We start from the raw sequence: 72,089 nt of genomic DNA on the forward strand, positions 1-72,089 counted from the left end.
ATTATATTTTGTTAATTTTGTAAATTAATTAAAACTAAATTAAAACTAAATTTAAAACTAAAATTAAATAAAAAAACAACAACATGACAAAATAATCGTTGTAATTATTTTTGAATCAAAGTTCATTGTTTTACTTCTTCTGAACTTCATCGTCTTCATCGTCTTCATCACCAACATTGGTTTCGTTTTCCTGAACTTGTTTTCATCCCCAACAAAGTGTAAACAACAACATTAACCTCCAAAACGGTCGCCATTGCTGGACGAACAGACTTTGCTAGTTCATTGTTTTCCTTCACCTGAGTTTGAACGGAACTCCATTCGACGGCGAGTTTGTGAAAGAAGATTGCGTGTGCAGTTGCTAAGGTAAATACGAAACAGTAATAGTTATTAAGAATTAATTTGATTTCAATTTGGGAATTAGGGTTTATGCAGAAAATCAGTTTGATTTCGTTTGGGAGTTAGGGTTCATGCTGAAATTGAATTGCAGTTTTATTTGTAATTAGTTATTAAGAATTAATTTAATTTTCAATTTGGGAATTAGCTTTAATTTGTTTTCTGTATAAAATTAGTTGTGTGTGTATAAATTTGATTTTCAGTTGTGTTAGTTACCTTTCATTTTGTTTAGGAATTTTGGTGGTATTGTTATTGATGGTGACAATTGTTGTGTTTTAGGTTCACAACAATGGTAAAATTTGATGAATCTCTAGATGTTGATTCTAATGAAGTTAGTTCAACTGATAGTCATACATCTGATGATGAGAATTCCAGCTATTCGGCATCCAGTGGGCATGATAGGTCAGATGATGGCGATGATCATGGTGACCACCATGATGATGGTGATGATGATGATGATGATGATGATGATGATGATGGCAATGACCATGATTTTGCTGATGAAGCATCTATAGGTGAAAGAGCGGTACGTATTAATTCTATGACTGCTGATGAAATTCGTGGTATGGATTTTGGTAGTGTTGACGAAGCTTATGAATTTTATTATCAATACGGTAAATGTAAAGGTTTTTCCGTTAGGAAAAGTGATGATAAGAAAAAAATAGGGCCTGATGGTAGTAAAATAATAACAAACAAGCTTTTTGTATGCAGTAGACAAGGTTTACGAGATAAGAGACACATATCTAGGTTAGATAGGAAAAGAGAGCACCGACGTTTGACACGTACGAAATGCACGGCTAGGTTTCGTGTGACATACAAAGCCGATAAGGGTAGATTTGTAGTGTCTGTGTTTGAAGAGACTCATAACCACGAATTAACATCAGCTAGGTTTGTGCACTTACACCCGGTTTATCGTAAGATTAGCGAAGCAGATAGAGCTCAGGTTGATGGTATGCAGTCACGTGGAATTAGAACTTGTCATATTATGGGGTACATGGTTGCTCAGAAGGGTGGATATGGTGGTGTTGGGTTTACGAAGAAAGATCTTTATAATTATTTTGATAAAAAAATGCGTGATATTGTTAAAGATGGTGATGTTGCCGCATCGCTACATTATCTTAATGCAAAGTCAGCTACTGATCCCATGCTCTATGCTGAATATGCTGCTGACACTAGCAATGGACGGATGAAGTCTCTTTTTTGGGCTGATGGGACTAGTAGATCTGACTACTTCTGTTTTGGAGATGTGGTTGCATTTGACACAACATACAAGAGGAACAAATACAACCTCCCGCTGGTTATATTTTCAGGTTGTAACCACCATTCCCAAACAATAATTTTTGGCGCTGCGTTGGTATCAGATGAAACCACGGAGACGTATAAGTGGGTGTTGAATTGTTTTTTGGAGTGTATGGAAAATAAACGCCCAAAAGCTGTGGTGACAGATGGAGATGGGGCTATGAGAGAGGCTATAAAAGAGGTTTTCCCCGATTCGACTCATCGGTTATGTGCCTGGCATTTGAATAAGAATGCAGGTGAGAATGTGAAGAATTCAGGTTTTCTGAAGGGATTTAAAAAAGCCATGTTCTCAAATTTTTCAAAGGATGATTTTGAAGAGTATTGGTCAGAGATGATTAAAGAAAATGGAGTTGAAGGACATCCGTGGGTTATCAAAACCTACGAGAACAAGTTACTATGGGCAACTGCATACCTGCGGGATAAGTTTTTTGGACGTATAAGAACTACGTCCCAATGTGAAGCAATCAATGCAATAATAAAGAGTTATGTCAGAAAGAAAGGATGCATCTTTGAATTTATGCAAAATTTTGAGCAGGCTCTAAGAGGCTACAGAAACAATGAACTTGTTGAAGATTTTAAGTCAAAGTTTTCAGAACCTGTGTTGACAACTCAACTACGTTTGATTGAGAGCAATGCCGCTAAAATCTATACAGCGGAGATTTTCAAAGAAGTGAAAGAAGAAATTATGAAGGCCGGTGAATTGATTGTTAAGCATAAAAAGGAAATTGGAGATACAAAGTTTTATACTTTGACTAAATATTGTCGGGATGCGTATGAAAGAACAGTTGTTTACGATGGTGATACATTCCAATGTTCGTGCAGGTTGTTTGATTCTCGTGGACTTCCTTGTTCTCATATTTTTCATGTGATGAAGGAAGAACATGTTGATCACATTCCTAGCACTTTGGTATTGTCGCGATGGACCAAGGATGCTAAAATTGATTATTTGAACATGGTGGATGTTAATGATCCAGTTGATTCCGATGTGATTGAGCTTGCCCGTTTTGGTGCATATTGTTCTGTTCTGACATCATTTTGCAAAGAAGCTTCTAAAAAGAATGGTGTGTATGGTGACATTATGGATGACCTCATGAATTTAAAAAAAAAATATTGCAGTGTTGAGGATCCTATTGGAACACAAAAGTCAGTTGTTGGTGATCCTATCCCGGTTCAGAGTAAAGGTGCTCCAAAGAAAAAAAAGAATGACGCAAAAGCTCTCAGGCATTGTACTCATTGCAAGAGTACAACTCATAATGCGAGGACTTGTTCGGTAATTTTAATAATTCTTGATTGTTTATCTTTCGAATCATATAATATGTTTTATTAATTATATTGTTTTATATTTGTAGTAAAATTTCTTTTTTATTGTTATAAACAGGACAAAAAGAGAAAAAAAAGTTGCAACGCTGAAAGTAGTGTGCAAGACATAAATTCAGAGCTACCGGTTGACCTTGGTGAAAGTAGTGTGCGACAGAATAAGAAGAAATGTGTAGAGCAACCGAAAGACCTTTGCGAAAGTAGTGTGGCACCAAAAAAGAAGAAATGTTCAGAGCTACCGAAAGACCTTTGTGAAAGTATTGTGTAAAAGAGAAATAAATGTTCGGTGCAATTGAAAGAGCGTGGCGCTAATGTGTCAACACCAACACATATTGATGTTACTAGTGCGACCGGGCAATTCACTCCGATGTATGGATTTCAACATATGATTCCTATGTTACATCCGGTTATGCAACAGATGCACGTACCATCTGGACAACATGTTCCACCTGCACAACATGTAACTTCTGTACCACATGTACCACCTCTATACCAACTGTATGGAATGAATGTTGGTGCAAATTCAACTTCGTGTTATGGTCTGTTACAACAGGTGATGAAATCTGCTGATGGTAAACAATGAGGTTTTGTTTTATATATTAAATGTGTTGGATGTACTATGTGATCGAATTTGAGATTTGGGCTGTAATGTTTATGATATTTTGAAACTAAGTTTTTTGTTTTTAATGTACATTTACATTGAGATTTGGAAAGAATTGAACTAGAAATTATTTTTTTTTAAGGTATTGTTAAATTGTGATTGAATTTTGGGACATAATGTTTGTTAATACTATTACTGAAACCATTTGTTAAAGAGAAAAAAAAAAAAAAAGAGAGCAAGGCATATGTTGAAGCAGGCTATCTAAGTATTTGTGTTATTTATATTTTGATGCGCGGAAGAATAACAAATTAATTGATTTGGTGCAGTGGTTAGGGTGTTTAACATGGAAAGACCTGGCAGGAGTTCGAATCTTGTTGGTGTCTTTTTTCACATTATTATTTCCAATTTTATGTTTTAATTATTTCATTTTGAATGATTTGTAAAGTTGTAGTTAATTTGATATTTAAATTTATTTTATATTAATAGACATATATCGGTGACTTTTAAATTTTAAATGAGTAATTAATTGAATATTCGAAATTTAACTCGTACTAAACTTCGGTTATCTATTAGGAAACGACAACCCTAACCTTAGACTTAGGTGCTTGGTCCGGTTTCGATATTGGACTACTAGCCTTATCGTTTGACCTAACTAACATATATCGGTGACTTTTAAATTTTAAATGAGTAATTAATTGAATATTCAAAATTTAACTCGTACTAAACTTCGGTTATCTATTAGGAAACGACAACCCTAACCTTAGACGTAGGTGCTTGGTCCGGTTTCGATATTGGATTACTCGCCTTATCGTTTGACCTAACTAACATATATCAGTGACTTTTAAATTTTAAATGAGTAATTATTTATTATTCAAAATTTAACTAGTACTAAACTTCGGTTATCTATTAGGAACCGACAACCCTAACCTTAGACTTAGGTGCTTGGTCCGGTTTCGATATTGGACTACTCGCCTTATCGTTTGACCTAACTAACATATATCGGTGACTTTTAAATTTTAAATGAGTAATTAATTGAATATTCGAAATTTAACTAGTACTAAACTTCGGTTATCTATTAGGAACCGACAACCCTAACCTTAGACTTAGGTGCTTGGTCCGGTTTCGATATTGGACTACTAGCCTTATCGTTTGACCTAACTAACATATATCGGTGACTTTTAAATTTTAAATGAGTAATTAATTGAATATTCGAAATTTAACTAGTACTAAACTTCGGTTATCTATTAGGAACCGACAAACCTAACCTTAGACTTAGGTGATTGGTCCGGTTTCGATATTGGACTACTCGCCTTATCGTTTGACCTAACTAACATATATCGGTGACTTTTAAATTTTAAATGAGTAATTAATTGAATATTCAAAATTTAACTCGTACTAAACTTCGGTTATCTATTAGGAAACGACAACCCTAACCTTAGACGTAGGTGCTTGGTCCGGTTTCGATATTGGACTACTCGCCTTATCGTTTGACCTAACTAACATATATCAGTGACTTTTAAATTTTAAATGAGTAATTATTTATTATTCAAAATTTAACTAGTACTAAACTTCGGTTATCTATTAGGAACCGACAACCCTAACCTTAGACTTAGGTGCTTGGTTCGGTTTCGATATTGGACTACTCGCCTTATCGTTTGACCTAACTAACATATATCGGTGACTTTTAAATTTTAAATGAGTAATTAATTGAATATTCGAAATTTAACTAGTACTAAACTTCGGTTATCTATTAGGAACCGACAACCCTAACCTTAGACTTAGGTGCTTGGTCCGGTTTCGATATTGGACTACTAGCCTTATCGTTTGACCTAACTAACATATATCGGTGACTTTTAAATTTTAAATGAGTAATTTAGCTTACCCCAACAAATCTGAACTATTGATTTCAATCGTACGGACGATTCGTTTACTCCTTTTAGGCACGGTCTGCATTAAATTATGCTCCCAACTAATCCAGGCCTTTATAACTCCAGGTGTAATACGAAAGACTCACTTCTTCTATTACCAAAACCCTAAATTCCCAAATTTTCCTCACCTGATTTACACCATCACCTTCAACCTCCGTTTGTTTGAGTTAATAATTCAGCAATGTCTTCCTCATCTGTTGCAGCACTCTTCAAAATTTAACTCGTACTAAACTTCGGTTTCAATTAGGAACCGACATCCCTAAACTTAGACTTAAGTGCTTGTTCCGGTTTTGATGAAGGACTACTAGCCTTATCGTTTGACCTAACTAACATATATCGGTGACTTTTAAATTTTAAATGAGTAATTAATTGAATATTCGAAATTTAACTAGTACTAAACTTCGGTTATCTATTAGGAAACGACAACCCTAACCTTAGACTTAGGTGATTGGTCCGGTTTCGATATTGGACTACTCGCCTTATCGTTTGACCTAACTAACATATATCGGTGACTTTTAAATTTTAAATGAGTAATTAATTGAATATTCGAAATTTAACTCGTACTAAACTTCGGTTATCTATTAGGAACCGACAACCCTAACATTAGACTTAGGTGCTTGGTCCGGTTTCGATATTGGACTACTAGCCTTATCGTTTGACCTAACTAACATATATCGGTGACTTTTAAATTTTAAATGAGTAATTAATTGAATATTCGAATTTTAACTAGTACTAAACTTCGGTTATCTATTAGGAACCGACAACCCTAACCTTAGACTTAGGTGATTGGTCCGGTTTCGATATTGGACTACTCGCCTTATCGTTTGACCTAACTAACATATATCGGTGACTTTTAAATTTTAAATGAGTAATTATTTATTATTCAAAATTTAACTAGTACTAAACTTCGGTTATCTATTAGGAACTGACAACCCTAACCTTAGACTTAGGTGCTTGGTCCGGTTTAACTCCTACTAAACTTCTTTTTATTTTCTCCTTTATAATTGATTTTTAATTTTTTTTAAAAAAAAACCAAACTATTTTTTTATTAGTTTAATGTATTTTTCGTTAAAATTGAATCTAAAATTGTGCAATAATTTATTTTCTTTTAATTTATAAAATTTAAAATTTAAATTTAATCTAAAATTTAATCTTTTTCTATATCTGCTACATTCAAGTTTTACATAGCCTGCACATGTTTGGTCCGGTTTCCATTAGGATGCAAGAACATGGATCTGACGGTTAGGTATGGTTGTAGTCAGTTTATATGTTGGGTAATCGCAACCATCAAAATCCATCGGACGGTGTTGATATGATGATGCATCACGAAATGAGTGTATATCATTTAACTCCAACCAAACGATACCACTTCCATTGAAACGATTACCACTGTGTAGTCTCACCGTTTCCAATCAAAGTTGATGCAATTACTTGTCCAAATTAATTCATTAGTCTTATCGATGTAAGCTTTGGTAAGTGAAGAAGCATTAATAAACAAAATTGCTTTTCATCTACCAACAAATACACCATTTCATTTGGTTTAAACACCATTCCTATTTTGTCAAAAAAAAAACACCATTCCTATTCTTCGAAAAAAAAAAACACCATTCCTATTCCAACGAAAATCTCCATAGTTCACTTGCAACGAACATGGCGGAGACTCTTGGTGAACTTCTTCGAAGACCAGTGATTGATTATTTCACTACGGTTCATGTTGAAGGCGAGGTAAAGTTTCAACTTTCTTTGTTGCTTTGTGGTTTCATGGGAAAAATAGTCAAAAATAATTTCTTTGTTGATTATGTCTTCTTCAATGAAGGAATGATTCAGTTATATTTACGTATAATCTTGCTATGTGTTTGAGTTCACAATAATCACATATTGCTATTTTTTATTTTGATATTTTTAAATGCAAATAGTGATAAGAAACATATCAAAAAGTGCGAAGAGAAACAGAGCATGCATCTTTGGAAAAGGATTTAAAAAAATGCTTCCTGGTTTAGCAGGTTTAGATCTATAAACAATATAATGCGGTATAGATTTGGTTATATGTAGTTTCGCTTAGTATATTCCACTTATTTTGATATTTTTAAAAGAAAACATTGATATGAAAAAACCAAATAACAGAGCAAAAAATGCGATTAGAAACAGAGCATGAAAAAATTGCTATTAGAAACAGAGCATGAAAAAGTTGCTATTAGAAACAGAGCATGAACGTTTGGTTTTGATTCAGTGGTAATGTTTTCTGGCTTAGTAGGTTTAGATCTATAAACAATTTATTGCGGTATAGATTTTCAGATCTGATTGATTTTGACTGAATGTGAAACGTTAGGTTTTTGGTGAGATTGAACCGCAATTCTGTGAAGACTACAAAAGTGAATTGGGAAACATTTGGCACCTGTATGATAAGGATGGTCTTCAACTAAGAGTCACATTCGACAATGATGATGATGATGAAGATGGAGATGAAATCCCCAGAATCACAGATGGTTGGATGACAATAAGGGAGCACTACAAGTTCGAAGGTCATCACGAAATTTTCTTCAAATATTTAGGAACAAATCAATTCCAGATCATTCCTAACATGGACAGAACTGATCCTTCAAGATTCCCTACATGGCACACAAAAAGTAGATGTCTCCGAAAAGCTGTTTCCTTCAAGCTTACCATCACAGAGGATCCTAAAGTGGTTCCTGTTTTGGTTCGTCTCTAAATGTTAAATTTTAGTTATATTTATGTTAAATCTGCTTGTTTTTTATTAAATTTACTCATAGTTTTGTTTTTTATTAAATTTACTATTAAATTTCACTCTATGTAGACATTACCGGAAGATATGGGAGAGTATTTGTGGGACACAATGCTGGATCGAGTGTTTATTATTGGTGCCAATCTTGAAAAGCAACTGTGCGACTTGGAGTACCAACAGGATCCGTTCGTGGTTAGGATATCGAGCGGTTGGAGTGAGTGTGTTGGCATCCATGGATTTGAAGTTGGAGATCGTCTACTATTCAGCATGCGCAATATCTATGATTGCCATTTGATATGGGTTACGAAGTTGGACTAATGAGGGGCACCAAATGTTATTTTGAAGATGGTTGGTCATGAAGGGGTTGTTCTAAAACCTATCTATGTATCTATTTTTAATTTGTTTAAGAACTTGTGTTTTGCTTGTTTTTAATTTGTGTAAGCAGTTGTTGTGTTGTGCTTGTTTAAGTTGTGGTTGTTTAATTATTGACAATTGATAACTTGTAATCCAAGTTATTGAACTTGTAATATAATGGTTATTTTGGTCTTATGAATTGTGTGGCTAAATTGTTATCTATATACCTAATTTCTTTGGGACTAATAATCAAATTTGCGTAACCAAATATGAAAAAGAAAAAAAAAAAAAGGTTAGCACTAATTCTGAGACTTTACGTTTTATAAATAAATTGATTCAAAAAAAAAGTTGTATAAATAAGTAAAAAAAACTTACGAATTTTTTAAAAAAAATGCTTGATTAGTTAACACTAATTCAGATTTTTGAGTGATTCATGATTTGGAATTTTAAAGACAAAAAGTATAATATTCAAATTAGGATAAAAAAAGAAGTATAATATTCAACTTAAATAACAAAGAAGGCAATTTACATTGTTTATATTTGGTTCGTTTCTGCATTTCCAAAACATTGAGGAAATACACATTGTCATAAAAAAACAAAAAAAAAAACATTGAGAAACATTGAGCACACCAAATATTAGTTGATGCTTGGCCTTCTAGCCAACATGCTAATAATTACAACTAAAGTATAGACTAGATGCAACTTCCAAGACCAAAGCACATCAAACCCTCCAAAACCTTTCAATTAACCTAAGCTACCCTAAGTACCATTACTCCACACTCAACTAAACACACAAACCGTCCAACATCCAAACACAAACATCTTCATCATCCAGCAAAAAGAACACCATGGAAAAACCAGATGCACCAAGTCCAACCAAAAAACGCACCATGCCAGAAAGCAAAGGAAAAACCAGTAACAGTAAGAGGGGAAAAGAATACGAAAACACTACTACAACTGAGAACATTACAACTGAGAAAATCAAAACTCACCAGCAAATCAACTCTACACAAGTCAGTGAGCAGTATTCTGAGACTACACAAAAGAACATCAAACATGAGATTATTTACATATCATCCAGGTATTTCTTATTGTGTACACACATGAAAAATGCTATCAACATTCATAAAGAAAGTTTCTTATTGATTCAACAAATTTCTAATGAAAGATCCTTCAACAAAATTATGATTTTTGTTTCATGAGCAATCATATTTGTTTAAGCTATATGAATCTATGCTGAATGTAAACCCTTTATATGACAAGTGCATTCAACATTAATAAACAAACAGTCTTTGGAGTTGTATGTGCATGTGTTTTTGAATCTATCGTGAATTTCAAAACATGTGTGAGTGTGTGTTATTTTATATGATATTCAACAAATGTGTATGTAAAGTTATCTGTGAAGTTCAATTTTTGAGTAGGTTTTGTTGTTCCAAATTATTTGTAAATAACTCTAACTGGAAATCCCTAAATAATCTTAGCTTTCACTGTTTTAGTTAATAATTCCATATTTTATATGTCAGTTACTTCATATTATATGATTTAATCCTTGTATATAACAATAAATAATTTTATTTTATTTTGTTTATATGGTTTGAATAGTCACCACACTACCACCCAAGGCTGGAATGACCAGGAAGATTCTGCAGATTGTGATTCAACAGCATCAACCCCTAAGCAACCAAAAGATAAGGCGACAAAAAAACAATACCCTGCCACAGAGAGAAGGGCATGCAAGAAAAAACTGTGTGACAACTTGGGATCAACTTCGGCACCGCCGAGACTGAAGGAAATCAAGGAGTGGACTGCAATGCTTGAATCTAAGCAATATAAGAAGATTAACAAAATTCTGTTCTGTCAGCCAGAAGAGCAGGATGACAATGATTTTCAAATAAACTACCATCCAAAGAGTTCGATGGGATATGAATTTTTCGATACCGGAGTTCCTATTCCTGAAGTAAGTGGTACTATATTGCTATTTTTAAACCTAATACATAACTTTCATTTAGTACTAATAAGAATCTTTGTTTCACATATTTTTTATTACAGTGGATGCCTGTGAAATTTAGGCCACTACCAACCATGAATCTGAATGATATTTGCTCTTACACCATTGCATACATCTTTATGAGCGACAACGAGCATAAACATGAGTATGTGTTTTTAATATATCTTGCTAAACCATTTATTTAGTCTATTTAATTTGAATTCAACTAACAATTCATAAATCTACCTGTTGCAGTGATGAGGTTCTGATTAAAACTTCAACAGATGTTTATGGGGACAGAAAAGCAATTAAGTCGTTGATGCCTAGGTGTAATGTGGACCAAGAGGTTATATTTTGATCTAACATTGTAAATTTTTTGGCTATACAAGGTGAAAGTGAATTAAAATTTGATCTAACATTGTTTTCATTTGGCTATACAGATAATCAATCTGGTTGTTGCACGAAGCAATTGGCTAATAGATTCGTTAGGAAAACATAAATCTGTTTGGTATTTGCCTACGTATTTTGCGGTAATTACATGACCAACACTGAATTATGTTACATTTACATTTACATTAGTTGAGTAATAAATACTGACTTAAACTACATTACTTTTTAAGCAATATGCTCTGGATAACAAATACAAGGCTGATTATATCAGGAGCAAATTTCAAGACAAGTACATGCCACCAAACTCTATAGTTTCAAAGGTGAGTTTCCTATAAAATCTGCTTAGTGTGTAGCAACACATGTTTGGTTGATTCAGACTTGAAAAATCTGTTCTAATGGGTAATATGATTTCTATAACTACAGATTTTTATTCCTATGAATGATGAGGGAGCACATTGGTTTTTGGTGGTTGTTGATTTTTCTGAAAGAAAAGTTTATTGGTTGGACTCTTTACCTTCAGATGAAAGATATCATCCTAGGCGTCATTCAATTATTAGATTGGTATGCATGTGATCTATACTTTGTTTTACATTCAAATTTATTTTTTGCTTTTTTAATTCAAATTTTATATTTACTATTGTGGCAGATTGCCAAGCTTGAGGAAATCCTGCTTCTTCCTTGTTTTGTTAATGTTGCTAATCTAATTGGTCATGATAACCTAATCACAAACTTCACCAAGATTGAACCTACGTGCCTCCCGCATCAGCGACCTGGATCGTAAGTATTCTTAACCCCTATCTCTATTAATGATTTTACTTAAACTACATATTAGTGTGATACTAATGCAGTTTTATCAATAATCATAGGAATGATTGTGGAGTGTGGGTTGCTAAATGGATGATTGAATGTCCATTCAATAGTAACTACGGAGGCATAACTGTAAGTTGAATTAATGTCATAATTATTTGTAAAACATATCCCATCTAAGTAAATTTCTAATTCCTTGTTCAAAAAAAAGTAAATTTCTAATTCATCCACTGTTTGTTTCATTATATGTAGGTTGCCACTGCCACAAGGATGAAGCTTGCTCTATATCTTTGTCATTCCTCTAATAATGTGTTGTTACAATCACTGTTGTCAAAGTCTGCTCAATATTGGGATGATATGCACAAGAAAAGGAAGGCTTTGGTTGATGTCTGAAGTTTGAAGTTTGGTTCTTACACTATGGGATGGAAGCTTTGGTTGATGTCTGAAGTTTGAAATTTTATTTTGGATATTTTGGTTTATTTTCTGTTTTTATTTTTGGTACTGTTACCTTAACCAGTGGGTTTGTATTTTGCACAATATGGTGGTCTTATATTTTGGATATTCTGTTTTATTCGGTTTGAAGTTTTATTTTGGATATTCTGGTGAATTTAGTTGACAGTGTTCTATTCTGGTGGATATTGTGGTTTATTCGGTTTTAGGATTTATTATATGTTTGTCTTAAGCTGTAGGTATCTCATGCTATTATCCAATTTCATGCTATATGTTTTACTTAAATACATGACATAACTATTTTGATTTATTTGTTTGTTTCATACAATTTTCAAAACATTATATATATATATATATGTTGGGAACATACCTCTTAGTTCTATGTCTATGTATAATTGATATGAATCACATTCTCCTTCTTAACATTTTTGACTTCAAGTCTAATCACCATGTTGAATGCATATTCATGTAACCTGTTTCAAATTGCAATAAAACTTAAGTTTCTGTAATTATCACCTAACAAACATACATTTAGCATTGTAACAAAATTTGGTATTGGAAATAGACATTAATTTTCATGTATTTAATCAAAACTATTTAAAAATTGGATAATCAATATCAAAAATGTTATTGTCCAAAATTACACAACATTGTTCAATAAAAGTTGGATAATCTTCGTTTAAGTTACCAAAACTTATTAAAGTTACGCCTTTCTCATGATAACTTACAAAACTTATACATCTTTCACATCATGTACATTCAACAATCTTTAATTGGACTTGTGTGATCAGTTAATGTACATTGAGCAGATTACAAAAGTTGCATGTTTCTCATTACATGACATGAATAATACATTATGAATAGTTAACTTAAGCTTGGAGCAACCTTTAAAAGTTAATTGGAATTGTTTAAAAAATTTCATCTTTCTCATTACATTGCATAAATCATAGCTTATCAAAAATTAAGGTACATTGAACAGCCTCCAAAAGTTAATGTACCATGTTTTACTCAAGTAAAAAAGATTACAATATTCAATTTGAAAATTGTTACTGTACTACAGTTTAATGTAACACTGGGCATTAGCTAAAATATAGCACTGACTTCATATCATTAACTAGTGCTTATTCAACTCAAATACATATCACTAACTATAAACTTAACATTATAAAGCTTGATTTGTTTACCCTTCAAGCTCTTCTACATTGTCTGTTTTCCAGTTCAAACCTCTTAAACACAGGATTCCTTAACTGGGATCAGAGTGGATATATTACCATCCATTATTTAACTGCAGGAGATATGAACACTAATATCAGAATAGCACACTAATATCACATTCAAATTAACATAAGCACACTAATTAAGTGTGAATAACATCCCAGTCTAATTTCAACCCTAATCCCCAACTCAAATGACATCAAATTCATAATTATAAGATTTTGATAACACAGTATTCCTCAATTGGGATCAGAGTGAATATATTGTCATCCATTACTTAACTGCAGTATATATGAACAATAATTGATGCAATAATTCAGGAATATCACACTAATATCACAGTCAAATTCACAATAGCATACTTATTATTCCTATGAATCATACCAGTCTAATTTCACAATTAAAATGACTTACAAATCGTAATCCCCAATTCAAATGAAACCATAATTCCCAACCCATAAGTAACAGTATCAACATATACATTCAAAAATCAAATGAATTCAAATAAAATTGACAAGCAGAATTTAACAATTTGATAAATACAAAACCAAATCCCCAATTCCAAATGGATGGTTTATGCAGTAAGAATTCAAAGCAACTTCAATTAAAAATGCAACCCTAATCCCCAATTCGATCGTTTGAGGGTAACAATTTGAATCAACTTCAATTAACGTTGTAAACCCTAAATCGATAATTTCAGAGGCTAAAATATATATACGAACAATTACCTGTGAAGTACACTACGATGCTTTGAACAATAGAACAATCTTGCACTGAAAATAGTTTTTGGGTGAACACAGATACGAATTATGCTTTAGTTTTTGGCGAATTACAAACAACCAGGAACACAGATACGACATTGGGTGAAAAATCGATAATGCTTTACTTGGATATCAATGAAATGAAACGAATGAAAACAAAGTCTGAGAGAGGCATAAGACGATGGATGACGAAGATTAAGACGAAGAAGAAGAAGGGATGAACAATCGAAGAAGGAGAAGAAGGGATGAACAATCGAAGAAGGATAAGGTCGAAGAAGGATGAACAATCGAAGAAGAAGAAGGACGAAGAAGGATGAACAAAATGGAGAACAAGTGGGAATTTGGGATTTAGGGTTTTCACTCTCAATTTTAATTTGTTCAAATAATAATGTTAAAAATAATAATTTGTTCAATTTTATTGTAAATGATTTATGATTTTAAATTGAAATTAAAAATGTTTTTGATTTGTATTTTTAATTTGATGGAGGACTCATATGCAATAAATAAAAGTTTATTAAGAAAAAAGAGACTCACCATGGACCTTAGTTGATGTGGCAATTAAATTGAATTCTATTGGTTAAAATTTTGGAATGCACCCATACATTCCAAAGCTGGAATGCACCATAGAAGCTCCCTTTATTTATTTGTTTTTTTCATTTTCTGGCCTGAAAATGGCGTTTTGTATTTTTTTTTTAAAATGTTAATATTAAATCGAAATAAAACAAATTAAAACCCAAAAGTTTTGATCTGCTTATTACCTTTCCTTTTTTTTTTTCCTGTTTCTTTGTTCTCTCTTCCCTACTTTCAGATTTTGGTTCTCTGCCTCTTTGATTTTTTCATTTGGTTATGATTTATGGTGGTGATTGAATTTTGGTAGAGGGGGAGGCACAACTGATTCTGTGTTGTTCTTTCAATTTTTCTCCCCCTTCAGCCCATAACAAAAAAAAAACTCATAAACAGAGCCAGAAAAAGAAGAATTAGAAACACAAAAGAGGTAATAGAACAACAACATTTAATTTTTGGGGTTTTAATATGTTTACTTTGATTTATTTGTTTTGGGGTTTGATTTGTGTTTAAAACTGGTTAAAAGTGTTTAAAAAAGGATTTTGGATTTTTTGGGTTTAATTTGGGAATTTTTGGGTGATTTTAGGTATCCGGCACGGTGGTGAAACCGCCGGAAACCGGACGTCGCGGTGGCTAAGGACGCCGGAATCTGGCCCAGGCGGTGGTCCGCCGCCGGCATTCATGTGTTCATGAAGAACAACATGAATGTTCTTGAGTGAGATGAGAGAAGAGAGAGAGCCGAGAGAAGAAGAGAGAGAAAGTGAGAAGAAAAATGAAATTTTTTGAGGATTAGGAGAATTTATACCTGCTGATCCTACGCGCGTAGGTCCACTGCAGCTGCACCATAAGCCTTTCATCACAGCCGCTGATCTTCATCAGACGGCTTAAATGTCTTCTTTCTTTTTGGATATAAAGGAAAGAGAATTGCTAAATAGTACGAAGACACTGCACACGAAAGGCAAGAATTATACGTGATTCATTGCAATATAAAATGCTAAAACGGTTACAAGCAGATCTAATGGAAAACATGGGGAGGTTATTGTGTAAATCAACGGTTAAAAATAGTTCTTGCCTTTCTTTACTAGAAACTATCGCACAAAACAGCATTTTCCTAAAGGAAAAAAACAAAAATCAAATTCTTTGGTCAATGGCGGAACTGCCATTTCCACCATCACCATGCACATGGCAATTCTGTCGGTTCAGCAATCAGTGGAGACCTGCTACACACCAGTTTTGGCCTCAAAAGAGGGGTATTACGGCAATATTTTTTAAAACAGGGGTATTGCTGTAAAAAATGATTTTTTTAAGGGCAATTTAAAAAAAAAATCCTCTTCATTGCATAGTTAATTGGTTCATAAATGAAAAATTTAATTAAAAGGGACCAATATAACCACAAAATATATTCTTTCAATACTAAGAAAGAAAAAAAAAAGTGTCTAAGACTATTGGAATTCTCTTCATTTCATAGTTAATTGGTCCCTAAATGACAAATGAAAAATTTAATTAAAAGGGACCAACTATCGATATCGATTTATACATATCCATTAGAATTATCAAAAATTGGATGGATTTTCAAAAGAAATTGGATGTGGCACTCTATAAAAAAAAGTTTACAATCTCTATTAAAACCTTTTCATATTTCATATAATAGAGTTACTCTAATAATAAATAATAAACAATAATAATATATCCAATTTTGGAAATGTAATACAAGTTGGTCGTATGAAGCAAATTTGGAAGAATTTAATCTCTACTTGGTTAGAGGTGTTTTCATATGCTTAATCATCTTGGTTAGGATTCAAATAAGTGGATTGGGCTGGTACGAAGGTTTTCAAGTTTGCAATTGAGCTAAGTTGTATTTTAATTTCTTTATTACTTTTAGAATAAACTCATTTAAGTCACTAAGAAAAATCGTAAGATTCCATTTAGTTTCTAAGACAAATATTTTGTTTGATTGATGAAGGAAAAGTGTCGTAGCAATTTAGTCACTACTTTACAATTTATACTTTTTTATTTTTATTACACCAATTAACATTTTAACTACTAATTTTGATATTTCATTGCTTAAAAAGACACATAAAATTAAAGATGCAAACAAATTAAAGAGAGGATAGTGGCATAAACCTCACAAAGAAAAATAAAATTAAACCAAAATTGAAAAGAAAAAGAATTAAGCATATGGTGAAAATGGTAAACGAAACCACTAGCTAAATAATTCTGACAAATAAAGGCAAAGAAATCTTAATAAGTAATATAAAATGTTATATTATATTTATCTATTTTATTATTTAAATTACTCTCTAAGCATAATAGTATTTAGGAGATAAGATATTATAGTTATGAGTGAGTACATAGTGAGATAGTCTTAAGAATAAGATGACATGTTGAATGTTAAATTCTTATAATATCATGCAAACTAAAAAAAGACGAATAATATTTCTTAATCTTTGTACTTTCGAACAGGTGGAGGGTGTTGAAGCCCTAGATTTAGACCCCCAAAAATAATTTTTTTGGTAAAGAATTTAGGCCCCAAATTTTTTTTATCACCTTTATACTATAAGAAAAGTTTACAATCTCTATTAAAAAACATTTTCATCATCTCTTTTAATTAAATTAAATCATTTTAATTTTAATTATCTTTAATTAAATCATTTTAATTTTAATTATCAATATATCAAATTATCACTATATAACTTCTTCCACAAGAGACCAACTAACTAAAATGAAAAATTAAATTAAAAGGGACCAACTAATATATAAGATTTATATAACCACAAAATATTCATGACTATTGAAATTCTTTCAATACTAATAAAAAAAATGTGTGTCTCTCTTCATTGCATAGTTAATTGGTTCCTAAATGAAAAATTTAATTAAAAGGGACCAATATAACCACAAAATATATTCTTTCAATACTAAGAAATAAAAAAAAAGTGTCTAAGACTATTGGAATTCTCTTCATTTCATAGTTAATTGGTCCCTAAATGACAAATGAAAAATTTAATTAAAAGGGACCAACTATCGATATCGATTTATACATATCCATTAGAATTATCAAAAATTGGATGGATTTTCAAAAGAAATTGGATGTGGCACTCTATAAAAAAAAGTTTACAATCTCTATTAAAACCTTTTCATATTTCATATAATAGAGTTACTCTAATAATAAATAATAAACAATAATAATATATTAAAAAAAAAACTAACACAATTTATTGTTGTTGAATTGAGACAAAAATGAATTGCAAGCAATGAAAGGTGGAACGATGCATCATGTTATTGTTTTATTAATTGCATTGCAATATATTATTAAAATATATATTGTATATTACAATTCCCTATTAATGCAATTGAAAACAAAGAATTCTTGGAGACACTAATATTGAATATGTAAATTTAGCTAATTATCAAACACAAGCTTTATATAAAGTTAACCCAAAAGCTAATTATCACCACCATATTGAATATGTAAATTTACATTGAAGTCTAGCTTCTATGTTTTAACAAAATTTTAATTTATCTATCTCATGGCAGAAACTCTACGGTTTCTTTGTCTGACATCTCCATGAGAAAAAGTTATGCATCTTCACCTTCCATATGTTAAAGTTACACATTATAGTCTCTTGAATTGATTTAAAAGCTATCGTGTGCATATATATAGTTACATCATAAGTATATTGGTTTTTGTCCTTGATAGGTGATGCTGTCTAACCTCTTAGAATATCAGGTATGTCTACATGTGATTGATTAAGAAATTGATATACATATATGTGATAGTTGCCTATTAATATGTTTGTAAATTGGAATTTTTCTACTACTCTGAGTTTAGAACATCTCTAATAATTTTTTATATTTCTTTTTTAGGTTGGATATTTTTTTAAATATCAACCGGTGTTTTGTTCGATGATTAATTAAACTTTGAGTTGAATCGATTAATATGAATATGACTATTTTTTCATGTGAAGGAGGAGAACAGGATAAAACATACTTCTATTTTTGCTTACGTTGCATCTTTGCTCCTTATAAAGCCTACGAAATGACACCTCATGTAAGGATGTGTATTTAACTCTAATGGGAGTTTGTAAACCATCATTTTTTTTATTGATATAATGTTTGTAATTAGACAACTTTTCTTTTTCATTTATTATTTTATTAGTCTAATGTTTTAGCTTATTTGTTTCTTATTTTCTTTTTCATTTATTATTTTATATAAGGTAGAAGATTTGTATAAAAAATTGTTGATTAATAGGAATATAATTATTTTTTTTCATGTGAATAAGTTGAAGAGGATAAAAGAGACTTCTATTTATTGATTTTGAAGTGCCTTAAAATTTATATAGATCGAGGGTATATTGATGTTGGAGGCATTCAATTAAAAGAGGACAATCCAAATAATTTAGAAATATAAATATGTGTCTCATTTTTAAATATTATATTGTCTACAATGTGTAGGTGATCTACTTGATCTCGATCAAGAAAAATATAGAAACAAAAACAAAGTAGAAATTAAAATAAGTTTTTTTTTTTGTAGTTGACACTCAAGTCATGCGATTCTTATAATTGTATGCAAGAAGTATATTGATTCAACTTGACTTGGAGGTTGTCCAAATATATAATCTTCATGCATTTATCGTATAACATTTGCCTAATCCTGGATGGTTCAATATGAATATATATGAATTTTAATAGACGGTCCTATTTTAATCTACGCATGTCATCTTATTCTTACAACCATAAAATGAATCGATGAAAATAATTGTGCTAAATACTTTTTCCTCCCACTTAGAATTGTACTAAAAACTTTCTAAATTAAATTAAAAAAAGACAAAAATTATTAAATAAAAATTGTTGATGCTCATTTGTCAAAATAAATTTTAGAAATTATTAAAACCGTAGATGTTAAAATATATTTACATATATTTAGAAAATATAATCACACATATATTTAAGCATATTTACACACAACTAAAATTCACCAATAATTCAAAAATTATTAATTTAATTTACATAATAATATAATTTTTTGGATAAATTAGGTACATATTCTAAAAGATTGTTTACGTTACGGCTGAAAATAAAATAGTGGAATATTTATAAGAATAAGATGACATTTCTTTAAGCAAATAAGAAGATGACACATGTTAAATCTTAAATTCATCTATAAGACTTTCTTTACCTTAACCAAATAACTAAACCTAAATTCAAATATATAAAATCTTCATCCAAACTTATATATTAACAACAACAAATATTCGAGTTTATATAATATAATAAGAAAAATAAAATAAATGTTCAAGAAAATATTAAATAAGAGGGACAAAAACTAACAATAATTTTGAAGAGACACAAACCTCGCCAAGAAAAAGAAAAACAAATCAAAAACAAAAGGACCAAGCAAAAAAAAATGTGAACCAAACAATAGACTAAAAAATTGGGACTAATAAAGTTGGAATAAAATTTCACCAAGTGAATAGTGAGAATAAACTCCAAGAGAACGAGAGATGAGTAAGTAGATAAGCTATTTGGAACCTTAAATTGCATAGAACGTAGTAAGCAAATACACTATTTGATACATAATTTTCAAAAAATGATATCACGTGGAACAAATAGGCAAAACCACCATATATGAATCATATTCTATAATCAAAACTTATTTTAACATTTCTCATGAGCAATATTGTCTACAAGTATAATTAAGTATGCCTTCAACTCTTATTGAAAATAATAAAATAAGGAATACATCAAAAATAAAAAACAAAGTGACATTTGACTATAAAATTGCAACTCATATAAAGAAAACTAAAATCTTATATGATTACACTAATAAAATAAAAAATGATACATCCTTTCAAACTTATGAAATATTATAAGAAATCTATTACATTAAAATATAAACAAACTACGATATAATAAAAAATCTAATATTTCTAAACAACCTTTTTTTTACTCATATACTAATATTAAACATAATCATATTTTAAAATAATATATATTATTTAACTATATGTGATTATAGTTATCACAATCATTATTTCTTTATTTATAAAAATATTTTAATTATATATTTTAATCGAACCCGTGCAACGCACGGGTTTATTCCTAGTAATAATAGTGTTGAATATGGAAAAGAAATCGTTGTTGAGCTAATGCATTGAAGATGTGGCTAGCTAGTGCATTATATAGCTTATAGTAAATTTTATAATTCTGACCGATCGGTTTGTTGGTCTAGTGGAGATTGACGTTGAACTTAACAGGGAAAATCACGATTCGGTTTTCACAATTGTGATCGGGAGGGGACTGAAATCACTTTATGCCATAATTGGCCCTGAACTAGATTAAGTGTATGTTTGGTTTAAATTTTGGAGTAGCCAGAATTGATTCTGGACATGTAGAATGGATTCTGACTTGTTTGGTTCCTCAAAAGTAGAATTGATTCTGCCTCCAGAATGGATTCTCCTTGAAGCTAGAAATTGTAGCTTCTCATTCTAGAATTGATTTTTACACTCAGTGTATGTTTGGTTTCAATTCTGGAGCATCCAGAATTGATTCTGGACGTGTAGAATTGATTCTGACTTGTTTGGTTTCTCAAAAGTAGAATTGATTCTGCCTACAGAATTGATTCTACTTGAAGTTAGAAATCGTAGCTTCTGATTCTAGAATTGATTTTTACACTCAAATTTTTTGTTCAACTCACTTTTTCATGAATATATCCAAACATAAACCACTTCAGCTTAAAATCAATTTTGGCCAGAATCAATTTTACAGAATCAATTCTGCCAAAATCAATTCTCTCCGCCGCAGAACCAAACACAAAATTCTTTGTTCAACTCACTTTTGTATGAATATATCCAAACATAAATCAATTATATCAAACTCAATTCTATCAAAATCAATTCTGTCAAACTCAATTCTATCAAAATCAATTTTGTCCACCCACCGCAGAACCAAACACATACTAAGTGGTCTAGTGAGTCTAATACTACGGTAAAAAAAAACTATAATAGTATAATACTCCCTCCATCCTTTAATGATCCACCTATTTGAAGATGTGGTTATTGATGTTGGAATATTTTATGATATTCCAATAATATTACGTGGACAAATATCTTTATATAATTATATTAGCTATTTATCAATTAGGAGCCTTAATTGATTAAGTGATCAAATAAAGTTAAAAGGTTAATTAGATTTCTATTTCGAATTAATTAATTAATTAATTTGATATGAGCTCAATATGAGTGGATGTCAGGATGACCCATTTCGGAATAATGGGAACCCTAATTGGCCATCACACTATATATAGGCTATGGTCCCCACCAGACACACTGCATATCACATCTTCTCCCCATCTGAAGTGAGCTTATGGCATAATGAGTCTTAGTTGAGGAAGAACCACAAGCCAACGGATACTCGTCGTCCGTCTTTCTCTCTTTGCGTTTCAGGATCGGTTTCTTCTAGTTCCATCTAATGGTTAATCTATTCAGGTATTCCTATAATCCTTGATAAATCAGCATGTCATAGATCCTGTTTTATATACATGCTCATATGTTTAGCTTCCGCACTTCCGTTATAAGATTATATGTTTAATCTTTATTATTGAGAGCATGTCTTATATATAATTAATAAATGAATTCCAACAATTGATACTACAGTAAAATAATAATAATTTTTACGTAAATGTATGTTAACACAAATTATTTCACATTCAATTCACTTTTAACTAAAATCAATTCATTCAAAATCAATTTTTATCACTGCAAAATAAAACACACTTTAAGTCATTCCTTTCATTAAGATCACTACCCTCAAATGACCCATCAATTTTTGTTATTCACAATGATAAAGGACACGGTAAAAACTACAGTAGTTGGTTTAATAGTGATTGACGCCGAACTTGATAGAAGGATCATAGTTCGATCCTCCGCAACTGCGATCGGAAGAGGACTGAAACCACTTGATATCACAACTCACCACCGAACCAAATTAAACTAACGGTGAAAGTTAAAAAAATTGATATTTGACGACAACTTTCACTACAAAAAAGAAATGGAAAAGCCCAACTAATAACTTTATTTGACAATATTAAATCTATTAGCTTACTGAATCTTTATCATTGTAATTTGCATATCTAAAATCCAATTCAAATTAAATCTAATTAAAGGATTAAAAAAATAATTTTTTTAAAAAAATCTAGTACACACCTAAGAATTTTTCTTGAAGAAAATTTAAAGTTATTTTTCGTTTGTTTACAATCACAAAAATTTATTTTTTTTAGAAAATGGTTTGCAAAAACAATAGATTTTAAAGAAAGCTATTGAAAATAACTTTTCATTTTGAAGAAAAGAAATGATTGTTTTACTAACATAAAAGTAAAATAAAAAAATGATTTTTTAATAAAAAAAATAGTTTTTTTTTTTAAAACCTGAAATAAACAGTGCCTAAATTTAGGCTGGATCAAATCAAATCAATTTTTTTTTAGTTATCTAAACCTAACCACGTGTGATTTTATCTTTAAATTAGATTAGATGATTATTTTACTTCAAAATCAATCCAAACTATACCACTAACACTCCTAATAAAATCTACAAGTGGTTCAACTAAAACCCTTTGGAAATAATTCTCTACTTCACAGTCACAACTCACAGTTATCAAAAACTTATCAAATTATATTATCATCAAAGCTAGTTACAGATGTGTGTGAAGAGTATTGTTTCCATGTATAGAAGTTGAATGGCAAGCTAAACACAACCCTAGATTTTTAAAACTAACATATGTGCCCAAATTACATGATAGACTTCTAAAGTAAAGATAACTAAATTGTTACATGACAGAGTATCCCATTAATGGTATCCCCGTACATACCACTACAGATATGTGTAAATACCCGTAGTGGAATCCCCATGATTTATATTAAAAAAATTTGAAACCATACATACCACTACTGATATTATTTATAACCGACGTGAAAACCATACATACCGACGTGGAATCCCCATAATTTTAAATAAAAATTACAGAAGAAATTAGGATACCACGTCGGGTATTAAACGACCCGACGTGGAAAGTATAGACTTACAACGACGCCAGCGTTTACTACTGGCCACGGCCAGTAGTGGAAAGTCCCTTTGGCCAGTAGTGGAAACCCCTTTCTACACTAGTGTATCTTAGACCAAACATTAAACATGGTGAATTCTCTGACTCAGAAGATAAAATAATATGCACCCTTTTTGCTAGCATTGGAAGCAGGTAACTTTCTTTTTCACTTAATTCCCATATCCACTTTCAGATGCTTCCATGAAGAATGAAAACAATATAGTTAATTTCCAATTGAAGAAAACAATAAGAGATGCACTAAGATGCATGATTGAGTTTTACTTTTTCCACTTTTATTATAAATAAAAAAAAAAGATTATCGAAGTATCGATATGGCTCCAGATTCTCTGCGGTCGAGATAACTACGCATTCGCGCGATCTCAAACTACTAGTATTCTAATTTCCAACTTTACCAAACGAGTCCAAAACATTATTCTCTCCAGTCTTCTATATAAACAAAAAGGTTCATGTTTCCTTCGGTGTACCTTTTACTTATATTTTAAGACCGGAGAGTAAGTTGAAATGTGGACCGTCTTCTGATCAATATCGAACAGTCCATATTCAGGGGAGTGCGGACTGTCTCTGATCAAGATCAAATGGTTCATATTCATATGTGCGCGAATTTAGACAATCCATTTCGCGTTCGATATATTTTGTTTTTTAGATTTCTACATCACCTCATGCAATTCAAATTAAGATCTTGATCATGAGTATTATTAGGTAATGTTTCACAATTTTCACAAAGTGCAGGTGGTCAATAATAGCATCTAAGTTACAAGGCCGAACCGACAATGATGTAAAGAATTACTGGAACACAAAACTAAAGAAAAAATTTATGTTCATAAATCATTCAATGGAGATGAAATCTCAACAAGTTACCCTTTTATCCATCCTTCAAAGTTCAACATCAACATCTCAATCATTATCATTCACAAACAACAAAAACAACTCATACTATCATCACTCCAATGGTTCTTTCACAAGTTCCTTTTCCAACTCATCAACCTCTTCAAGTCTTTTAAGTGGAAACTCTTCTACTTCTGCAGCACAAGAAAGTTTGATTGGTTCATCTCAGAAGTGTGGTGATGCAGCTTTTGTAGAGCAGAATATTGGTGATGTTAGTTATATCTACAATGAGGTTGAAGATAGTGAGAAGTTGATGTTTTCCAATGGTGGTAGTGTTAATGGATTTTGGGAAGAAAATCCATTGGATTATGGTGTAATAAGCACAACTTCTACTAGTAGTTGCAACAACTTTTTGTTTGATGTGTAAAAGACAGAGGAAAAAGTCATGAAGTTGTGATGGATGATGTTGACTATGTTGCTAAAATGAACAAGAGTTAAAATTGGACTAAGTTTGTGCTTTTGTGAGATTGGATGTATTGAATGAACAGAACCACTTTCTTTTGTTTCATAATTCATTTTAGATTTTGCTCAAAAAAAAAAAATTAGATGTTTCCTTTTTTTCAATCATTTGAATCATATAGATGTCCAAAAAAATTTGAATCATTTGAGTTAAATACCAAACATACACTTGACTACCTTTATCTTTCAAAAATCAGACGTGTTTTAGTAGGAACAATTTTTAGTTAAATTTGACTTATTTCGCTGTCGATGATGATAAGGAAAAAAAATACAAATCAATGAGCTTATGCAATGTTTTTATTTGTGCATGACAAAATAACAAAAGCCTGAAAACTCACACATTTAAGGTAGAGGGACCAGAGTTCGAACTCTAGTCATAGCGTCCGACCTAGCATTTCTGATAGTTAAGATTTTTGGAATAAAAATATATTTCACATTAAATAGGATTATAATAAAAATTAGGAAAATGTTAAACAGTGCCTGCGGACATTAGTTAAACATATAAATAAGAAAATTTTGTATTGAAACTTATGCATTCAATGTCTTAAAAATTTAAAAGGTTATCTTATAAATATTAATTTTTTCATTTATTTTCTTTTTTGGTATAAGTGCACCGGGGGCCTATGATCCTAAAAATTATAGCAATTAATGTACTTTGAGAGGATTTTTTTTTCTTCTTATGATAAAGAAAATAAAGTATATCATTTTTTCTCTTATAACATGTATCAGGAAGTAATCTTACACATACTTTATTTTTTATTTTATTTTTTTGTCAAATAACCTAGTGGCTAGAAAATTCATCTTAAAGATGAATAAGTGGAGTGTTCGGGATTCGAACCCCGACTCTTGCACATATAGTGCGATATCCCTGTCAATTGAGTTAAGCTCATATGACACATATGCTTTATTAATTACCACTAAACTTTTTAGTACATTGCTTTGCATTATCTTCTTTAAGCGTTTTTTTCTTTTATAAATATCTATATAAATATATTATTTTCCATCTATCAAAAAAATATTGTTTATATATATGGTGTCTCATAATTGGGGCATAGCCCGGCAATCATGGAATGACTTTGAAAAAAAAAATTGTTCTATATTCGTAGACATCAGTTAGCCTGCAAGGACGTATATAATGGAGTTTAATTGTTTAATTATCAGTATAGGACAATATATCATCTCCACAACATATTTGTTAAGCCATAGGAATAGGAGTTGAAAGCAATACTGGACTATCAAATTTGATCTGAAAGAGAGTTTTCTATAGATAAATCCAACTTGGGGGACATAGATTTTTAATTAAATACGGTATTTAATTAAAGCATGTATACGATTCAAAATTTCAACTAATAAAATAATCACTAGTATTGTACCAAAAAAATATAAAAATAAAAATAATCACTAGTGGGATATGTCCATATTGCAATAAGGTTCTAGAAATGTATGATCATAATAATATGAATGATCCGTTGTTGGAGTATTATGTTGAATGTTCCAAGGGAAAAAACACATGGATAGAAAAATTTAGAAGATAAATATGACTTTGACCTCTTCCACTATTTTGTTTGATTCCATATTGTAATGTAGAGACTAAATATATAAATAGGTCTTATAAAAAAAAATATAAATAGATCAATTTTTTTTGGGGGGACATAAATAGATCAATTGAAATTTTGGCTTTCCAAGAATCAAATTGAAATAATTCCGAATTAAATTATCAGAAAAAATAATAGACCAATCACAACCAAATTTTTCGTCACGTCACTCTACTTAATTTCACTTTCTTGATATTTTCTCTCAAGAAAAGAAAGTCCGATTAAAAGAGTGGCACAAAAGGCATACTCAAAATCTAGGAGCCAAGATTAAAGAAGCGAAAGAAGACTTGAAAAGGCTTGAGATAAAAGGTGAATTAGGTGGTTTATCAGAGGAAGAGGCGAATACTTGGAGAGAAAGAGCATCGCAAGTACAGAAGCTTTCAAATTTAAATTGTAGTATACATTGGCAAAAATCCAGAATTCGTTGGTTGAAGGAGGGGGATGCAAACACCAGATACTTCCATGGGTGCATCAATAAGAGAAGAAGAGAGAATGAAATTTTATCGTTAGAGTGTAATGGACGAATTCTAACGGGGGTAAATGAAATAAAGAGTGCAGTAGTGGACCATTTTCAAAAACAATTTTCAGCAAAAAGGGCAAGACCTATCCCAGCCAATATGAGTTTCAAATGTATAGAGAACGAGATAAAGGATGATATGGTGAGAGAATTTTCAGAAGAGGAAGTTAGAAAGGCGGTTTGGGAATGCGAAAGCACAAAAAGTCCTGGCCCTGATGGCGTGAATTTTGGATTTGTGAAGGAATTTTGGGAGGACATGAAAGATGATTTTATGAGAGTTATGAGAGAATTCCATGAGAATGGTCGGATGGTTAGAGGGGCCAACAATTCTTTCATCGTCCTTATCCCCAAGAAAAAGAATCTGTTGAATCTATCGGAGTTCAGACCTATCTCGTTGATCGGGTGCATCTACAAGGTTATAGCAAAAGTGTTGGCAAATAGGCTAAAAACGGTGATTGACACGGTGATATCTGAAACGCAGTCTGCCTTAATATATGCGAGACAAATTTTAGACGGGATCCTAATAGCAAATGAGATCGTGGACGAGGCCAAAAGAAAGAAAAAAGATATGCTCATGTTTAAAGTGGATTTTGAAAAAGCATATGATTCAGTAGACTGGAGTTTTCTGGATTTCGTCATGCAAAAAATGAGTTTTCATGAGAAATTGAGGAGGTGGATTTCAGAATGTCTTAAGACAGCATCTGTGTCGGTATTGGTAAACGGTAGTGCTACTAAAGAATTTGAGATGGGTAGAGGGCTTAGGCAAGGTGACCCGTTATCGCCATTTCTATTCATCATAATATCTGAAGGCTTTAACATATTAATGAGGAAAGCAGTGGAATCATCGAGATTTATCGGGTATAAATTTGAGGGGGGCGACGTGTGCTTTTCACATCTGCAATATGCTGACGACACTTTGATCATTGGAAGAAAGGGTTGGGGGAACATTCGGATTATGAAGGCGAATTTGCTATTACTCCAGTTAATGTCGGGGTTAAAGGTGAACTTTAATAAAAGCATGTTGGTGGGAATTAACATATGTCAATGTTGGTTGGAGGAAGCAACAAGTATTCTAAATTGCAAAGTAGGATGCCTTCCATTCAAATACCTTGGTTTACCGATTGGCGCTAATCCGAGGAGAGTTTCGACATGGAAACCAGTCATTGACACGGTGAGGTCTAGGTTATCAAAATGGAAGCATAAGCGGTTATCTATCGGAGGTCGGGTGGTGATATTAAAATCAGTCTTGTCAGCTATCCCGGTCTATTTCCTTTCCTTCTTCAAAGCTCCGACAGGTATCATTTCCAAACTTCAATCTCTTTTTAAACAGTTCCTTTGGGGAGGGAGTGAGGATAATAGAAAAATTAATTGGGTGAAATGGGATAAAGTGTGTAGACCTTTAGATGAGGGGGGGCTAGGCTTAAAAAATTTAAAGGCCTTTAACCTTGCTCTTCTTAGCAAATGGAAGTGGAAAATAAGGTTCGATAATGATGGACTTTGGTTTAGAGCGTTATTGAATAGATATGGGGGTAGTGATGGGGTCTTTAGAGGCAGAAACAATGGTAGTTCATTATGGTTGAGAGATATTAATGAGTTAGATTCGGGGATCATTGAGTCTTTAAATTTATTCTCGGTAAAGGATGCTTATAATAAAATTATGTTGGGATCTTATGGTGAGCCTGACCCGTCTCGGGCGAAGGCTTGGCATAAGTCAATCCCGCTAAAAGTTTCGTGTTTAGTGTGGAGACTGTTTCAAAATAGAGTAGCTACGAAAGATAATTTAAGTAAGAGAGGAGTTAGCGGTCTAGGGTCCCTTCAATGTGTTGGAGATTGTGGCATAGAAGAATCGGTGTCTCATCTATTTTTTGAGTGCCCAGTGTTTGCAGGTATTTGGTATTCAATAGGTAAATGACTTGGAGTGTCGACGGCATATCATAATGAAGGGGTGCATCACTTGGAACAATTTGAAGGTTTGATCAACAAAGGTAGAGTTTTTGTCAATAGAGCTAGTGTGATCTGGTTTGCCGGCATCTGGTGTATTTGGAAAGCAAGGAATGACAAGGTATTCAAGAATAAGGAAGTGAATGTGGACAAAATATTAGAATCTGTGAAGATTATATCTTGGAATTGGTTGAAGTTTAAATCTAGCGAGATGGATTATAATGTGAGTAACTGGTTTTTGAATCCCAAAGCGTGTCTAGGTTGCTTAGATCAATAGCGGACTTTCAATGGACAATTATGGATGTTGCCCTGTGTTGTGAGCGGGCTACTGCTATAACCAAATATATGGTGTAGCAGGTGGCTACTGGTTCCTAAGGCCTCTGGTGAAAATCAATTTAAAGGCTCTGGTATATTTTTCCCTAAGGGAATTAAGTTTGTGATATGGGAAGTTCTTGGTAGTATCCCAAACTCCTTGTCCGGTTAGTGTCGGATTGAGGTTGTAGCTATTCGGCCATCCTCTTTGGTCCGGCGAGCGTTAGTGGCAAGGCCCGGGATCCCGAGTTTCCCGTATCCAAATTGTTCCCTTGGCAGGTTGCTTGGTAGCTCAGAATTGAATTTATACTGCTGATCGCAATGAGAGTTTAGAGGCTTGGTAATCTCGGTACAATTTTGATCGCACAGGTGATATTTACAAATCAACCAGGAAGTCAAGAAATGCAGCTTGGTTTCTTTAATGATACTTGATCTGCTGTGTAGCCTTGAAATTATTGTAGTGGAAGCCTAATTACATTACAATGTTTTTGTGTCATATATGTGTCTGAGGTGTAGCCTTGGAAGTAATTTGGGCTTTATATTAATTTGTAATGTAACTATTACAAGATGACACTAAATTGTTTGGTTTGTATTTGGCATAGCTTATGCCGTATATCATTAATAAATTCCTTTTGGCTTTTCCAAAAAAAAAAAAAATAGATCAATTTTATGAAGCTGCATTTTCCGTATAAATTAAGTTTACACCATGCTTCAAAAAAAAAAGTTTACACCAATTAGGGTAGAACAACTGATGTAGAGACTTAAAAGTGAAATTTTAGTGAGGCCTAAGAAAAATAAAAAAATTATAAAAATAAATTAAGTTTTTAATTTTGTACAATTTAGAGATTGAACTTTGGTTAAAGAGGACATGAAACCTCATCCTATCGAGGTAAGCTAAGAAAATATATAATTACTTTATCGTATTATATATTTATAACTAATGTCTTACGAGAAATGATCGTTTTATTTACTGTCTATTCACCTATTCGTAGTTGGTTTGTAATATTTGGAGTGGTAGTAGATACTCTTTAGTTTAGGAGGAATGATTATATTTTTAATCAAATACTTTAATTTTAGATAAAAGTCAATTATCGTTGCACTCCCTTTTTCTTTTATATATATATATATATATATATATATATATATATATATATATATGAGCAAAGAGGTATAAAATTAGTGTTACTAAAATGTCCCTCTGATGTCTATTAGTCACTATGATGTCTCATAATGCTCTTAATTTACCTAAAAAAATTATTGAGGCACTCCCTTCACAATCTTGTAACAAATCATATTTAGTTTGTGAAATAGTCTCTTCCTCATAATAATTGAATTAAGATAACTTGTGATAGTGTGGTTGTCCAATCTTTGGAGTTTGGATGAAGCTACTTTTGGAGGTGTAATCTGTTATTCTCATGGTGTGTTTATTGTATAGCTTTCTCAAACATTTTGAGTAAGTGTTTTATAACTTGTGCTGAGATTTATCATGAATTTTTATAGTCATACAATTTGATTTTCAACAAATCATTATTGTGAAAAGTGATTTTCTCTCTGCCATTAGGATGATTGACGGAATTATATCATCCGGTATTCGTTGGCAACGTACATGTTTATCATAAAGCAAATCAAGTGACAGACATTCTTGCAAAGTTTGGCATTAGCCTAATGCCAATCTATTCATTTAAAGATTTTTTAGTTTATTTTGGATTTTTTGTCACTTCCCATCCTCGTAGATTTAGTTTTTTTTTTTTTTTTTCTATCATCAGTCTCCGGTCCACCGGATTGTCTAATTTCGTTCGAAGAATATATAATGAGTAAGTCACATTTGATTAGTTTGCTTCACATAATAATTCCATTATATTAATTATTATAATATAAATTTTTTTGTCATGTATGTTGGTTTTCCCAAATGCCTTTAATTCGATCCTATATATTACTCAAAACAAAATCATACTCCCTTCGAACACAAATTAAAGAAAAAAAATACTTCAAATTTTGAACACAAATATAAGCAAAAATTAACTACTTTTAAACTAATTAATACTATTATTCCTAATATACCTTTATTTAATCATTTCACTTTTCAAAAGTTTATGTGATTTCCAAGGCATAAATCACTTTTCAAACGGTAATATAGTAAACTTAACTCATGTTTTGCATTAAATCAAGAAAATTAACTACACTTAACTAAATTTCTTAAACAGCGTGTAAACGATTATTTTTTCTTATATTTGTGTCCGGAGGAAGTACTCGTTAACTTTCGACAGGAATACTAAAATCTAAAAGATGTGTATTCTTTAAGTACCAACATTATGACTTACAATTGTGTCAAAAAAAAAAAACATTATGACTTACAAGAAAATTATACGTTTAAAAATAACAGAATTAAACCACTTTATTGAAAAAAGAAATCACTAAATTTAGTTTAACAGTGAAAGATTTCGATCCTCAACTTCATTATAAATAAAAAAACAAACAATTACTTTTTAACTTTTTTTTTACGCTTTTGCGACGCGCAGTAACATGTGTGCCGAACGCACTTGGAAATAGTAGGAGGGGAGCACAGAATTGCAGGGCAATCATTGCCAGTCATGCAATACTTAAGACCTGTGATGTTTAATAAAAATAAAGGAATATTAGTAAAAAGGAATGAACCATTACATACATACATGATAAAGAATAAAATTTGAAATGAGTGTGAAAAAAAAAAGAACTTACGATAGCTGGTTACGAGAACAATTATAGAAAGAAAGGTGACAAAAGTATAAATGAATTTGTGAATTTTAACCATATTTTTTTTCTCTTTTGCATATTGTAGATAATAATTTGGTCGATCACTTTATAATGAAAAATTCTCATTCATAAATTAAGAATTATTGTTTGATGTCTCTTAGATGCATCAATATTTTGTGTATGTATTTTTAGCTCACTCGATTGATCACTTAACGGTACGTAGTAAAATCTAACATAAAAATGTTGATGATCGTCAGAGGTCATTATTCTTTCCAGCTTTTTTTTTACCAAAGTTTCAATATAATTATATTATTGATCTTTTAGCCTTTTAAGATAGACAAGAGAATAAACTCAAAAGATAAATAATAGTGTTTGTTAGTCGATCCTAGGGCCGGATACCAAATTTTTTTAAAAAATAATAATAATAGTGTTGAATATGGAAAAGAAATCGTTGTTGAGCTAATGCATTGAAGATGTGGCTAGCTAGTGCATTATATAGCTTATAGTAAATTTTATAATACTGACTGATCGTTTGTTGGTCTAGTGGAGATTGACGTTGAACTTAACAGGAAAAATCATGATTCGGTTTTCACAACTGTGATCGGGAGGGGACTGAAATCACTTTATGCCATAACTGGCCCTGAACTAGATTAAGTGGTCTAGTGAGTCTAATACTACAGTAAAAAAAAACCCATAATAATACTCCCTCCACCCTTTAATGATCCACCTATTTGAAGATGTGGTTATTGATGTTGGAATATTTTATGATATTCCAATAATATTACGGGGACAAATATCTTTATATAATTATATTAGCTATTTATCAATTAGAAGTCTTAATTGATTAAGTGATCAAATAAAGTTAAAAGGTTAATTAGATTTCTATTTAGAATTAATTAATTAATTAATTTGATATGAGCTCAATATGAGTGGATGTCAGGATGACCCATTTCGGAATAATGGGAATCTTAATTGGCCATCACACTATATATAGGCTATGATCCCCAATATACCAGACACACTGCATATCGCCTCTTCTCCCCATCTGAAGAGCGCTTAGGGCATAATGAGTCTTGGTTGAGGAAGAACCACAAGCAAACGGATACTCGTCGTCCGTCTTTATCTCTTTGCGTTTCACGATCGGTTTATTCTACTTCCATCTAATGGTTAATCTATTCAGGTATTCCTATAATCCTTGATAAATCAGCATGTCATAGATCCTGTTTTATATACATGCTCATATGTTTAGCTTCCGCACTTCCGTTATAAGATTATATGTTTAATCTTTATTATTGAGAGCATGTCTTATATATAATTAATAAATTAATTCCAACAATTGATACTACAGTAAAATAATAATAATTTTTACGTAAATGTATGTTAACACAAATTAATTATTTCACATTCAATTCACTTTTAACTAAAATCAATTCATTCAAAATTAATTTTTATCACTGCAAAATAAAACACACTTTAAAACAGAACCTAAACTAGTCATTCCTTTCATTAAGATCACTACCCTCAAATGACCCATCAATTTTTGTTATTCACAATGATAAAGGACACATACATTTACCGTAAAAACTACAGTAGTTGGTTTAATAGTGATTGACGCCGAACTTGATAGAAGGATCACAGTTCGATCCTCCGCAACTGCGATCGGAAGAGGACTGAAACCACTTGATATCACAACTCACCACCGAACCAAATTAAACTGACGGTAAAAATTTAAAAAAATTGATATTTGACGACAAAAAAGAAATGGAAAAGCCCAACTAATAATAACTTTATTTGACAATATTAAATCTATTAGCTTACTGAATCTTTATCATTGTAATTTGCATATCTAAAATCCAATTCAAATTAAATCGAATTAAAGGATTAAAAAAAAAAATTTAAAAAAAATCTAGTACTCACCTAAGAATTTTTCTTGAAGAAAATTTAAAGTTATTTTTCGTTTGTTTACAATCACAAAAATTTATTTTTTTTAGAAAATGGTTTGCAAAAACAATAGATTTTAAAGAAAGCTATTGAAAATAACTTTTCATTTTGAAGAAAAAAAATGATTGTTTTACTAACATAAGTAAAATAAAAAAAATGATTTTTTAATAAAAAAAATAGTTTTTTTTTTAAAACCTGAAATAAACAGGGCATAAATTTAGGCTGGATCAAATCAAATCAATTTTTTTTTTTAGTTATCTAAACCAAACCACGTGTGATTTTATCTTTAAATTAGATTAGATGATTATTTTACTTCAAAATCAATCCAAACTATACCACTAACACTCCTAATAAAATCTACAAGTGGTTCAACTAAAACCCTTTGGAAATAATTCTCTACTTCACAGTCACAACTCACAGGTATCAAAAACTTATGAAATTATATTATCATCAAAGCTAGTTACAGATGTGTGTGAAGAGTATTTTTTCCATGTATAGAAGTTGAATGCCAAGCTAAACACAACCCTAGATTTTTAAAACTAACATATGTGCCCAAATTACATGATAGACTTCTAAAGTAAAGATAACTAAATTGTTACATGACAGAGTATCCCATTAATGCTAAAAAAGTATTCAGCAGAAATAACAAAAATAAATTATTTATGTACTTGGCAAAATAAGTACTCCATCCGTACCACAATATATGACGTTTTGACACTTTTACACATATTAAGAAAGATAATTAATGTTGTATGGAAAAGAGAGATTATAGGTTGATTTACAAAATTGTTTTTCATTTATGGTATGAAAAAAATAAATGGAAATATTGAAAGAAAAGAGAGTAATAAATAGTTAAGGGTATAATAGAAAAAATACCATTATAATATGAAGTATGAACACATACTAAATAATACAGCTCCTATGTCTTGATGGTAGTGTTAAAATTTTGTAATGTAAGAAGCTAAAAATCAAAGAAATATGAAACACTTGTACAAACACACTAATAGTAATTTGAAAAAGTGAATTAATTAAAAGTAATTATATGTATGTTGTTGTCGTGTACCAGACTCGCTTACGATCAGAAGTGTCGGTGCTATAAAAGTCAAAGACCTTTTCAAACAAGGTGATTCTCATCCCCTCAATTGACATAGTTTCCATGTTTGAAAAACACTTTATAATATGAAGTATGAACAAAAACAACTATACCTGCTTGAACATTTATGGCTTATGGCAAGTCTCAATATTTGTACCTTAACATTAAGTTCCTCCATTGGACAAGGTGTCCATAAAGATTGTATTGTGGTAACAATTTGCCCCTATAATAGAAAGTTTCATTAGGCAGAAGTAGAGAAAAATAAGTATTAAAAGATGATGCAATTAGAATAAAAAACGTGCTTGCCTTCCTTCCACATACAACTATTCGATCTCCTTCGCAAATTGTACCGTTAACTAAAACAACATGCATCATGGTTCCATGGCCTTTATCAAACCCGACATCCAAAACAGTACACTGATATAGCCACAGGCAAAATAACAATTAGGTCTCTACAGTTGAACAATAAAAAAACATTCAATCAGATTTAATATGGCGCGACAATATACCTAACCTGCAATTCTTCCTTGTATGTAAGTTTATCAAGCATGGTTTTTGACCACATAACCAGTAGTAATAACAGATCTGGGATTCCTTCACCACTGGAAATATCAAGTCCTAAAATATCAACACATAAACTACATACCTAAAAAATGAAGATATCAACAAAAGCTACACATGTAAAAATACAATTCAATAGACCAAGATATTGAGCTCAAGTGGTTAATGAGCTCCCCTTAGGACGAATCGTTCGAGAGAACCAGAGTTCGAATCCGGTTGGAACCATTCTTGGTCAGGTTTTACTTACAAAGTGCAGGCTACACAATTTTTAGTTACCTTTTTGCACTTGTAGGCACAATGCTGATTGTTTCTCCCATTTCTTTGTTTTGCCAATATATCGCTGTACTTAGACCGTGTTCTTTGAACTGGGTGATAATCTAGCAATGAAAGACAACAAAACTAATTAGGGGGCAAATAATAACAAAGAATGGTTCTGTGAATAAAGCTAAGAATGCACATTCAAAAAAAAAAAACCTCATGTGTGGTTAAAAGAGTATTGTTAGATCTTAGAATCTTTTCAACTATCATAACTTGTTCCATTCTTTCTCCTTGAGCTGTCATGCGATTTGCAATCGCTAGTGTTCTTGCAAAGTAATCGTTAGCGGATTCAATTTCTTTCATTCCAAGAACTTCAAATTCTCTACATAAAGCTTGCAATTGAGCTCTCTTAACCTTCGTTGAGCCTTGGTATTTGGTGCACATCGAATCCCAAGTGTCTTTCGTCGTGTCCCTAGTGAGAATAGTTTCCAAGACTAAACGATCAATGGCATGGAAAGGATAGTTCTTCACCTTAAGATCCTTCAATTTACTATCAGATGCGGCTTTGCGTTATTCTGTCGTCGCATTCGGAGCAGCAACAACGATTTCATCTTCAATTTAACTCCAATACTCTATGGAACAGAGGAGATTTTCCATTAACATAGCCCAGTTGTCATAGAAACCATCAAATTTAGGAATGGAAGGTTGCATGAAGTTGGTGGATTCAGCCATGGTGAAAACGGAATCAGATGCAATGAAACAGAAAAACGCGAGGTAGAAGAGGAAGATAACGGTCGTAACGGTTTTTCGCGCCAAAAGATCAAACTGCGTTTGAGAGAAATTCAGAACCCTGTACAGGTCTTGATACCACTTGTAAGGGTAAAATGTGCATTCTTAGCTTTATTCACACTTAGGCCAATGCCTTATATAGAGTTTGCATCGAGTGACTTGCAATCCAAACAAACTAGCTAGCTAACACACACTCGAGGCACGCGTGCGTGCCTTGCCACTAAATCAGGCCCACTGAGGCCAAGCCAGACTTAAACAAAAAAATTTGCAATGAAATAAACAAGATTGTGAATAAATAAACAAAAAATCTCTGATCTCATGAAGAAAAACAATGAAATTACATATAAAAATGCGGATGTAAATCAATACCAAAATTTGCAATGCAGATATAATTCAATATTTTTATTTCTTGTGAGAGCTTGAGTCCCGGTGTAATATAAATGCTTCCACTCTTGTGTTAGATAGATTATTTGACGAAGGTTTGTGGACGGTGGAAATTTTGGACATGTAACATGGGAACTTAGAAAATTTCTCTTTATCCCCCTATGTTACGTTTCTCCTACACACCCAAAAAGAAAGAAAAAAAAAATCTGCCGTTTAGAATTAATCACAATTTATTTTTCAAAGTAAAAAATTGTAAGCCGTTATGGACTTATAGCGTTTTTTTTTTATTTTTATAATGACGAGGGCTTCAAGCCCAAAGAAAAAAAATAAAAATTACACAAAGATCAACATAGGGATAGAAATCTCCAATCTATTAGCTGCAACTAAATCAATAAGTTGAGCTGGACAAACTTCATAATACAAAGTCTCATAATCAAGAGAACAATCAATATTAGCCAACGCATCCGCACACTTGTTCGCCTCTCTATAAACATGAGAAACCTCCACTTCCCAATCCATCTCCAATAACCGCCAAATTTGCTTCAACAACGAGCCACCCACCAAACTGTTTGAGCAATTACTCTTAATCGCTTGAACCACCGCTTGAGAATCAATATTCAACTCCACCTTATTAAAACCCAACCTTCGGACAAGCCGCAACCCTTCTAACACTCCCCACAATTCCGCCACAAAAGCATTACACATTCCAACATACTTCGCAAAACCACATATCCACTCGCCTTCACTTCCACGAAAACCCATAACGGCATGCAATAAAGATTGACATTAAAACATAAGATTTGCATAAAAAAACATAAATAAAACACAAACGAAAATTTGAAACAAAAAATTGGATTCTAGAATCCGGAAAAAAAAATTCGAATAATTCTAAAGGGTAAAAAAGGAATTTTTTTGGAGCTTGGAAAAAACATAGGAGGGGTGAAGAGCAATTTTCAGGAACTCAAAGTATATGTTAATCCTGCATAGTCACTCCTGCACTTATACAACCTATATATCAGGTTTTCTTAATGGGTTTATAAATAGAAATGTGGACTTTGTGGAAAGCATGCAGTTTTTTTATCTTTGACAAATCTACTCCATGCCCCTCCCCCCCACCCCACCCCCCCCCACCCCCACCCCCCCCTCCCCACCCACGGCTCAAAAAAAAAAATTAGTCATCATATATATATACTTCCTCCGTCTCATAATATAGGCAAAAAAAATATTTCCATACTTATTAAGAAAAGTAAAATATGATAATTTCAAGGTTGACTTTTTGTGTGTTTGTTGAAATAAGTTTCATGGGAAGATGTAAAAACAGTTTTTATTGGTTATTGATTATGGGGAAAAGAAAAGAAAGAGTAAATTAAGTAAACGTTTATCTTGAAAATGATAAAAGTTAGTTTTTTTTGCTTATAATTTGGGACATGAAAAAGTGATTTTTTTCTTCTTATAATATGGGACGGAGGGAATATTAATAGTACGAGAGTCTCAACATTTTTAAAGCCCGCCTTTAAAATTTTCGAAAAAAGTGAGTTTTAGTTTTGTAAAGGTAGCTCGGTTCATAACTTTTAAAGATATTATTAGAGAGGTTAATATTCAAACCTCCGATTTTACATTTCTTAATATTAATAGTATGTGAGTCTAATCATTAGACTACTAGATAAAAAAGAGTGAGTTTCATAAAATATTAGTACAAAAAAAAATTATTTTGACAATTACAAAAATTAAAAATTATCAAAATTTTAATTTTTTTTTGTGTTATCACTCATATTTTTAGGAGAATGAAGCCCTAATATAGTTTAAAAATTAAGTCAAAAATAAATAAAATTTAACCTAACATTATTCCATCTATAATTTGTACTCGAATTCTTCGGATAATTTAAATCTTACTACAACTAAAAGGAAGCGACCTTGGTTGCTCATAATGAGTCTTATTGTTATGTCATCATGTCCAAACTTTGAAGTAAAGTTTATTTGAAGATAAGTGAATTTTGTTGCTCATGAACTAGCTAGCTAGGGCAACCAATTTGTGAGCTCGTTTTCATAGGTTTGAGAATATTCTTTTTTGTATTGAGCATTTGTTATTTAATGAAATGAATTAAGTTTGTTTGTTAAAAAAAAAAAGGAAGAACATTGAGATTCATGTTTCTTCTCCTTTTAAAACAATTATTTTAAAATTTAAAATATTAGTATTGGCTTAGCCAACACAAAGGCTGACACTAACATTTTCTTATAAAATGTGAATATTAATTTTATGTTCCAAATTTCAATTGTACTGTATTTGAATTTAAAACTGTTCATGAAACTAGACAAAAATAAATAAAAATAAATGGACATGCATGTCTGTTAATGTGTTACATCTCATGGTGCTTCTAAATTTTCAGAATTATTCTATGATTAAATTGAAATGCAACTAGTTTTTAGTCTTGAACACAAGCATTATCTACTATATTATAGAAGACTATTTTTAATCTGAAAAATTGACAAACTTAATTGATACTCAAGATAATTAACTTTTATATACAAATTGTAACAAATTAGCTAGTTATTTTTATTAGAAATTAGACAAAAAGGTGAAAAAGTACAAATTCTTGGGATTATATTCTCAGTTGTATGCTAGTAGGTTTCTATATGGTTTATGAGCTGGTTTCATGATCTAAAGTGAAATATTTCATCACATAACAAAGATTTCTAGGCAAAAAAAATGAAGCCAGGGTGTATATTCTAGTAGTATAGTGAAACGGAATAATTCTGACCAAAATTAAAAAGCTGTTCTAATGTTGGAGAACCATTGTTACATTGGAAGGAAGAGTGAGAAATAAAAAGCAAATTTTTCATAGAAAAGTAATGATATCACACATATCATTGGAGAGGCGTGACAATAAAAACAAGATGAATAAAAACAAAGAAAATTTAATTAAAAAAAAGAAGAAGACTAAATTTGAAAGAATAAATAGTGAAAATATAAACTAATCTGTAGTTGGTCCAGTGATGATTGACGATAGACTTGGTAGGGAGAACCACAGTTCGATCCCCGTAACTACGATCATGAGGGGGCTAGAACCACTTGATGCCAGAACTGACTCTCGAACCAGATTATGTGGTCCAGTAAGTCGGATACTGGTGATGAAAAAAAATAGTGAAAATATAAGAACTGTTGAGTTAATTGATTCATAGCATTTAGTAGCATGCAAGAACACAATCATAGTCTGACAATTTGTTACAACTTTATTGGCTGCTATCATAGTCAATAGACTCACCACCATTATGAAACATATTGTTGTATGTCCACCCATGCATGGTTTTTTAGACATATCTCAATGTTCCCTTATGATCTGAATAATACTCCTAACTTGTTTGTTGTCTCTTAGCTTAAGGCTGAAATTTAGAAGCATAGTTGCATAGTATAGTACTATTGGAATGCTACATTTTTTGCCTATGATCTTTTGTTGTTATGTTACTTTTCTCTCCATTGCTTGGACAAAAGATGTAGAATTCATCATTATATTTATATCTGAGTATCCTTTGTTATCTACTGTGACACATTGAGAAGTTAAGTTCTTAAGCATGGTTAATTAATAAGCAGGGTTTTAAATTGTGGTTGCGGTAAGAACGCTGCCTCACAAACAAATATGGCAATGTTGCCTCAATTGGAGTCGCATTGCAATTTCAGCAGTATGTAGATTTGTTGTCTCATGTTGCGGTTGAGATTGTAGTCGTAGACCTTTATTTAAAACTGTCATGAATATGATAAGGATCGAGGCACCCTCATAACTAGGATAATTTTGCATAAAAAGGATAATTTTGAGCTTATGATCATTTAATGAATATAATGCCCTATTTTTCCTTTATCCTTAATTCAAGCCTTGTGTAATTGGGCTATCAAAGAAATGGGCTTTAACTGGAACATGCCTCTTTGTCAAGCCCAGACCTTTCTTAATTGAAAAATTCTCTTCCCCCACACCCCCAACACTCTTTAATTCCCCCAAAATTACATTTTTGCTCGTGTGAATAAAGTTCGGAACATATCTTCCGAACTTTTTCTAGTTTAAATATTATTTTTAACGGTAAAACAAATTGGAAAATATAATTTCAGGAGATAAAAGTGTTGGAGGAGAGAATTTTTTTTCTTAATTCTACTTGAGTGGGCTATATCATTCAAGACTAAGAAAAAAAAATTATGATGATTTTGTTTCATTAAGTTTTTATATAGTTCTAACTCATTCTAAATCTTATATTTATTCCATATGTAACATGAATTTTTTTTCAACACGATGTCTCACATGTCCAACACTATATTTAGTTTAGTGCATAGATATAAATGTTAGATCACCTGAATGGATATAGTATAATAAGTTTTTATATTAGACCTTGTTTATCTATAGCAATGAATTCAAGGCAGTGTAGTTAGTTTGCAGTCAACTGTTCTGAACCGTTTGATCAAAAATTAGATGACTCATATTTTAATGTAATTTTAATTTTTTAAAATATAAATATTTTAACTTGATCTCTCCAATTAAGTCACAATCATGGACTACACTCAATTTATATCCATTATCTATAAACAAAAATGTTCACTTCTCCACCAAGTCCTCTTCATTTTACCAAGTTCATGACAACCCTGATTAGGGGAATGGATCCTCTGGTAAATTGTCTGCAATGGAATCTCAATCATTGATGTTTTACTATTATAATAGGTCCCACAAAATTAGATGAATGTGATTAAAACTGGACACTCTCCGGTGAAAAACACACCGGAGAGATCCTTTCCCCTGGTTAGATACAAGTTGATTTCTAGGGCTAATAACTAGTAATTAGGCCACAAGTGGTCTATCATCAAGGTGGACACTTCTTTCCACCCACCATAAGACATTGACAAGAGATACTGTTTCTACACGTCCCTGTAGATGCTATGGTTCAATTATTCAGTTAAGCACATGCACCTAATTCTTTATATCCTTTTTCATTTTCTTTCAATGAACCAATAAATTGGTTAAACTTTGTCCAACTCAATCACCCCTCTAAATTTCTTCTACTTTTTTAAGTCTTTGGCCCTACCAATTAATTGTCAATCTCACCCCACTCTATAACTAACTTGTTATGTGTGGCATCTAATTTGACTTTTCTTTGACTTGTTTACCTCCACAACTATTTTCTATGTATAAATAAACACCAAAAATTTGGAAAATCTCTCTATTCAACCATAACTTTACTTTAGTAGAAAAATTCATAAATTAGACATGCAACAATCTTAAAATTCTTAGAAAGAGTTTGTCATCCATTTAAGTCTCATACGCTCAGAGACACCCAATTCACACAACAACAAAAAATCTATTCATTTTATGACTAACTAGGGTAAAAAAAGCTAGCATCATATTTTCATTTATACCTAATCTTATTTATTGGAGAAACCTAACTAGTTTGAATTTCTTAAAGTTTTGCATATAAGCATTGCATTTGGTAAATGACAATATAAGGAGTCATTTTCATTTAGTGCAATAATAAGCCTTTTAAGTCAATGCTAGTTTTCTTGCAACATGTTTTTCATTTTTTCTAATAACATTATTACATATATGAAATATTCATCATGCGACTATCTTTATCAGAAAATCTGTGAAAATAATAATGTAAATTTTTTTTTTCCAGTCAATTTATCTCTATATACAAAAGTTTGAGTTAAAACTTAATGTGTTTAAGACTTTTACCACATAAACTAATCATATATTGCTACGCATTTTCTGTTTTATACTTTTATTAATAGAAAGCTAAACTACATTTTTTTTCTTCATGGTGGAATAGTAATTTATATGCTTTAAACTATTAATTATTTGAATTATTATCAGAAAGTGACTCAACCAACTCAAATCAGGAGACAAGCCCTTTGATTACAAGGATTAAGGATCTTTCTAGACCACAACCTTATCAAGATTCTCTGGTGCTTAACAAATTAAACACACAAAATACTAGACTTGTCCATTTTTGCTATCAATTATGTTTGTGTTCCTAACATCTTTATCATATCAAAAACTTTGTTAGCATAGATAGGCCACTATCAAATATCTTCAACATCAAGTCATCAAATCCCTAGTTTCTTTATTATCCCTGTTTGTGTGATATGAATTATTTAACCAAATAATAATGAGTTGTATGTGGCACATGTCTACCGTATTGAAGGGCCAACCTTGTTTTTCTTGTTGAATAATTTTCATAGCTAGCTAGGTAGTCCGTACAATCAAGTCTATATCATTATTAATGGCGATGAAAACATAGTATCATATTATGGTTTTCGTCTAATTTACAATAATACAACATATTTCGTATATCATATATATTTTTCGTGAAATATATTTATCATCAGGTTGATATAATATTAGAGTATACCATGAGTACATGATATAATTGCCCAGGGACGGGGTAAGGCCCCCTCCCCATCATTTACATACATACATATAATATATTTGGCAAATTATATGGTACATTGGATGATTTCTAATGTATCGGTACATCAGGTCATTAAATTAGTAGATGAATGAATATTTTTTAAAAGAAATCATGTTATATTATATGATACTTATATAAAGTATATTATAATTTATAATTATATTATATAAATAAGAATTTAATTATTGATATACATTTATGGTGTAAAAATATTTATATTGTCGAACAATTATAAGTGTTGGATTATTAAAAATATAACCGTTTAATAAAAGATTTAGTTGGCTTAAGTGGTAAGAGTTTTGAGTCCTCTAAACAGTGGTCAAAAGTTTTATATTTGACTCTTGCGTATAAACAAAATTCAAAATGTCAAATGTATACACTTCATATGAAGTTTTTTGATTCATGTCAAACATAAACAAACAATAAGTGTAACTTTATTGGTAGCTACGAAAAATATTATTAAAAAGAGTCGAATTCGAGTTCAAAATTTCTCAATTCTTCGCACTTAAAAATATTCGCCGCTATACGCCACAAAACCGAACTAACAACTATAGGGCTGTAAAGTGGTAGCGCATCATTTCTACCAAAAAAAAATAAAAGTGGTAGCGCATCACAAGATGTTCTGAAAATTCAATACGTTTCAAGTAAAATTTATATATCATCTATATATCACTTAAACCCATCCATAATAATAATAATAAAAAAAAAAAAAACAATTTTTGATTCATCGTTAAGAAGTCTCGTATCGATTACGAGATAGTTTAAATATATGTTTATAAGTTAAAAAAAAATTGACACAATGTTTATAAGTTAAAATAATTCTTATCTTACACACCAGTTTTGTAGGGATGAGAATCAATTCTAAGATGGTTTTTTTTTGAAGAAGCCAAAATGAAATATATTAACACAAGCAGTCATCTCAGCACAAGGCGTACCGAGATAGACTAAAAAAGTTTACAATAGAGTCAAAGAAATGCAATCTCAAACAAATTATACAAGGCTCAAACACAACAATGGACTAGACCACTAGCTATGGTAGTTCGAAGCTAACATAATACTTGTCGTCTTCAACCACCTAAAGGAGAAAAGCTTGATCTTATTCAACAAAAGATGATGTATGTCTGTTGAGCCTTTGAACAAGCTTGATCAATTCTAAGATGGTATCAGAGCTTCTCCACAATCCGTTGGGAAGCCTTCTATCAGGTTTTTTATCGGACCATCCACCATTTATAGGTGCGAGGGTGTGTGTTAAGAAATCTCACATCGGTTATGAAATAACCAGAATATATATTTATAAGTGAGAACAATTATCACCTCACAAGTCAGTTTTATAATGTTGAATTAATTGAAACTTTCAATTCTAAAACAAACTAACAAGTATTACTCGTTTATTTGAAAGTCCAATAAAAACTAGACAAGTTTACATAATTTAAGAGAATCAAAAGTAAATTAAATAGTATAGAGCAATTTTAAATTGTGATTTAACAAGCAAACAAAGAGAGGAAGTGAAATTAATAGTGAATAAAGAAGTACTAGTAGAGGAAAAAGAGGCATGGGCCCTAAGCATGGGATGGAAGATGCAAAGTGAAAGATGATAGAGAGATTGTTTGTTTACACATGCACACACAACAATCACTACCATTAACACATGGAAACCAAAACCAACTACCACTATATGAAACACAAATAATTTTTCATCATCATCATTAAAATGCACAACACTAGCACCCACCCTTTTTGTCACTAAATGTCAACTTACATCATCAAATTTCCTTTGATATGATATGGATCTATTCATACCTCCACTATGCTTTTTCCATGGAATTTCCCTACCTTTTATCATCTTCAAATTATTTTGTCCCTCACATCACAATTAAGCAATTGCACAAGCATGATATATAGAATGTTTTTGTGGTAAAATGTTTTAGTGTTTTAATTCTACATTGTTCACTTTATCTAGTAATTTCCTTTTTTAAACCTTTGCTCTCTCCACTAAAAGCCCAACTAATCTTTTATTTTTAGTTCAAACTTCAAACACATTTTATATAGTGTGTTACAAGGAATACCAAATTAAGTCTAACATTGTACACCAACATCATAAAACACCCACTTAAATAAAATAGAATTCACGATTTGTTAATTACCATGATTATATATATATTTTGTTTAGTTTCATTATCATTATAAAAAAAATAACTAAAAATCAACTAATGTCCATATATTATCATAACTAAGTTACTAAAAATCAATCAAGGCCACTTATTTGCTTCCATATATAATTACAACTCAGTTGATAGTTGTCAGAACATTAATCTTGCATAAGCCTGAGTTTGAGCTTGTGACTCACTCCCAGACTTTTTCACACATAAGGAGTGTGAATTTTTTTTTATAAAAAAAAATAAAGAGTGTGAACTTAACTATTAAGTTGTTTGACAAAAAAATATAAATACTTATTGACTTTAAATTAGAAGGACGTACATGTGCAACAATAAAGCAAAATTTCAAATTCTTGACCTAAAATAAAAGGCAAATTTCAAATTTAAACATCCATCTATAAAATAAAAATAACTATACTATACATGGATTAAATAAATAACATGGCTGATGAAAGCCATGTGACTTCAAACGTTTTTCTATGTCCTAAACCCATCTTATAAAAAAGTACATAACTTAACAATAATATGAGAAGATCTATTGTGGGCACACCACTTTAATTTAGAACTAATGAAATTTCTTATCTAGGATTTTTTTTCCATATAATATAAAAATAAAAACTCAATCGTTTGAGGTTTTATGCTTTCAATTAATATACATGTCACACAAAAGCAAGAACTTTCTATGATTCTTCAATAGGAATCCACTAAAGCATTTTAATTAATATTTTATGAATTTAAAAAACATTAAAAGCCTAATGATTTAGAGGTGACACTATATTTTCCCCTGAAATCAAATCAAATAATAGAGTATGGATCCAAAAAAAACATAACCATATGGTTAATGTGTACGATTTATACATTAGTATATGAACCTATCATAACCTTGCTGGAAAAATATGTTGTCACACCCCACTAAAGTGAAATTTATTCTCACTTTAACACAAAGCATTTTGCATATCCTGACAAATTGAGGGGAATGAGTTGGTAATAATGTGTAAGTATCTTTGTTTGTCAATGATTTATTTTTAAAAAAATAATTTTATTTGCTTTATTGTGTTTGGCAGCTATAGAGGATGAAGCTTGAATATCTTAGTGTGATCAAGATTTATGTATCCTAGTTTAAAGCTGCTCCTTTTTTAGTGAGCCATTGGTGGGTTTATATGTTGAGGCAACTCACAACAAGCTGGAATATTCCTTTACTTAGATTAATAATTAAATCCTTCTTTTTGGTGATGGTGAAAGAAATTACATATATAGTAAGTTTTTTTTTTTTTTTTATAGTAAGTTGTATTATATACATGAAATTACAACATTGATTGATGAGTTTGTTTTTATTTTTGGTACAAAGCATTGAATGATGAGTTTAACTGCTCTCATTTTCATCAAATTTTATTTTGGATTATCCATTTGGAGTAATTCATGATATTTCTCTACTCCTATTTTAATAACTCCTATTTTAAGTATATTTCTCTACTCCTCATTTTCATCATATACATGGCATAAAAAACATGTGTTTCTATAAATGGAATTTAGTCTAATATAATAGTATGTTATACTCTCATACCGCGACGAATTAAAGTTTGAATCTAATTTAAAAGAAGTATTTAAGTTTAAATAAAATTATCTCTAATGAAAGATATCTATAATGGAAAAAAAAAAGTTTTTTTTTTTAAAAAAAAAGTTTTTTTTTTAAAAAAAAAAGTTTTTTTTTTTTAAAAAAAAAGACAACTGTCTTTAATTTTGACTTATCATAATAAGGATTTTGTTAACTTCGACTCATACTAAAAATTTTGAATTTTGATGCTTTTTTTAGATCGATGAAATGAAAAATATATTATAAACTCATACACATAAGTGGAGGAGTCGGAATTCGAACCTCGGTCATAACATTTGACTTAACAAATTCGGCACTTTTTGTCGGTTGAACTAGTACTTCTAGACAACGTTGATGCCCCTTTAGTTGTGATTAAAATTATATCGGGTTCAAATGGTTAATAAGCTCCCCTTATAACGAATCATTCGGAAGAACCCAATTTTAGTTTCTGGTAAAAATTATTTTCGTCAAACTTTCCTTATCTCGCGGCTGAACGCTTAATTATTGAGACTTTTTCCCCCGAAAATTAAAGGGTTAGATATAAACGATGGGTGACCCAATAACATAAAACTTGATAGCAGGTGACCCTACATATCTTGAATAGACTCTAATATTATCTTAGAATTGAAAGTTAAATCCAACTCAATCCTATAAAATCGGCTTGTAAAGTGATAATATCTTAGCTCATCCGATGTTAGACTTCTTAATATCATATACCCTACACTACATTTTGGGCCTACACTTTATTTAAAAATAAGTCAGAATTAGTGTCCAAAATTTATTATTATTAATCACAGAAATAACCATCATCAAACGAATCACAACTGTTTTTATTAAAATCAAAACAGACAAAATTAATTAATTGATTTATCTTCCAAGAACATAGCGTATTTTTTTCAAAAAGGTTGATGAAACACGCCATTTCTTTGGAAAGGATGGCTTGAGGCTGTTGGGCTGTGCTATTCATGACATGAAAGAAAGATAAATTTTGATTGTAACTTCCACTATTTGTAATAAGGATATGTGTGGTCAAAAATCGAAACTTCAACTCATCTAATTCTAATCTAACCAACCAAGGAAGTAAACTTTGACATTGACGTTATGTGATGCAAATATATTTATGGTGAGTTTGGTTTGAGGGAAAGAAAAAGAGAAAAAAAAATATTGAAATCAATGAATGAATTTAGGGTAACTTAGTAGTTAGAAATTTTTCTCTTTAGATGAATAAGTGGAATGTTCGAGGTTTGAATAATGGCTCCTTTATAAAAATAAAAAATATAGAATTACTTTTTTATTATTTATGAAATCATTAAGAAAATAAAATAAAGAGTTAATATTTTGTGAATGTGACTAAAAGAGTTACATTTGATCTCTTAACCATAAAAGAATAATACCTGATTTTTATTTTGGAAAAGGAATAATCTACGATCATATCTCTAATTTTCTCTCTCTTAGTCTATAATCAAGTGCACTGTTTAACCGGATAGAGATTTTTTAGTTTCATACATGTGCATCTAATTGATTTTTTTTTTGGGTCTATAATGGAGCTGAGGATCGAATATACGATCTTTAGTATACAACCCAAATTTTTTACCACTAAACCAATACTTAATTGATTTTTTTTAATCAAGCACATAGTTGAAATTTAACTAACCTATATAAAACATAACCTAGTTGCAGGGTTGTCCATGTCTGTTGGTAAAAATGAAATGAGCCTATAAGATCCATGTCTTGCCACTCAATAAGATATGCCACTCACAACTTCTGAGATTTTGCTAATAATCTGTTCTGGACTAGACTAATGCTAGTCCACCTAGACCCTCACAAAGTCCACATGGCTTGCCCAATCACCTCCATGTCAGCATGGCACAACCTCTCCACCAAGATAGGGTAAAATTACTACTCTACCCACCATCTAAGGGTGATATCTTGGCAGTCCCTCTTAATGGGCCTTGGCTAGTCCAGCCCACTAAGAGGACCTTTGGCCCAGAGCTGGGGGCTATAAATACTCTCCCTCTTGGGAGAGCAAGGTAGATACTATTCATTATTGCCATCACTCTCTCTCTCTAACCTCTCTCTAAGTACCTCTTTGCTCTCTATATTCCTTGTCTGACTTTGGCATCGGAGCACCTGCAGGTACAACCCCCCCCTTCGTGGACCATCTGCTCGGATTACTGCCTACCACCTGCTCAACGGACTTCCAGCTGGCCTCCTACCTGTTCTGATCAACAGTTAAGATCAGTGGCGCCGACTGTGGGGATCTGAGTTCTCCCCTTCTTTGTTTCGAGCAAGTAAACCAAAGAACAAAACCAATCATTCACATTTCTATCATGGCCAGTTCATCTCATTTCAACAATGACTTTGAGGACGCTGCTCCTCCCGCTTCTCCCCGCCTGTCTCCTGCTCTCATCCCTGACCACCAGGCCCTCCCCGAGTCTGACCCAAGAGACGGGCAGGAAGTTTCCTGGACTTCTGAGGACGGCGACCTGGTCGTCCTGACTGAGAAACAGGCTGGGAAGCGCCCCCAGTCCGAGCAGGGCAAATCAGCAGAGACCGATTTGTCCGCTGCCTCAGTTACCAACGCTGAGCTTGCTTCGCTTATAGCTGCCCTGAAGCAAACCACTGAAGCTCTCCAAGGCCAGAATCGCCGCATGGACGAGCAGAACGCAAGACTTGATCGCTTGGAGAGGAAGCAGCGATTTTCAAGGAACAACTCTCCTCCGAGGAGAACTCCTGCTTCTCAATCCCCTCCTCGTCAAGAGGTTGTCAGACAACGACGACCTGCACTTGAGCGGATTGAGCAGCCTAGCAAGAAAAGAGACCATGTCTCCCCTCCCCGCGAGGGTATATCTTCTCCTATTGTGAAGAAAGGAAAAACGGTGGACCGAACACCTCCTCGCAGCCAATTCTCCAGGAGCCCAACTCCTGAGCGTGAGGACTCACCTCCTCTAAACTCACATGAGAGTGACGAGGAGGATCCTCGCTGCCCCTTGTCTCGTGACATTCTCCAAGCACCTGTGCCAAAGGGATTCGAGCGACCACCTGCTCTCCCAGCCTACGATGGACTCACAGACCCAGATGAACACATTGCTTCAATCAACGCTACCCTGAACTTCTTAAGGGTCAGCGGAGCTATAAGATGCAGAATTTTCCCAACTACCCTCAGGAAGGGAGCTATGGCCTGGTATCACAGCCTACCTCCTCGTTCCATTGTCTCATGGATGGACCTCTCCGACCAGTTCCGCAGGCACTTCACTGCTTCCCGCAAGCAGCCAAAGACCGAGGCAGTCCTGGACGCCATCTTCCAAGGTGATAATGAATCTCTCCGTAGTTTTATAGAGAGGTTCAACAAAGAGGCCGTCCAGGTAGAAACAACTGATGATATGAAGAAATACCTGCTCCAAAGGGGCCTCAGACCAAACTCTGACTTTGCAAAAGCCGTGGGAATCGAAAAACCACGCACCTTTAGCGACCTCCTCCTCAAATCTCAACCATACATCCAATATGAAGAGCAACAAGCTGCAGATGCTGCCCGCTATGGGCGAGCAGGAAACAGTCAACCTGCTCCTCGCTCAAACTCTGAACAGTACAGCCGAGGAGGAGGAAGACGAAGGGGCGAAAGGCCTAGGGAACCCCGTGGACCTCCTAGCACGTTCAGCAACTATACTCCCCTTAGCAAATCCCAGGAAGAAATTTGGAAAGAGTGCAACTCAGCTGAGTTCACTAAAGCAGGAATTAAATTTCCAAGACAACAACCCGCAAAGCCTGGCCAAGATAAGAGCAGGTACTGCAAGTATCACAAAGGTTACGGCCATCTGACTGACGATTGCATACAGCTTAAAGACGCCATTGAAATTCTGATTAGAAATGGGCAAATGAAACAATACGTGAAGAGGAGCAATGCTCCCCGGGCAGAAGCTGCTGAGACCAGCAACACTGAAGAAGCTGCACCAGAACGATCCGGGCACAAACCAGTTGCCCTTGCCATCTCCAGAGCTGAAGACTTCTTCGTCCCTGACTACTTGGACGACACCTATGTTGCTCCCACGCTGAGCAAATGGGACGCACTTGCCCACGCTATGGTGATCTCCGCTGGGGGTTTTGACAAACAGACTGTGGGATCAATCAAAAGGAAATTTGAAGAATTACTGGATGGCTCCTCTAACATGAGTGCAACCTTAGACAAACCAAAAGGGCAGTCAAGGCCCATATCTTTCTATATGGAAGAGCTGCCCGGAGGAGCTGCAAACTCCCAGATACCCCTGCTCATCAGAGCGGACATGGCAAACATGGACGTCCGCAGGGTACTGGTCGACCAGGGAAGCTCCTGCGACATCATGTACTCCCAACTCTTTAAAACTCTGCAATTGGATGAAACCTACCTCACTCCCTATTTTGGATCCGATCTTTCTGGATTTAATGGGGCAACAACCAAGCCATGGGGCTACGTAGACTTGCTAGTCACCGTTGGCTCCGAGGAAACTGCAAAAACAATCAAGGTGAAATTCCTGGTAGTGGACTGCCCGTCTCTCTACCAATGCATCCTGGGCCGGCCAGCCATTGCTGACTTAATGGCTGTCCCATCAACCGCCCATCTCAAAATGAAGTACTACACGCATAAAGGCCAAGTTGCAACCTTACATGGAGACATTGAAGCAGCAAGGAGAGTCTTCAATGCCTCCTCCAAGGGAAACGAGTACATCGGGCAGCTCCCCGAACCAAAGAAGTCCAAGGCAGCAACTTCACTGCCCTTGCCAGAAATCAGCTCTATTGACCTCGACAGCCGCTTTTCCAAGCAGGAAAGCAAGGATGAAAAGAAGCTCCGCAAGGAGATGAAGGAGGATGACGAGGCGAGCCAAGAGCACCGTCGTCCAGTGCCGGATGGAGAGTTTGAGCTGATGCCCTTCGGAGAAGACCCGAGCAGGGCAGTGAAAATTGGGACTGGGCTCCCCGAGCTTGCAAGGAAGCAACTTGAGGCCTGCTTGAAAGAAAACGCAGATCTGTTTGCATGGCACGCTTCCGAGATGCCTGGCTTGGACCCCAACATAGCATGTCACCAGCTGACCATCGACCCCGCTGCACTTCCCGTAGTTCAACGTAGGCGTAGGCAGTCTCCCGAGAAATCGGAGGCTGCAGAAAAATGTGTAAAAGACCTCCTAGAGGCAAATTTTATTTCGGAGGCCAGGTATACAACCTGGCTGTCCAACGTTGTACTCGTCAAAAAATCTAATGGAAAGTGGAGGATGTGTTGCGACTATACCGATCTTAACAGGGCTTGCCCTAAAGACTCTTATCCCTTACCTTGCATTGATAGACTTGTTGATAATTCTTCTGGCTTTAAATTATTGTCTTTTATGGATGCTTATTCAGGTTATAACCAAATTCCAATGGCAGTAGCAGATAGAGAAAAAACAGCCTTCATGACCGAGTCGGGCAACTATTACTACAACGTAATGCCCTTCGGTCTCAAAAATGCAGGAGCTACATACCAGCGAATGATGAACAAAGTCTTCCGAGGACAAATAGGAGACATGCTCGAGGTATACATGGACGACATGATCGTAAAATCCCCCGAGGAACTCGACCATGTCGTGCACCTTCGAAAGGTGTTCGAGCAGGCCAGGAAACACAACATGAGATTTAACCCAGAGAAGTGCACCTTCGGGGTCCGGGCAGGTAAATTCCTGGGATTTTACCTAACCGAGCGAGGAATTGAAGCCAACCCTGACAAGTGCAGAGCTTTTGCCGAGCTCCCCACTCCGAGCGATAAGAAGTCCATACAAACTCTTAATGGAATGCTAACATCGCTTTCCAGATTTGTATCCAAATCAGCACAACATGCACTCCCCTTTTTCAAACTATTAAAGAAAGAAGCAGTCTTCGAATGGACAGATGAATGCGAGCAAGCTCTCCAACATCTGAAAAAGGCCTTATCAGAGCCACCTGTCCTATCACGACCAAGTGACGAGGAGGTATTATACCTGTACCTTTCAGTCGCCTCAGAAGCCGTAAGTGCAGCTCTTATTCGTGAGACAAACGAAGGGCAGAAACCAGTATACTTTACAAGCAAAGCCTTGCAGGGTCCTGAACTAAGATACCAACAAATTGAAAAAATAGCCCTTGCACTAGTTTATGCTGCGAGGAGACTAAGACATTATTTCTTGGCCCATACAATTGTGGTCCGAACAGACCAACCAATCAAGTCTTTGCTTGGCCGACCAGATATGGCGGGCAGGATGCTCAAATGGTCCCTCGAACTCTCAGAATTCGACATTCGTTACGAGAGCAGAAAAGCTCTAAAAGCCCAAGTCCTAGCTGACTTCGTCGCAGAGATGACGAGCTCCTCCCCTACAGTGGACGGAGCAGATAAATGGACGATCTTTGTAGACGGAGCATCAAGCGCTACAGGAGCAGGTGCAGGCATCATTCTTGAAAATGAGAATGGCTTACTAATCGAGGTCTCCCTAGCACTATCCTTCCCAACTTCAAACAACCAAGCAGAGTATGAAGCATTCCTTGCTGGACTACGTTTAGCCGAGGACTTGCAAGCCAAGGAGATAAAAATCTACACAGATTCACAACTAGTCGCCTCGCAGGTGCTAGGAGAGTATCAGACCAAAAATGATAACCTCTCTGAATACCTAGCGCTAGTAAAGGAAAAAATCACCAAGTTCAACTCTGTTGAAATATTACATGTTCCCCGCGAGCATAACAAAAGGGCAGATATCCTGTCCAAGCTAGCAAGCACAAAAAGGAAGGGCGGAAACAAATCTGTCATCCAAGAGATACTCCCTCGTCCAAGCATAGAAAAACCAAGCAAGGTTGTGGACATAAACATCATTGGCGATAAAGACTGCTGGATGACTCCAGTATACAACTTCCTCGAGCACGGAACTCTCCCTGACGACCAGAAACAAGCAGCTATAGTCAGACGAAGAGCCTGCTCCTATGTCATCCTTGATGGAAAATTATACAGGAGAGGATTCTCCATCCCTCTCCTAAAATGTGTGGACGAGGACACAGCAGATTACATCCTGCGCGAAGTCCATGAAGGCATTAACGCCCAACACCTGGGAGGAAGGTCACTTGCCAGGAAAGCTCTACGAGCAGGGTACTACTGGCCTACTATGCAACAGGACGCCAAAGACCACGTTAAAAAATGTGACAAATGCCAAAGGCATGGGGATATGCACTTAGCTCCCCCTCGAGAACTAAAATCTTTGTCTTCCCCCTGGCCCTTCGCCTGGTGGGGCATGGACTTACTTGGACCTTTTACCAAAGGACTTTATCAGAATCGCTACCTAATAGTAGCAGTGGACTACTTCACAAAGTGGGTGGAAGCCGAACCCCTCTCCGACATCACATCACTCAGAGTCCTGCGCTTCTTCAAAAGAAATGTGCTAGCTAGATTCGGAATACCACAGGTGGTAGTCACAGACAATGGAACACAGTTTACAGACAAAGATTTTCAAGCATTCCTTGTTGCCCTGGGCACCAAGCAGCACTTCACATCGGTCGAGCACCCCCAAACCAACGGGCAGGCTGAAGCAGCCAACAAAGTAATCCTGAGAGGGTTACGAAGAAGACTTGACCAGAACAAAAAGAAATGGGTCGAAGAGCTTGACAATGTACTCTGGGCCTATCGAACAACCCCACACTCCACAACTGGAGAAACCCCCTTCCGAATGGTATACGGAACGGAGGCAGTTATCCCCGTAGAGATTGGGGAACCATCTCGTCGGACTGAGCAGCCTCTTGATGAGGAGCAAAATGACGAAGCACTTCGAGAGGAGCTTGACCTCGTCGAAGAAATTCGAACAGGAGCTTCTTTAAAGGAAGCCACCCTGAAGCAGAAAATAGCTGCCCGTCATGACACCAAAGTCATCAAAAGAGAATTCGAGGTGGGCAGCCTCGTCCTAAGACGCAATGCAGACTCCCAGGATGGCAAACTTGCACCCAATTGGGAAGGACCATACCGCGTCATTGACAAAACAGAAAATGGTGCATACTATCTCGAGGACCTTCGAGGGAAGAAACTTCCTCGACCCTGGAATGCCCAGAAATTGAAACAATATTACAGCTAAGTTATTGCCACACTAAAAGGCTGCTCGCACTTCAGAACACAACGAATCGAGCACCTTAAACAACGGAGGGCACCATGGCACACGTGCTCATCTAAAACCATAGCAGGGGAACTAATTCACCAGAAGGGAAATGGAACTCCTGCTAGACGAGGATAACTCTCGAAACGAGCCCATCGTCCCCGTGCCACGACCTAGCACCCAGCTCGCGATGGGAGGTTCAGGTTGCGAAGAAGGGTACACTAGCGTGCTTGTATTCGCGTAACTTAGAAACAACTCTAAGTGCTTATACAGTTCCCTAAACTGTTTAAGTCAAAACAGAGGAGACTACCCTCAATAAAACATGCTCAGTATCAAGCAGGGGAAACCTCCCCGGCAAAATAACAACGAGCGCAGCATCCATACATGCAAAAATATGACAAGTATACAAAATTGGCATAAAAATAAACAGGCAAAACTTAGCACACCAACTTGCTCGGATGGGGACACTAACGTGCCCGGACGAACATACTAACCTGCTCGGACGAGCACACCGACGTGCTCGTACGAACACATCAACCGGCTCAAACGAACACATGGCGTGCTCGAACGACCAAAACAGGGAAGGGATACTCCCCGGTTCCAGTTCGAACAACGAAAGTTCAGTCATGCCAATAACGGGGAAGAAAACCTCCCCGGCCCAAAGTTGGCAGACAAAATAGCATAAAATTTCGCTAAGTTAAAAATGGGGAATAAAACTCCCCGGCTCAAATCTCAGGCGAAATTTTATCCAAGTTAGAAACGGGGAGGAGAACCTCCCCGGCTCAAGATTGATAAAATTTCATAAAATTTTCTAAGTTATTAGACGGGGAGGCTCCCCGGTTGAAATTTTTAACAACAAATTTCATGGAAAATTTTCTAAGTTATATGAGACGGGGAGGCTCCCCGGTTGAAATTTTTAACAACAAAATTTCATGAAAAATTTTCTAAGTTAAAAAAGGAGGAAACATACATGCGAGCAGATATAGACGAGCAGTTATAAACAAGCATAAATAGATAAACGGGCACCCGCCCGGAATTGTCATAAAATAAAAAGACGGGGACAAAAGCCCACTTGTTCCAATGTTACAAATCATGGCTCAAAGGCCCCAAAAATCCAAAAAGACAAAAATAAATTACAATAGAAAGGATGGGGACGTCTACTCCTCGCATCTATCTTCCTGCTCGTCACCCTCCTCAGCATCTTCTTCCTCCTCATCAGAGTCGACCAGGCCGGCCGGGATAACAATCCGCCCATCCTGGACCTGCCCGTTCACATGTAGTCCTCGGGTCACCAGCTCCACGTCAGGATTGAGACATTTGATTTGCTGCACGGCATTTTCAAAGGCGTACTCAGTGCCCTCTACAAAATCACGGGACAGCTGAGCAATCACACCGACCAAGTCTGCTCGGGTGGTCAACCCCTCGGCAGCCTTATGCTCGTTCTCGCCCGGAGCCATAGCAGCAGTGAGGCTTTCAATCTCTGCCCGGGCAGCTTCTAACTCCTCCCCCCTCTTACGGTGCTCGTCCAGCTGGTCACCCCAATGTTTTTGCTTCTCCCTGAGGTCATCCACAACAAGTTCGAGCTGGTTGATCCGACCTTTGGCCCGCTCGTGCTTGGTCCGGGCAGTATCCAGCTGCTTGACTAACGTTTCCCGCTCGTCACCAAGGACAAGGCTGCTCGAGACCATTCGCACCATAGCAGCCATGTCACGAGCATGCTGCTGCCGGCGAACCTCTGGTTCCTGGTCAAGAATAGCTGCCCGTTCAGATTCAAAGACCTCCGGAGGATACTTCTCAAAAAATCTATCCACGGTAAAGCACCGAGGAACTGGAAAATTTCTGCATCCTCCCATGCCCGCATCTTCAACCGGGGAATCTTCCTCTCTTGTCCTCTTCGCTGGAGGAGGCCGGGGAGCTGAGGAGGGGGTGCCCGTCGAGGTCCCAATAACCTGCACGGAGGGGGTCCCCGGTCTCACTTCCTGGGAAGTTCTAGCAGCAGCCTTCTTTTTTCCTCGAGCAGACCTGCTCGCCTTCTCATCCTGCTTGGCCTTCAGCATGCGCTCGGCAATAGTTTCCATTTCGTCTGCAAACAAAGGACGAGCAAGTTAGTAAAAGACGAGGAATACACACAATAATAACAGAAATTTTTCTAAGTTAAAAATAGAAAAGAAGCAATACCCAAGCACAACCTAACCTCCCCGGCATTCTTACACTTGAGGAGGTTCCTAGTATTTATAAAGCGGGGAGAGACCTTCGCCTTCCCATGCTCGTCCCTTAATGTGACTCCCTTACGAGTCGTCCAGATGCCCGGAGTAAAACCGGCCACAAAGGCCTTCAAATTTTCAAAGGCAGCCATCTCCTCGGGAGACAAATCTGCGTCCCCGGTAGTATATGTTGGAACAAAATTGATTTAAAAATGTTTGCCCCTAAATCTATAAAGGTTTTGATGATAACAAAGTATTAATTAACAATTGGAAGGACTAAAAATTTATTTTGAGTGCGCAGATATAAGCATCATTTAAGTCCTGAGTGGAGTTCAGAGGATGTGAACTCAGAAGTTCACAAGCGCTCAGAAGATGTTGGACTTCAGAGGTTACAACGTTCAGAGGATGAAGACTTCAGTACTTCTGTCTGTCTACGAGCTTCATCAAACTCTGAAGATCTCTTTGAAAGCTGTGAAGATTCCTTTCACCAGTCAACTCTTCTACCAATGGAGAAAAGGACCTTTCAAGCCTGATCAGTTCAGCTACCTCTGTTTTGTCTGTCCTGTCTTGAGAACGTGGGTCTTCAGTTTTGTTAGCTGAATAAGGAAAGTCCACTCTGCAGTAGTCAAAGTACCTGAAACTCTTTCTTAGTTTTGGATACAACCAACTGCATCAAGACAAACTGCTTGAAGACAAAAGTTTATCAACTCCAACGGTTCTCTTGCAACGACTCTTTTCTAGTGGTATATATACTAGAAGATTCAGCTACAACAAATATACAATTATCAAGAATTGAACGTGCGCTGAACAAACTCTGAACTCTCTGATATACAAGCTCTGAACCTTTCTCAAGTGTTTTTGCACTTCAGCCAAATACTCTGTAATACTTGTATTTGCTCTCTTTAGGTTCATCTAAGAGCACTTGTATATTTTTATATACTTTATTGTTACGTGTGTAACTTAAGCTTGTGTGCTTAAGTGTGAGACTTAAACTTGTGTGTTTAAGTGTGAAGTCTTAAGCTTGTGTGCTTGAGCATTGTTGAGAAGTCTCTTGCTTGTGTGCTTGAGCAGGTGTAATCTTGTGTGATTATAGTGAACTCCCTTGGAAGTGCAAGGGGACTGGACTACTCTCGTTTTGTGAGAGGAACCAGTATAAACTGCTTGTGTGCTTTTCTCTCTCTCTCTTATTATTATTTGGGTTATTTATCCGCTGCGAATATAGTTGAGTTAAGAACTTGAAAAAGTTTTAACTTAGCTAAAACACAATTCAACCCCCCCCTTCTTGTGTTTTCACACCTTCAATTGGCATCAGAGCACCTGGTCTGTTACTTTCACTTAACAGTGAGACAGTAAAGATCCTGTGAGAACACTATGTCTGGAGGAGATGATAGTAGTACTAGAACTACTGGTGAAGGTGAGGCCAGTGGTGCTGGTGGTGGTCCTAGAAATGCTTTTGGTTATGACTACTTAAGTAATGAATCACATGAACATAGTGGCAATAGAAAAGCCCCTATATTCAATGGTGATGCTTCATTATTTGAATGGTGGAAAGAGAGACTGTATAGCAATATTACTGCTATTGATCATGAGTTGTGGGATTTGGTTGAGTTGGGAGTAACTTTTGAAAACTTGAATGAACATGGTAGGTTGTCCATGGAGAATAGAAAGTTACTCACACCAGCTAACCTAAAAATCTACACAAAACATCATAGAGTAAAGGATATTGTTGTTGGAGCTATTAGACATGAGGATTATGTCAGAATAGAGAACAAGTCTACTGCTAAATCTATCTTTGATTCTATGTGTGCTACCTATGATGGTAATGAAAAGGTTCAAGAGGCTAAAGCTAGTCTTTTGATAAGGCAATATGAACTTTTCACTATGCAACAAGATGAAAACATTGAGACTATGTTTACAAGGTTTCAAATCCTTGTATCTGGGCTTAAAGCTCTTAAGAGAAGTTATTCAACCTATGACCATGTTCAGAAGATTCTGAGAAGTCTTCCTATTGCTTGGAGACCTAAGGTCACTGCAATAGAGGAAGCTCAAAATCTCAAGACTCTGAGTCTTGAAGCTCTGATAAGCAATCTCAGAAGCCATGAGATGGTTCTGGATGCTGACTCAGAAACTAAGAAGAAGTCTAAGTCAGTGGCTCTACAGTCAACTAAGACTACTTCTAAGGCTCTTAAGACTCAGCTTCTTGATATTGAAGAAGAATCTTCTGCTGATGGTCAAGAGGATGAGATGAATGAGGATGAGTTTGCTTTATTCACCAAGTTTCAGCAATGGAACAGATTTAACAAAAGAAATTTCAGAGGAGGTAACAGCTCCAGAAATTTTGTCAGCAAAAAGGATGATCAGAAGAATTGCTTCAACTGTAAGAAGCCTGGACACTTTATTGCTGATTGTCCAGAAATGTCTGCTAAAGACAAAAGCAAAAGATACAGCTCAAAGAAGCAACAATTCAAGAGCAAATTGAAAAAGAGTCTGATGGCTACTTTTGAAGAGCTATCATCTGAGGAAGAAGTTGAGGAAGAAGAAGAGGCAAATCTAGCCCTGATGGCTTCAGCTGACTCAGATGTAGACTCAGACGATGAATCAGAATCAGATTCAGAAGTAACTGATGAGGTATTTTCTGACTGCTCTAAATCTCAACTTATAACTGCACTTAACAAGGTCATTGAGAAACATCTCAGAGTGTTAAGTAAACAAAAAGTTTTACAAGAAAAGCTTAACACTCTGACTGAGCAAGCAGAACATTTTCAAGGTCTATATCAAGAAACTCTGAATAGAGTAGATGACTTTGAAAAGGGTTGTGCTGTTTGTCACAAACCTATTGATGAGCAGGAAATAGCTCTTCAACAGTTTGTGCATCTCAACCTTGGGAAGAGCAAAGCTGCTAATAGAATTTATAATGTCTTGAGACATAGAGGAGAAGGACTTGGCTATGAATATGGTAGAACATATTCAAAGCTGAAGACCTTTGCCAAAAAGGTTGGAAAATCTTGGGTTTATTATGTTGTTCCACCAAGTGAAGAGGGAAAGAATCCTGGCATTTGTGAAAATGACAATGATGATCTGAGTGATTTAGAAGCTGACAGCTCAGAGGAACCTAGTCCCTCAGGATCTGGAAAGAAAAGTTCAGAAGATAGAAGTTGTTCAGAACCTGAGAACATTAGTTCAGAAGTTCTGAAAGCTTCAACATCTGAGACTTCAAATTCTGGATTCAAAGGAACTTCAGTACCTGAAGCAAGTCAACCTAAAACATCAGAAGTTTTTAAAAAGAAAAATTCTAAATCTCAGATGAAGTACAAGACTCAGACTATTTATGATTCTAGAGTCAGTAGATATAATCAATCAGAAAATGGGATTGATAATAGATACAAACCCTGGAATCATAAACAATCCAAATCTTGGAACAATAACAGATTTCAAACAAAGAAAAGATTTCAAAAAGGTTATTATTCCAAACCAAGGTCTTTCTCTAACACTAGACAACATAATAAGCATGTTTGGACTAACAAGCGTGGACCCAGAAGATGGGTACCAAAAGCTGAAATCATGTATCATTCAGATTTACCAACTAGGAAAGGATATGCCCTACCTAAAGTATGGAAACAAGTCCTATGCAAAGGAAGAAGGGCTTATGTCCTTGACCAATGGCTGACAAGTTCTCAAGATAACAATCAGAACTTGATAAATGAAGAGGAAGAATACTGGGATGACCTTATCATTAACTGTGATAAAGAGTTCCACCGTAGTGATTAAAGTTGTTTCTCATACAGCCTGTCACTCAAAGAAGTATCATGAATCATTCATGGTATCTGGATAGTGGGTGTTCAAGGCACATGACTGGTGATAAACAACTATTCTCTAAGCTGACTATGAAAGAAGGAGGTTCTGTTGGTTTTGGAGGAAATCAGAAAGGAAAGATAATAGGTACAGGTACAGTAGGTAATTCCTCCCTATCTATTAATGATGTTTGGTTAGTTGATGGACTTAAGCATAATTTATTGAGCATAAGTCAATTTTGCGACAATGGTTATGTAGTTGTCTTTAATAAGGAATCATGTACTGTGTCTAAACAATCTGATAACACCATGATTTTCAAAGGTCTGAGAAAGAACAATGTTTATAAAATTAATCTTTCTGATTTGAATGAACAAAAAGTGATGTGTCTTTTGACCTTGAGTGAAGAAAAATGGATCTGGCATAAGAGGTTAGGCCATGCTAACTGGAGGTTAATCTCCAAGCTTAGCAAGCTTGACCTTGTCAGAGGTTTACCCAAAATCAAATATCACTCAAACACACTTTGTGGTTCATGTCAAAAAGGAAAGATTACAAAATCTTCTTTTAAACCTAAGAACATTGTCTCTACCTCAAGACCATTGGAACTTCTTCACATTGATCTTTTTGGACCAGTTAATACTGCTTCAATCAATGGAAAGAAGTATGGATTAGTGATTGTTGATGACTACAGTAGATGGACTTGGGTAAAATTCCTAAGAACAAAAGATGAAGCTTATGATGAGTTTAGCATCTTCTGCAAACAAATTCAAAATGAAAAAGGCTACACTATTTTAAAAGTTAGAAGTGATCATGGTGGAGAATTTGAAAATGAACCTTTTGAAAACTTTTGTGAAAAATTTGGCATTCTGCATGAATTCTCTTCTCCTAGAACTCCTCAACAAAATGGGGTTGTAGAAAGGAAGAATAGAACTCTGCAAGAAATGGCCAGAACCATGATGCATGAAACAAATGTAGCAAAGTTTTTATGGGCAGAAGCTGTAAACACAGCATGTTATGTTCAAAATAGAATCTATATCAGATCTAAGTTGAACAAAACTGCTTATGAATTGTTCAAAGGAAGAAAACCTGATATTTCTTATTTTCATCAGTTTGGATGTACATGTTACATCTTAAACAACAAAGTCCATCTAAAGAAATTTGATGCTAGAGGTTATAAGGGTATCTTTATAGGATACTCTGAACGCTCAAAAGCATACAGACTGTATATTTCTGAAACACATACTGTGGAAGAAAGTATGCATGTCAAATTTGATGACAAAGAGCCTGACCAAGTGTCAGAGCTTGTGGAAGGTTTGTCTAGATTTCAGGTATCAGAGGATCAATATTCAGATATCCCAAACTACTCAGAACATCCATTCTCTGAAGTACCTCTGAACACAATAGTTCCTACAGACTCTGAACAACCAAGAACTGAAGCATCTGCTGAACCTGAAGTTGATGAGTCTGAAGATGATGAGCCCCCAAGAAATACTTTCAAATACAAGTCATCACATCCAGAGGAACTGATCTTAGGCAACAAAGATAGTCCAAGAAAGACAAGATCTCAACTGAGAAATGAGGAATCATTAGTTGGTCTTATCTCAATGATGGAACCTTCAAAGATTGATGAAGCTCTGAAGGATGATGCTTGGATTGTAGCAATGCAAGAAGAGCTGAATCAATTCCAAAGGAATGATGTATGGACTCTAGTGCCTAAACCTTCACACAAGAACATTATTGGAACAAAATGGGTATTCAGAAACAAGCTGAATGAACAAGGTGAAGTGGTAAGGAACAAGGCTAGATTGGTTGCACAAGGTTATAGTCAACAAGAGGGGATTGACTATACTGAAACCTTTGCACCAGTTGCTAGACTTGAAGCAATCAGGTTACTTCTATCTTATGCTGTTAATCATGGAATAACCTTATATCAGATGGATGTTAAAAGTGCCTTCTTAAATGGTTTTATTTCTGAAGAAGTGTATGTTAAGCAACCTCCTGGTTTTGAAGATATCTCAAACCCTGAACATGTTTTTAAACTGAAGAAATCACTGTATGGTCTGAAACAAGCTCCAAGAGCTTGGTATGATAGACTCAGTAATTTCCTTCTTGAAAAAGGTTTTGAAAAAGGAAAGGTTGACTGCACACTCTTTAGAAAAACAACCAAAGAAGACATTTTAATTATTCAAATTTATGTTGATGATATTATTTTTGGTTCTACTAATGCTGCTTTGTGCAAGAATTTTTCTAAGATAATGCAGGATGAATTTGAAATGAGCATGATGGGAGAGTTGAAGTTCTTTCTTGGAATTCAAATCAATCAGAAGAAGGAAGGAACTTATGTTCATCAATCAAAATACACTAAAGAACTTCTGAAGAAATTCAATCTAGATGACTGCAAGATAATGAACACTCCTATGCATCCAACTACCAACATGGGCAAGTCAGATGATGAAGGAAAGGTAGATCAAAAGGTCTACAGAGGTATGATTGGCTCCTTACTCTATCTGACAGCCTCTAGACCAGATATTTTATTCAGTGTTTGCTTATGTGCAAGATTCCAGTCAGATCCTAGAGAATCTCATCTTACAGCTGTAAAGAGAATCTTTAGGTATCTGAAAGGAACAACTAATCTTGGACTTCTCTATAAGAAATCCAATGATTATGTGCTAAATGGATTCTGTGATGCTGACTATGCTGGAGATAAAATTGAAAGAAAATCCACAAGTGGCAATTGTCAATTTGTTGGTGAAAACCTTATCTCCTGGGCTAGTAAAAGACAAACTACTATAGCTTTGTCTACAGCAGAAGCAGAATACATTTCAGCAGCTAAGTGTTGCACACAACTACTCTGGTTAAAATATCAGTTAGAAGATTATCAGGTAAGCAGTAACAATATTCCTTTATATTGTGATAATACTGCAGCCATTCATTTATCTAAAAATCCTATCCTACACTCTAGAGCCAAACATATTGAAATTAAACACCATTTTATCAGAGATTATGTTCAGAGAGGCATTATAGATATTAAGTTTGTTGATACTGAAAATCAATGGGCTGACATATTTACTAAAGCCTTATCTGTTGAAAGATTTGATTTTATAAAGAAACATCTGAACATGTTTTCAATCTCTGAATGAAAATTGTTTTTGGCAATTAAAGTGTAAGAGGTTATGTATATCAGAACTTATGGTTCAGAACATCTGAAACACAAGCTCTGAAGTACTTGACTCTGATAGAGAATTTTAAATAACTCAGAGGCTCTGAACTATTTAAGTGGGAAACGTTCAGTATTCACTGCTGAACAGTTGTCCATTAAAATAGCAGTTACCGAGTAAATTTCTGCACGTGGTCTACGTGTGTCAGGTAGTGGGTGGTTAATGATGATTTTTGGTATTCAACTTTCTGTCAATTAGCGTAACTTCCCAAATTTGCTATTTTAGTGTTAACTGTCCTCATTTAAATAAACTTACACAATACACTTGCACACTATTCACTTTCACAACCTACACTTTCATATTCTCTCTAAACCTCCAACACAAACTTTCTTTCTCTCTCGTTAGTCTTCCAAACCTTACCCTAATCTCCAACAATGGCTGGTACTTCGTCTTCTTCGTCAAAAAGGATTCCACCGTTCATATTCAAGAACCTTCAGATCGTTGGGAACGAGATGGAGTTTCCAGAATCTGAACTTACTTTTCTCTCAGAGAAGATGGTTGATTTTGATGGTCTACAAGCTAATGGGTTTGATGTTAAAAAGTACTTTATCGCTCAGGGATGGGATAAGTACTTCGACATGCTTAATGGTCCCATTTATCCAGATTTGTTGAAGAAATTTTGGATGAAAGCAAAGGTTTTTGATAAGCATGAAGCTAAGAAGGAAGAGCTTGCTGCTATTGAGAGGAATCCTAGTCTGAAGGGTAAAACTAGGAAGGAAATGGGTTTGCTGGATTATACAGGTGTACAGATTAGGTCAAATATCTGTGGGATGAACATGGCAATCTCGCCTATCCATCTCAATGCTCTTCTTGGTCTACCTAACTCTGGGATAGAGTTAGATGTGTTTGAAAAGGATACAAGATACAGGGATGATCTTCTGCATCTCATCTGCACAGATTTCTCTTTGAAAGGGAAGGTCAAGGGTTTGACTGATGAATGTAGAGTTCTCTTCAAGATCATCCTAGCTGCTATCAGTCCAAGGGTTGGTGGGACTGATACAATCTCCTGGACGCATCGTCATCTGCTGTACTTTCTTCTGACTGAAAAGAAGGTTAATCTTGGAGATTACTTTTTTGAACGTATCTGTGAAGCCATTTTTGCCAGTAAATCTCAGAGGAAAACTACTATAGTTTATCCTAGGCTGTTGACTGACCTTCTGCATCAAGGTCATGTTGTTCAGAACTTGAGGAAGTTCCACCCTGAATTGGTTGAGAAGAGGTTCTATCCAGAAATTCTGAATGCTAACTTTCTGTCCAAGATGCGTTTGATTGCATCTAAGCCTGTTGCTCCCCCACAAGAGTTCACTGTTAGGCTTGAGGATCGTCTGTATGTCGCAGGCTATCCACTTATATCTGAAGCTGATGCTGAGCACATTATTCAGGACTATTTGGAGGTGCTCAGACAAGAAGGATTTGTTGTTGATAGAAGTATGATTCCTCCTGCTCCTGTAAGTCAGTATAATCCTAAGAGGAAACCTAAAAGAAAGGCTGAAGCTCAAGATGATCTTCCAAAGCCAGATCTTCTGGCTCAGAAGAAAGTTAAAATTGAGCAATCTATGACTGAGCAAAGAACTAAGCGGAAGCATGAAGAATCTGCTGTCAAGGCTGCTGAAGGATCTTCTAAAAAGCCTATGGTTGTTGAAGTTGACAGTTCATCTGAAGGATCTACATCAGAAGATGAGACTGACTCTGATCAGGAGACTATTGCTGAAAGCCTTCGTAGAAGACCTGCTCCTATCTCCAAAGACAAAGGTAAGTCTTCTAAGTATGTTTTTAATGAAAATGAGATTGGATTAGGTTACACCAAACCTCTCAGAACTGTTTTACCAACCACTGATAATCCAACCTCTGATAACCCCCTATCTGAACTGGAAAAACATTTGAGCCCTGACCCTCTTAATAATCACCCTCTTTCTCATGAAACTCAACACAAATCTAGCTCACCTCCTAAACCTTCATCACCTCAACCTGAACCTCAACCTGACATTCCACAATCTGAACCTCAACCAGATATTTCTGTCATTAAACAAACCTCTCCCACAAAACAACCTTCTCCACACAAATCTCCTGAACCAACCCCTGAACAAACTGCTCCTGAACCATCTCCTGAACATAAAGCTCCTGAACCATCTCCTGAACATAAATCCCCTGAACCATCTCCTGAACATATTCACCCTGAATCAACTTCTGACATCTCATCACCTGAACCAACCCCTGAACCCCATCCTAACCCAAGTGCTGAACATGCTTCTCCTGAGCGTATTCACACTTGTGCTCCCAAGCCAACTCCTGAAATACCTACTCTCTCTACCATTCCCAATCCTTCACCATCATCATCCAACACTTTTAGAAATCTATCCACTCAATTTCATGAAGACTTGCTTAGATTATCTACAATAAAGGACAGGTTCTTAGTTTGTCCTTCTGATGTGGATCTTGAAGTATCAAGCATTAAGGCAAGGCTTTGCAATGCTTTGGATGTTGCTGCTGCAAAGGTTAAGGCTGTTATTGGTAAACGGGATCTGGAAGGTATAAGCTTCATGAGGAACAATCTAGCTAGGGCTGAGTTGAAAAGGTTAACGCCATTCAATCATGAAGAGCATGAGCGTGCTAAGCTTGTTGCTATAGCTGCTGCTGTGAGGCGTTTGTCTGATTTTCAAGATTGCTGGGTTGATTCTACTCTTCTGCAACGTCTTGAGGATCAAAGGATTGAGACTGAACGTCTGGAAGAAGCTGCTGCTAGAGTTGCTGAGTTGGCAAATGAGCTACCTACTGAGGATGCCACAGAAGAGGATGTACTGGATGTGCTTGCCTCTCAGAATCAAGAGGATGTGCTGATGATAGACTATCCAGAGGAAGGAGAACCCTCTGATAAAGGCAAGGCACCTATGATTGAAGAACCAGAACCTGTGATTGAAGATCAAGCTCCTGCTATGGCTGATCAGTTGCAGATTTTTCAAGAAGCACTGAGGGAACAGCAAGAAGGTCTAGAACGTCAAAGAGCTGCTCAAGAGACATTGGAAACCAAGGTGGATGGTTTAGTTTCCAATGTGGGATCCTTGAATGACAAATTTGACCAACTCTTAGCCTTTCTTAAGAAACCCTAGGATTCTATGCACATGTTTTATGCTTTCTTTTTATTCTCTGTTTATCCTCTGAACAATTTTCTTTTTAAGCTATTTGTTATGTGGTTTGGTTTATGTTTTGTTTGTTTTGCTTGTGCTAATTTTTTGATAAATAAGAACACAAGAACACAAGATGCTTTTTAAAAAACGAAAATTTTTATTAATGATCTGATAATGTAGAGTACATTGGTAACAAGAAAAAGAAACAGACAACCTAATCCTAATCAGATGGATAAAACTCAGAAGAAATCTCTGATTTCTCCTCAGCATCCTCTGATGAAATTTCAATGGGATCTGGGTTTTGCTCTTGTTCTTCTTCTTCCTGTTCCTCTTCTGGAACATAGCTAGCCAAGAACTCCACATAGTCAGCATCATCTTCATTCTCTTCAGCTTCAGAGTCTGATGAGATGATTATTATCTCAGCATCTTCTGGTTTCTTGTTGTCTTTTTTATCCTTCTCTTCGTCCTCGCGTTTCTCTTCGTTCTTCTTTCTCTTAAACTCTGCGATGCGTAAACTAAATCTTTTCATTATTCCTACTTTCTCTTGCTTCACTTGTTTCTTCTTGAATTTACGTGAAGCAGGCATGCTAAATCGCTCCTTTTTATAAACCCTTGAGCGCGTTGGTTTTTGTTTTTTAAAATTAATTCACCTTTGTAACAACCACTCTTTCTTCTTTGACTGTCTTGGTTTTATCACTTTGTCTTACTTTTTGATAATGACAAAAGGGGGAGTAGTTACGCATTAATTGATATGTTCCAAAACTGAAACCACGCCTTTTATCTCGCTTTTATCTGTTATGTTAAAAGTTGTTACTTTTAAGTTGTTTTACGTATTTCAAGGAGGAGACTAAGTTAGTTGAAACTAAAATAAATTTCATAAGTAAGGATAAGTTAAGAGTGCAATTTTAACTTAGCCTTATGAGACTTAGGGGGAGAGCTTGCAAACCTCTCACTCTGAAGAAAGATATGAAATTTGTTCTATTTCAAACATCTTAATCTTATACTAAATTAAAATATCATGGATAAAACATAAAGTTCAGACTTTATGGAGTATCAATCTTAGGGGGAGCTTGCAAACCTCAGAAACCTAAGAGAAACATGATAAGTTAATTTAACAACAATTGTCAATTAATACTTATGTTTGTCATCATCAAAAAGGGGGAGATTGTTGGAACAAAATTGATTTAAAAATGTTTGCCCCTAAATCTATAAAGGTTTTGATGATAACAAAGTATTAATTAACAATTGGAAGGACTAAAAATTTATTTTGAGTGCGCAGATATAAGCATCATTTAAGTCCTGAGTGGAGTTCAGAGGATGTGAACTCAGAAGTTCACAAGCGCTCAGAAGATGTTGGACTTCAGAGGTTACAACGTTCAGAGGATGAAGACTTCAGTACTTCTGTCTGTCTACGAGCTTCATCAAACTCTGAAGATCTCTTTGAAAGCTGTGAAGATTCCTTTCACCAGTCAACTCTTCTACCAATGGAGAAAAGGACCTTTCAAGCCTGATCAGTTCAGCTACCTCTGTTTTGTCTGTCCTGTCTTGAGAACGTGGGTCTTCAGTTTTGTTAGCTGAATAAGGAAAGTCCACTCTGCAGTAGTCAAAGTACCTGAAACTCTTTCTTAGTTTTGGATACAACCAACTGCATCAAGACAAACTGCTTGAAGACAAAAGTTTATCAACTCCAACGGTTCTCTTGCAACGACTCTTTTCTAGTGGTATATATACTAGAAGATTCAGCTACAACAAATATACAATTATCAAGAATTGAACGTGCGCTGAACAAACTCTGAACTCTCTGATATACAAGCTCTGAACCTTTCTCAAGTGTTTTTGCACTTCAGCCAAATACTCTGTAATACTTGTATTTGCTCTCTTTAGGTTCATCTAAGAGCACTTGTATATTTTTATATACTTTATTGTTACGTGTGTAACTTAAGCTTGTGTGCTTAAGTGTGAGACTTAAACTTGTGTGTTTAAGTGTGAAGTCTTAAGCTTGTGTGCTTGAGCATTGTTGAGAAGTCTCTTGCTTGTGTGCTTGAGCAGGTGTAATCTTGTGTGATTATAGTGAACTCCCTTGGAAGTGCAAGGGGACTGGACTACTCTCGTTTTGTGAGAGGAACCAGTATAAACTGCTTGTGTGCTTTTCTCTCTCTCTCTTATTATTATTTGGGTTATTTATCCGCTGCGAATATAGTTGAGTTAAGAACTTGAAAAAGTTTTAACTTAGCTAAAACACAATTCAACCCCCCCCTTCTTGTGTTTTCACACCTTCAGTATACTCCTTAGGTTCCTTCTGGAAGTGATCATACGACCAACTAAGGGGGAACTTAGGAACTGCTCGGAAGATAACTTGCCCGTTGTCATCTTTACGAGCAACACCCTGCTCGTCCTTATCTTCTTCCAGTTCCAACAAACTCTCCCGGGCAGCTGGAGACTCTGGCCGGATGATGAAATACCTCTCCTTGAAGTCCTTGATAGAATCCACAAACATTTTAAACAATTTGACATCCTCGTGATGCTTTAAGGAAACCCAATTCTGACGAGGGGCACGCCCAACCTCCCTCGTCGGCTTACGTTGAATCTTAAAAATCCTAAAGAAAAGAGGAAGAGTGGGACGAACGCTCCTATACGTGCAGAGGTGCTCGAACCCCATGATAAAAGACCATGAATTTGGATGCAGCTGCGACGGAGCCACCTGCAAGGCTTTAAGCACGCTGGCCGCAAAGGGGCTGAACGGCAGCCTGAGCCCCATCTCCTTGAATACAAATTCGTACATAGCAAAGTCGTGCCCGGCAAAGGACGAGCACACCCGTTCACCCTCCCCGGGTATACGGGTCGACCAATTCTGAAGCCCATCTGCTCTCTGCTGCTCGACAATCATATGTAATCTTGGGTCCTGGGAAGTAAGCGCCGAGGCTATCCCCCGGGGTTCTGGAGCAACCCAATCCAGCGCAGGATCGGTTATGCAGTCGACCAATGTATACTTCTCCGCACCTTGGCTCTCCACTACCTCCTCGGACTCTGACATTTTACAACCTGAAATGCAGCAAAAACAAAGTGAATTCGATGATCAAATCCACCCTTTCACCGCAATTCAAGTGAAAGGGCGCAGGATAGGACGAGGACGCTGTCCCCGACCAAAGCCCTTTTCAAATGGCAATTAAAATTGAACCGAGGAGGGTAGCCCAGGTGAAAGATGGGGAGATAAGCTCCCCGGCATGAAATTTAAACAACAAATTTCATGCAAAATTTCTCTAAGATAAAAGACGGGGAGGTAAGCTCCTCGGCATGAAGTTTAAACAGCAAATTTCATGTATAAATTTCTAAGGTAAAAACGGGGAGGTAAGCTCCCCGGCATGAAGTTTAAACAGCAACTTTCATGCAAAATTTTCTAAGTTAAAAAGGAGGGAGATAAGCTCCCCGTCACGAAGTAAAACTATCCAAGGTTTAAAACGGGGAGATATGCTCCCCGTCACCTAAACAAACTATCCAAAGTTTCAAACGGGGAGATAGGCTCCCCGGATCTTAAAATAAACTATCTAAAGTTTCAAACGGGGAGATAGGCTCCCCGTCACTAGTTAACTAACCTAGAATTTCAAAGGGGAGGAAATCTCCCCGGTACCAAGTTCATATGGTGCCCGGCACATTCATCCTAATGTTCATAAATTCATACAATCTTCATGAAAAAACGCCCAAAACTGGGCAGAAATGACAAAAAACGGATCTAAAGAGGAAAATTTGAAAGAATTACCTTGAATATGAATGAGATCTGGAGAACGATTTGACTAATAAGTTGAAACTTCAGAGAATTCACAATTGAAGAGAGAGAGTGAAAAGTAAGAATGAAGCTCACTCTCCTCTATTATATAGATCAAGCCAGGGGAGTGAAGAGACGCTTTGATCCAATGGTCCTTACACTCCCTCGTAAAAATCAAAGCAGTAAATGCGCCCTTTCGCATTCCCAGTAACAAAACCTCCTCGTTACTAACCTCCTCGTCATAGTAACGAGCAATGAAACCCCTCGTTGATAACTTCCTCGTCATAGCAACGAGCAACAATG

At 34.8% G+C, this 72,089-nt stretch overlaps 3 protein-coding genes and 2 long non-coding RNA genes across 5 annotated transcripts in view; 2 read left to right on the forward strand and 3 right to left on the reverse strand.

Moving 5' to 3' along the window:
• The first annotated feature begins 283 nt into the window (after positions 1–283).
• On the forward strand, positions 284–3,592 carry LOC123891651 (protein FAR1-RELATED SEQUENCE 5-like). The gene is made up of 4 exons (XM_045941566.1): positions 284–363; positions 673–2,962; positions 3,071–3,266; positions 3,309–3,592. Exons 2-4 carry the CDS (start codon positions 683–685, stop codon positions 3,590–3,592), a joined length of 2,760 nt encoding a protein of 919 aa, XP_045797522.1. The 5' UTR covers positions 284–363; positions 673–682.
• Positions 3,593–9,159: 5,567 nt separating this feature from the next.
• On the reverse strand, positions 9,160–15,691 carry LOC123892883. The gene is made up of 6 exons (XR_006803290.1): positions 15,004–15,691; positions 14,780–14,910; positions 13,454–13,554; positions 12,640–12,742; positions 9,628–9,670; positions 9,160–9,457 (listed from the first exon to the last, which is right to left on the reverse strand). It is a non-coding gene; the product is annotated as an uncharacterized LOC123892883 (long non-coding RNA).
• An 8,260-nt stretch (positions 15,692–23,951) lies between these two features.
• On the forward strand, positions 23,952–25,372 carry LOC123892884 (uncharacterized protein DDB_G0271670-like). The gene is made up of 2 exons (XM_045942763.1): positions 23,952–24,055; positions 24,653–25,372. Exon 2 carries the CDS (start codon positions 24,738–24,740, stop codon positions 25,173–25,175), a length of 438 nt encoding a protein of 145 aa, XP_045798719.1. The 5' UTR covers positions 23,952–24,055; positions 24,653–24,737; the 3' UTR covers positions 25,176–25,372.
• Positions 25,373–31,905: 6,533 nt separating this feature from the next.
• Positions 31,906–32,601, reverse strand: LOC123892885. Its single transcript, XR_006803291.1, has 2 exons — positions 32,351–32,601; positions 31,906–32,239 (listed from the first exon to the last, which is right to left on the reverse strand). It is a non-coding gene; the product is annotated as an uncharacterized LOC123892885 (long non-coding RNA).
• A 24,086-nt stretch (positions 32,602–56,687) lies between these two features.
• The window catches only part of LOC123892886, a 16,086-nt gene continuing 684 nt past the window's right edge, over positions 56,688–72,089 (reverse strand). Inside the window, exon 2 of the mRNA XM_045942764.1 lies at positions 56,688–57,770. Coding sequence (XP_045798720.1) covers positions 56,845–57,765 — 921 coding nt within the window. The 5' untranslated portion in view covers positions 57,766–57,770 and the 3' untranslated portion in view covers positions 56,688–56,844. The remainder of the gene's footprint in view (positions 57,771–72,089) is intronic.

Source organism: Trifolium pratense, linkage group LG6 (assembly GCF_020283565.1).
Source record: "Trifolium pratense cultivar HEN17-A07 linkage group LG6, ARS_RC_1.1, whole genome shotgun sequence".
Taxonomy (NCBI): domain Eukaryota; kingdom Viridiplantae; phylum Streptophyta; class Magnoliopsida; order Fabales; family Fabaceae; genus Trifolium; species Trifolium pratense.

Excerpts from the sequence above, each read along its gene's own strand:
- LOC123891651 (XM_045941566.1), top strand. The coding sequence starts at position 683 with ATGGTAAAATTTGATGAATCTCTAGATGTTGATTCTAATGAAGTTAGT. Across the intron at positions 2,963-3,070 it reads ATAATGCGAGGACTTGTTCG|GACAAAAAGAGAAAAAAAAG; the intron begins GTAATTTTAATA and ends TGTTATAAACAG. Across the intron at positions 3,267-3,308 it reads ACCGAAAGACCTTTGTGAAA|AGCGTGGCGCTAATGTGTCA; the intron begins GTATTGTGTAAA and ends TGCAATTGAAAG.
- LOC123892884 (XM_045942763.1), top strand. The coding sequence starts at position 24,738 with ATGTTCATAAATCATTCAATGGAGATGAAATCTCAACAAGTTACCCTT.